Consider the following 72,089-nt stretch of genomic DNA (forward strand, 5'->3'; position numbering starts at 1 on the left):
TTGGTAGGGATTGCATTAAATGTGTAGATTGCTCTAGGTAGCATTGACATTTTCACAATATTTGTTCTTCCAATCCATGAGCATGGAACGTTTTTCCATCTCTTTGTGTCTTCCTCAATTTCTTTCGTGAGTATTTTATAGTTTTCTGAGTACAGATTCTTTGCCTCTTTGGTTAGATTTATTCCTAGGTATCTTACGGTTTTGGGTGCAATTGTAAATGGGATCGACTCCTTAATTTGTCTCTCTTCTGTCTTCTTGTTGGTGTATAGGAATGCCACTGATTTTTGTGCATTGATTTTATATCCTGCCACTTTACTGAATTCCTGTATGAGTTTCTAGCAGTTTTGAGGTGGAGTCTTTTGGGTTTCCCACATAAAGTATCATACCATCTGCAAAGAGTGAGAGTTTGACTTCTTCTTTGAGGATTCGGGTGCCTTTGATTTCTTTTTGTTTTCTGATTGCTGTGGCTAGGACTTCTAATACTATGTTGAATAGCAGTGGTGATAGTGGACATCCCTGCCGTGTTCCTGACCTTAGGGGGAAAGCTCTCAGTTTTTCCCCATTGAGAATGATATTCACTGTGGGTTTTTCATAGATGGCCTTTATGATATTGAGGTAAGTACATCGTTAGTTTTTGATGTAGTGTTCAACGATTCATTAGTTGCGTATAACAACTGGTGCTCATCACAACACATGTCCTCCTTAATACCCATCACCCAGCTACCCCACCCCGCACTCCCCTCCCCTCTATAAATATTTTTAGAAAGGCTGATTTAAACTTTCCAGAAAATCAGATAAGCAGCCTTCAAATGGATTAGAGACCAGGATGGACCCAGCTGGAGACTGGAATAAATGCCCAGATGGAAGGGTGATACCAGAAAGCCCCACTTCCTAAAACATTTATTTACCTGACTCATTGCCATTACATTCCTGTTTTCTGCTTTGTTTGGAATTCTCGTGCTTGGAATTACACCTTTGTGAACATAAAAAACAGAGTGCATGGGGTTCAGGAGATTAGTGCTAAAGTAAGCGTCTCATCTTGGAGAAGAATAGAGAATATGCAGTAGATCTGGCCTTCTGGCTGTATTGCTTCATGCACTTGAATATCAGATTAACTGTCTATTATCTTGAGAAGACCAGAGTTGTGAGGATTGGATGAAGAACAGATAGGTAAAATTTAGAATACAGTATAGTCTTGGGGAGGGCAGGATTGGATCCAACATGGAACAGGCTTGAGGCAACTTGAAGGCAAGAATAAGATCAGGGGAAGATGCAAGAGATAAAGAAGGACTGGATCTGCAGATGAATATGCCTATTTGAATGGTAGAGATGGGCTACTAGGGATCAACTACTTCCAGTTGCTTACCAAATAATCCCATTGGGTAGTCCTTTAAATTCCTCACTCATCACTTAATAGTGTGCTAGACATCCTCAGACATAAATCTTTGTGTACGTCTTTGGTAATTTCCTTAGGACAGATTTCTAGATGGAGAACTAAAAGTTAAGACTTTTGATACACTTTGTCAAAGTTTTCCTTAGAAAGATCATAAGAATTGAAAGTCCACCATTAGTGTATGAATCCTGGAGTCCTTGGGCAAGTCCCCACAGGACAGTTATACCTGTACATAGCAAGGATAAGAGGGATTCTGGCACCTCTTTTTTTTTTTAAGATTTTATTTATTTATTTGAGAGAGAAAGAATAAGACAAAGAGAGCATGAGAGGGGAAGAGTCAGAGGGAGAAGCAGACTCCCCACTGAGCAGGGAGTCTGATGCAGAATTTGATCCTAGGACTCCAGGATCATGACCTGAGCCGAAGGCAGTCGCTTAACAATCTGAGCCACCCACGTGCCCCTCTGCCACCTCTTAAAAAGCCAGAAATTGATTCAATGAGAAATACTAGGTTTATACTAAAAAGCAAACAATAAGTAAGGTTTAATAATAATCATTTATGTACACTTCGGAGCATCTGTGAATAGAGTGAGATTCTGGCTGCGAGTTGTACTTCCTCCCAAAGAATGGGAATACCACGCCTGAGTGGCTGAAGGAATGACCTCTCTTTGGTGTGGTCAGGATGCTTCTACCTCGCCTAACAGAAGTGTCAAAACTGACCTCATTATTTTGCTCAAAAGTCTGCTCTTCTTTCTCTTTTCCCATCTTTGCGAATAGAACTCCTAGCCTTACATTTGGCCAACCCCCACTGGGGGTTCTGCACAAATACTACTACTTTAGGCCCCCACACAGACGCAGCAGCCAATTTTCACCAATTCCTATCAGTTGTGTTCCCTGAATATCGTTCAAACATGCCCCAGTTCTAGTGCCCTCATTTACACCTTTGTCATTTCTTGTTTCCTAATGTCCCTGCCGCCTTCAGCTGACATGACTTCTCCAATCTATTACACAGACACTAGAGGGAGAGCTCTAAAATGCATATCAGATTGTGCCATGTTCGTGCTTTGCCATGCCACGTAGCTGGTATCACAGAACACCCGTGCACTGGTCATAGTTTTCATCCTGAAGTGCTTGCCTTCTCCCCTTTGAGGTGTCATATTCTGACATGGGCCTTATCCCTCACGCTTTTAATGTATGATTTATCTTCCTAGGCATAGCCTGTCTCTTACCCTCCCACCTGATGCTCAGCAGTGCGCCTCTAGCTTTGCTTCTTACATACCTCGCCCTGCCTATTATTGAGAATCTGCCTTTGTCCTTGTTGCTCTCAGCTGCTGTGGAGAAAGATAACAAGAGTTCTACCAGAATCAGTGCATCAGTTCTGAGTGAAACTCTGTTCCGAGGGGAGGGGATGGGCAAAACTTTCCAGAAGGGGTTCAGGGGTTCAGTTGCCTGAGCATCAGGATTGAGGGCATCTAGCACCAGAACCAAGGCCAACCATGACTCTTAGGGCAAAGTTCCATCTCAGAGTTTTGTCTTATTTGCAATTTTTTTTCCCCCCAAGAAAGCTATCAGAGGAGTACTGTAGAGGCAATTAAACTTATAGGAACAAAATTCCTTCTGTGGATTTAGAAAGAATGATTTCTATTTGCTAAATTATTTGCAATGAAGAAATAGTTTAGGATTTGAAAAAGCAGGAAAGCACAAGTTCCTGACTGATATCTTAGCCTATTGATAATCAGGCAACAGCTGAAATAAACTGGCTCTCCTAATTTTAATGTTTTTCATGCTGAAATGCAATTGATTAATGAAAGGAAACAAGAACATTGCTTATGATAAATAAAATAGACACATTTATCTTATTGAAATACTTTTTAATCATTATGGTTAAAGAAAATTACTCAGAATAAATGCATTTTAAGCAAATAAAGAATTGACATTTGTGTTATTTACCTTCACAGTATGACTAAAATGTTTATAATTCACCTGTTGAGTCTGAAGTGTTTTGCTGCCAATTCCTTTGCAAGAACTTATTTTTGATTAGCTTTTCTGTGAAAATTATGACCATTAAATTTTCTTATGTTCATAGAAAGTAAATACAAATTTTAAAATAAAGCAGTGCTGTAAAATGTGTAAATAGACTTTCAAAAATAAAACTTGTATTTATATCTTTGTTACATTTTTTAAAATTATCATATATACAGTGCTTTTATGTTAGAAAGGCTTTCTTGGCTTTCAGTCATACCGTGTATAAATGAAGGAGGATGAGTATCTGGAGTTCCAAACAGGTCATAGGGTCTGTTTTTGTCAGAGAGGCATGGGAGGCCACAGAAGGGGATCACAGAATGGAGAGAGAAGGCAATATCCATGAAGATCGAAATCCCAGAGAAGCCACACTAAAGAGATGCTCTCAAATATATGTAAATATATTATCTATATTTCACTGAGTATCAAATAAATGTTCACTAGATTAATAGTTAATAAAATGTCAAAGAGTAAGAGATTGGAAGGTACAAGATTACATTTTTTTTAATGGGAAGAGAGAGAAAATATTTATGTTTAGGCCAATGTTGATTATCAAGCATATTGTGAACTTTTTCCATATCAAAATAATTGCCTCTCACTAAGAAAAGCTTTCATTGACACCCCATCTTGAGTAATAAACATATTGTAAAACCCATTCAACTGATGGATAGTTTTTGGCTTTTAGGAGAGTTTTCAGTAAGATAGAGAGACTGAAGTGGAATGAAAGGAGACCATCTGTTTCAGTGTTGAATGTAATTTTCTCTTATTAATATAACAATTAGTAATTGATAATTATTCCAGATAAAAGCTGTGTTCGTAAATATTTAAAACAAGGCAAGTGAGTGGGTTGGTTGGATACGTTGGCGGGGATTTGGATCGATGAAACCAGAATTTAGTGGTTATGTAGTTTGTGTTTCTTGTTAAATTCTGAGTGGTATTGAGATATAGAACAGCATTAAATTAATTTCTTTTTTTACTCTCGTTTTCATGCAATTTCCCACATTATAACTTTTGCTATAAAACATGCCATGTTCAATTAAGGTATGCTAGCATGTTGAAGTATTTTTCAACAACTCTGTAGAAATCTCACGAATGAGGTCAGCTCACGGGGTCAAACTAATACATGCTAAATGCTTGTATGTAGTTTTTTAGCTTGAGACAGGCTCAGAGCCATTTATTTGACGAACTCCCAAGAATAATTGGTTCTCCAACAACCTTGACAGAACAGGCTTTTCGAGAATAAAATGGTCCTCTTTCATTCCTTTCCTGTAGCTCGGTTTAAGTAGCATCTTACAACAATCCCAATTTTGAAGTTACTTCTCTCCACCGGTGAAGGTAACTTGTTTCTTTTGTTCCTTTTGGTCCTTGGGTCTTTAAATTGCTTAGAACTCTTCTCTCAAACTGTCATGGTTACTCATGCACATTTGTTTTGCCTTATGCTTTTCCTAGGTTGGAATTTACTAACTTCTTTGCATGATTCTGTTATACTGATATGCTTAACATCTGCCATAAATGATTTATTAAGATTTAGTGAAAATTATATTTCAACATACTTAAGGAGTAAACTTCACTGAAAACATAAATGGTTTGCTCACATTTCAGTACTCTCCAAGCCTTTCTAATTATAATTAAGATATCATTTGATTTCATTATTATTTTGGAGCCCCAGGTTGTCACAACTTATCTTTCCTTTTATGTAGCATTTTCTCCTTAAACACATTCAGAAAACTTTCATTTTATCCAGGTAAGTGTAGGCTTTTTTTTTTAAGATTTTAATTTATTTATTTGACAGAATGAGAGAGAGGGAACACAAGCAGGGGAAGTGGGAGAGGGAGAAGCAGGCTTCCTGCGGAGCAGGGAGCCGGGTGCGGAGCTCGATCCCAGGCCCCTGGGATCATGACCTGAGCCGAAGGCAGACGCTTAACGACTGAACCACCCAGGCACCCCAAGTATAGGCCTTCGGTTGCGATTTCTTTTTAGGTCAGATGCGTGTTTCAGGATATGGGAGATTTTGTGATTTTTCAGAGTAATACAAAGACCTAGGATAGGAATTTAACCCAACAGATGGAACACACACACACACACACACACACACACACACACACACAGTGGAATTTGATACTTATTTTTTTTTATATTTTTCACACCAAAGGTTATTTTATTCAAATGGGTAAAATCACTTGGGTCACTGAAGCTAATGTAGTAAGTCTAGCCTTTTATGTTAAAGCATTAGCTTAATGGATTAATATGTCTCTTCTGAATAAACAGCCCTCTTGAGATTGTTTCAGCTTGTGAGTTCAATAAATTTACCATTCCCAAAAAACATTAGGCTTAAATAGAGTTCTACTCCCTTGGGACATCAGCCCCACCAACTCAAAATCAAACTTTACAAGGACCACCTATTGCATTTCCTTGCCCATGCTTCCTTTCCTTCCTTGCTTGTGTTCTCACTTGTTTTGGGAGACTTTGCAGCAAAGGAGACTCAGTTGTATGGATTTAGCTCTGTAGCAGTTTTAACTCTATAATCAGTGACTAGAGTATGTTCCTGTATCCAAAGGCAAAAGCACCATTTAACTTTGGGCAACTAAGTCTTTTGGAACATGAATGACCTTATCCTTACCATAAGGGAAGGACTCATATGTTTTTGTGGGTAAAATGGTTAAAGGGAATATCTCCAGAGCTGCCATGGGGAGGTGGGTAATGGAAAAATGTCTTTTTTTAGCTAAGGCAGTCAGTTGACCTGAATCCAGTAAATATTACCTAGTGTTGTTACTACTATTGTTAACAAAATAAATTTGCAACGACTTTCCACTGCATGGGTCTGGAGACCACAAGTTGCTGCAGCAAGGCAGAACACAGACAACACAGGATATAGACTCATATTAGAGAGAAACCCCATTTCAGTATTAGTAAATAAGATGTCACAGGTTGGGTCTTTTTTTGAAGAGTGCGTTGAGCAAACATCCCTAAAATTTTTTCAATAAATGTTTATTGTTCAAAGCATACTTTGACCAATCATTAATCAGAGACTGAGAATAATCTATAATAGTAAAAAACAAAAAACAAAACAACAAAAACAGTTACAATCTGGAGGTCCATGAGTGAAACTTTCCCCTCAATGTGTTTTGCCTGATTGTCAGGATGATTTTAAAAATGCATTTGAAATTAAAGTGAAAACACAACTTTTCCAGATCTGTAGGCAGCTGCAAAGCAGTGCGTAGAGGGAAATTTATGGCATTGATTGCATATGTTGGAAAAGAAAAGAAAGATCTAAAATTAATAATCTAAGTTTCCACTTTAGAAAATTAGAAAAAGAAGAGCAAATTAAATCCAAAGTAAGCAGAAGAGAAATAATAAGAACTATAGCAGAAATCAGTGAAACCAAAAACAGGAAATCAGTAGAGAAAATCAATGAAACCAAAAACTGGTTCTTAGAAAAGATCAATAAAATCGTAAGCCTCTAGCCAGTCTAATTTGGAAAAAAGAGGACACAAATTACTAATATCAGAAATGAAGGAGGGGACATCACTACAGATCCCAGGGATGTTAGAAAGATAATAAAGGAATACTATGAACATCTCTATGTCTACAAATTTGATAATCTAGATGAAATGGACCATTTCTTTGGAAGACATATCAAATTCACACAAGAAGAAATAAGATGATCTGAATAGGCCTATATCTAATAAAGAAATTGAATGAATAGTTAATAACCTTCCATATCAGAAAGCACCAGGCCCAGATGTGTTCCCTGGTAAATTCTACCAAACATTTAAGGAAGAAATTATACCAATTCTCTACAATCTCTTTCAGAGGATAGAAGCAGAGGGAATACTTCTTAACTTACTCTATGAGGTGAGAATTACCCTAACCCCAACCAGACAAAAACATTAAAAAAAAAAAAAAAGAAAACTACACAGCAGTATCTCTCATGAATATAGATGCAGAAATCCTCAACAAAATAATAGCAAATTGAATCCAACAATTGATAAAAAGTTTTATACCTCATGAACAAGTTGGATTTATCCCATTTATGCAAGGCTGGTTTAACATTCAAAAATCAACTAATGTAATCCATTACCTCAACAGACTAAAGAAGAAAAATCACATCATATCAATAGATGGGAAACAAAAAAGCATTTGACAAAATCCAAAACCCGTTCGTGATAGACACTCTTAGTAAACTAGGAATAGAGGGAAACTTTCTCTGCTTGATAAAAACTATAAAAACTCTAGAGGTAACATCATAATTAACAGTGACAAACACAAAGCTTTCCCACTAAGATCAGGTGCAAGGCAAGGATGTCCCCTCTCTCCACAGCTTTTCTACATTGTCCTGTAAACCCTTGCTAATATAGTAAAGCAAGGGAATAAAAGGTGTACAGCCTGGGAAGGAAGACATAAAACTGTCCACAGATGAAATGATTGCCCGTGTTGAAAAAAAAAAAAACAAAACTGATTTAGAAAACTCCTAAAACTAACAAGCAATTATAACAAGGTTGCAGGATACAAGGTTAATATATAAAAGTCAATTGCCTTCCTATACACCGACAATGAATAAATGGAATTTGAAATTTAAAGAATAATACCAAATACATTAGCACTCCAAAAATGGAATACTGAGGTATAAATCTAACAAAATGCGCATGATATCTATATGAGGGAAACTATCAAATGCTGATAAACAAAATTGACTAAATGGAAAGATATTTTATATTCATGAATAAAAAATTGCATATTGTCAAGTTGTTTGTTCTTCTCAACTTGATCTGTATACTCGATGCAATAAATGTCCCAGCAAGGTATTTTATGGATATGGACATACTGATTCTAAAGTTTATAGGGAGAGACAAAAGATCCAGAATAGCCAACACAATATTGAAGTAAAAGAAAAAAGTTGGACTGATGCTGTCCAACTTCAAGACTTATATAAACGCAGTAACCAAGATAGCATGGCATTGGTGAAAGAATAGAAAAATAAATCAATGCAGGAAAATAGAGATCCCAGAAACAGACCACATAAATATAGTGAACTGATCTTTGACAAAGGAGCAAAGGTAATACTATGGAACAAAGATTGTCTCTTCAATATGTGGTGCTAGAAGGTCATGTGCAAATAATATCCGTGTGCAAAAAAGTGAGTCTAGACACAGATCTTACACTGTTCACAAAAATTAAAATGGATCACAGACCTAAATGTAAAGTGTAAAACCTTAAAACTCCACTGACCTTGGGTACAGTGATGCCTTTTTAAGTACAGCACCAAAGGCAGGGTCCATGAAAGAAACAATTGGTAAGCTGGGCTTCATTAAAATTGAAAAATTCTGTTCTGTGAAAGACAATGTCAAGAGAAGTAAAAGACAAGCCATAGACTGGCAGGAAATATTTGCAAAAAAACACATTTGATAAAGGACTGTTATATAAAATATAGAAAGAAAGAACTCTTAAAACTCAACAATAAAAAGAAAAACCTGATTAATTAAAAAATGGGCCAAAGACCTTAGACACCTCACCAAAGAAGATATATAGATGACAAGCATATGAAAAGATGCTCCACATAATACATCATCAGGGAAATGTAAGGTAAAACAACAGTGTTGTTTTCTTACACACATATTAGAATGGCTAAATCTGGAACCCTGACACCACCAAATGCTGGTGAGGGTATGGAGTAACAGGAACTCTTATACATTGCTCATGGGAATTTAAAATAGTGCCGCCAACCTGGAAGGTAGTTTGGTGGTTTCTTATAAAACCAAACATCCTCTTACCATAGAATCCAGCAATTGTGCTCCTGGTGTCTACCCAAAGGGGTTGAAAACTTATGTCTGCGCAAAAATCGGCACAGGGATTATTATAGGAGCCTTATTCATATTGGCCAAAAGTTGGAAGCAACCAAGACGTCCTCCTAAGTGAAAGCAGTCAGTCTGAAAAGGCTATACACTGGTCTGATTCCAGCTATGTGACCTACTGGAAAAGGCGAAAACTATGGACACAATAAAACAATCAGTGATTGTTAGAGAAGGGGCAGGGGAGATGAATAGGGAGAGCACAGAGGATTTTTAGGACAGTGAAAATACTCTATATAATATTAAAATGATGGATATATGTCATTATACACTTTTCCAAACCCATAGAATGTTTCTCACCAAGAGTGAAGCCTAAGGTAAACTATTAACTTTAAGATTATAATGTGTCAATGTTGGTTCATCCTTGGTTAAAAAAAAAGAAAAAGTACTGTTCTGGTGAGTGATGTTAATAATGAGAGAGGCCATACATGTGTTTGGACAGGGGTATATGGGAAATCTCTGTACCTTCCTTTCAATTTTGTTGTAAACCTAAAACTGCTCTAAAGAATAGTTTAAAAAAAAGTAAAGTGCCTCCATAATATAATTTGTCTTTCATGATTTAAAAAAACACACTTGAATTAAAAGTACTTTTTTCCAGTTTGTTATAGACTCCACTCCTTCCAGTGTTTTCATATTGGCAAAGTTTATATCTTTGTATCACTGTATGGGCTTTTTACAGCTGATTGAGTTTGTGCTCTCTGATAATCAGGCATTTGTAGTAAGGGTCGTTTTATCCTATCACAAGGCTGTATAAGAAAAGACTGATGCTTATTTTTCTTAAAGATTTTTTGTTTTTAAGTAATCTCTACACCCAACATGAGGCTTACTTCACCAACTGAGCTAGTCAGGTGCCCCAATAGGAGGCGTTTTTAAACCAGTAAGAAGTTTCCAGAACAAATCAAAGAGAGAAAACTCCTTTAGCTCTGGCTCAGTATTCTCATTTTTTTTTCCTCAGTATTCTCATTTTTGAAGAGGAGCTGGAGCTTGCTGCTGTAATTTTTCTGTGGTTATCTATAAATGCTTAGAAGTATTTATAAATTAACATTATTAGTAAACCTAACTTAATTTTTAATTTTTGATGTAAACCTAATATTTCTTAGTGATCCAATTTCTGGCCTTTAAGAGATGGCAGAATTCCCCTGGCTATTGCTATGTGCCAATAGAACTGTCCTGGGTGAACCTCATTCGAGGATTCTAATGCCATATCTGGTGTTCATACCTAATACCCTCATGGTGGACTTTCAATTATTCCTACCTTTCTGAGGAGTACTGTGACAAAGTATATCAAAAGTTTTAATACACTTATATCTGTGATCCAGCAATTTCCTTCTAGGAATTTGTTCTGTGGAAATTATATATCTTGTACATAAGGATATATTTTTAAGGATGTCTACTTCCCTATTAGTTGTAAGAGTGAAAAATCACAATCTAAGTGAACCAAAATGGATATTTATTTAGTAAATTGGAATTTACTGCAGGAATTTTAAATCTTTATTAGTATATTTAGTAATAATGGGGAAATATTTACAACAATGTATTCTATGGAAAAAGTACATTATGTGTATGCTCATGAACTCATTTGAGTTGAGGGGGGTGGAAATCGGAGGGGGAGACAAACTATGAGAGACGGTGGACTCTGGAAAACAAACTGAGGGTTCTAGAGGGGAGGGGGTGGGGGGATGGGTTAGCCTGGTGATGGGTATTAAGGAGGGCACATTCTGCATGGAGCCCTGGGTGTTATACGCAAACAATGAATCATGGAACACTACATCAAAAACTAATGATGTAATGTATGGTGATTAACAGAACATAATAATAAAAAAAATACTAACAACAACAACAACAACAACAACAACAAAAGTCAATATGGAGTCATAGAATAAGTTTAGAACTGTCCCAAAATGTTAACAGTGGCTCTCTAGGTGCTGGGTGTATGGTTGCTTTTTATTTCTTCCTTGTGCTTTTCTGTGTGTTTTAAATTTTATTGTTTTGTAATGAGAAAAATACCAAAAATAACTTTTAAAGAGGCATTCTGGTGCTCTGATGGCTGGTACTAGGCAAGCAACACCCCCCCCCCCCCCGCAAAGACCCCTCAACAAGGCTAGTTTCTGGCTACGCTCCTTGCCCAAGCCAGAGGACTTGAGCATCAGATCTCTGGAGAGTCTTTTCAGCTACATGGCCTAATTCTCTGATTTTAAGATAGTCGTGATTTGTAGATCTCTTGTCGTCTTGAGCAAGTTTTCAATTGTGGAGGAATTAGAAGCTTTTCACTGTCAGAGCTAATGGTCCATACCAGTACTGCCACCCCGTAGAATAATTATGCTTTTAAGGGGAACATTCTCTGTTACCCTGTGATGGTTAAGTGCAGAATTGTTCTCTTCATTTCAAGAGGAGTGCTCTAATTTAATGCTTCTGAATGATATTGAAGGGAAGAGATATTTGTTCTCAGAGGGATCTTTTTAATAGGATCACTGCCTTGAAGCAATGTTCCCTTGGAAACTGCTTGATGTCTGTCTGTGCAGCCAGGGGTATTAGACTTTTAGAAGGTGGCTACATGTGTATGTATGTGAATTTATATTGAAATGAGTGAAGAAAATTATGAAAAAAAGAAATGCATTCATATCCTAAAATCTTAAAATTATATAATCATTTTTCAGAATAGGGAGATAATGAAAAGAAGAAAACATTCAATTATTATAATGCTTTCAAATATTTATGTCATGGGAAAAATTTATATCTAAAGTATGCAACTACCAAACTCACACTAGTTTTCAAATTCTTAGCCTCCATGGTATGGGTTATATGAAGAAATTAATATATGTTGCTGCAAAGTTGTTGGCTTGACCTAAGAGCACCTGCATATATGGTATTTTGAGGTGTGGGAGGGTAAATTAATATGAAGAGTATTAACATCTAGTGCTTTGATGGATATTCTAAAAGGAAAAAAGCAATCTTATATTCATTAGACAGCATAGATGAATTGCTTTAGAGATACAAAACATTATTTCAGTTAATATGTTCAGATCACAATCTATAGGACTTAAGTATACCTACTAAGTATTTAAAGGGATATTGGAAAATATCTGCCTCAGTGGTCCTGAATGTTCAGTGTGCATGTGTGTCAGGGATGTACAACAGGGCTTGAGAAGATAAGAAATCGATTGCTGAGCATTTCAGACTGCCAAAATCCCTCTCTACCCTACGGGGTTCTATGAAAGTTGGATGGAGGAGAAGGAACCTATTGGTTCTGAATTTTGAAAGATTCCCAGAAGTTTCTGCTTAAACACCATGCACTTTAGCTTTCTAAATTCATGAATGAAAATATCAGGATCCAGAGAACTGAAGTGTCATTGCATAAAATTACCAAATCAGTTTTTGAGAAAACTGAGATTGATTCCTCATCTAGCAGATAAACTATTTTAATTTTCAACATACAAATTGAGAGGAAGGCGGTAGGATTAAATATTCAGTAGATTGAAAATTTAGTGCTTTGCAAATTGCTTTACATTTTCTTCCCCCATTAGCTCAACACTTTACTTGTCACTTATTGATCGACTTAGTTGTCATGACTCTCACTACCCCGGCTCTGTGTCATATCTGCCCCTTTGGTAAAGGAATGAGTGACATTTGAGAAAATGGTCTCTATGATGTCAAGATGTAAACTTGATTGGAGGGTTACACCATGTTGGGAAATGAGTAGAAGGAGACAAATATGTATAGACTGTTGCTTCAAGAAGTTAAGAAGAAAGGGTAATAGTGGTAGCTGGGTACCAGAGAAAGGATAAAACTCTTTGTGAGATGTGGTGGGGAAAAAAATTTAATGGAGAAAGTGTTGTAGCAGCCTTTCTAGATGGTATTGATGCTGTGTATGAAAATACCTTCAGGTTTTTGTTACAGTAATGCTGCATAACAAACAACCCCCACCCCCCAGGGGTGCCTGGGTGGCTCAGTCTACTAAGTATCTGCCTTCAGCTCAGGTCATGATGTGGGCCTAGATCCCAGGACCATGAGATCATGACCTGAACTGAAATCAAGAGTCAGACACTTAACTGACTGAGCCAACCAGGTGCTTCAATATAACTTATGCTCATTCTGGTTGTCACAATGAACATATCCTATAGGAAGATGAGGGTGGAAATTTGGAGACTGGTTAGGGGACTATTATTATACTCCTTGTAAAAGATGATGGTGACTTGACCCAAGGTGATTGCAATAGAGTTGATGAGGTCAGATTTTGGACATATTTGGAGGTAAAGGCAATATGATTGGATGTGGTGTGTGAAAGAAAGTCAGTGATGACTTCAAGGCTTTTGGAGCAACTGAAATGATGATGCTATTCTTTGTAGATATGGAGAAGATTGTGAGAGAAGTGGGTTTAGGAGGTAGAATCAATTTTGTCCATCACAAGTTTGGAGATTTTTATTTGAGATGTTTATCGAAAGATGTTGAATAGGGAGTTGGTGCAGTAGATTATATTATTTGTTCAAATTTCCTCCTTACCTCTCAGTCTTTATCATGATTTCCCTGTGGTGGAGTATACTTCTCTGACTCATTGATTCTGGACTTGGCTATGTGACTTTCTTTCACCAGTTAAATGTGGGTAGAAATAACAGTGTGCCAATTGAGCTGAGGCTATAGGTGGTATGGCAAAAAGGTGACAATCCCTTTGAAGAATTCTCTCTGCCATGCAAAGAGCATGCCCTTGAGAAGCGCTATTCAGATAATGAGATATATGTGGAATAGACCAGAACTGATCCTGTAACCTGAAGCAGAGATGCCTTGGCAGACCTGCAGACATATGGGCAAGAAATGCATCATCACAAGTCACTGAAAATTTTGAGGTATTTGCTACATAGCATTATTAGAGCAGGGCATAACAAATGCAGTTAGGTAATGCAGTTAAATATGGAGTTTATGGAAGAGGTCAGGCTGAAAACATAAATCTGGGAGTCATCAGCCTATAGATTGATAGATCATCAAGAAAATAAGTACAGAGAAGAGATCCAGAAATGGAGTTTTAGGGCCCTGCAGTGCTGTTGTCAAAAAGGGGATGAGGAGCCAGCAAAGGAAACTGAAGTGTGTCCCATTGGTAGGAGAGAAACCAGGAGAGTGTGGTGTCCTGGAACCCAAGTGAATAAAGTCTTTCAAGGAGGAGGATGTGATCAGCTAAGTCTGATTTTGCAGACAAGTCATTTGGTTTGAAGATTGAGACTTAATTTAGCAAAATGGAGGTGAACTTGACAATAGAAGTATTGGTGACTGGGTGATTTTATGCTTAACAGAATGATCTAGTAGAGATGAAAAAAATCATGAAAGAGAGAATTTCTGGATCAATAGCATTTACTTGAGAAATTATGGGGTCCAGGGCTAAAGTGAAGGAGTTGGCTCTGGATGAAAGCATGGAAAATTCACCTATCATTACAGAAAAAGAAGTGGAGTGCATGCAGCTGGGGTGGATAAAGGTGGCAGCAGTAGTTCCTAGAACTGTTCTTTCCTTAGAGATATAGGAAGCAAAGCTGAGAGTGAAGATGAGCAGGTGCTGGAGTTTTTAGGTGAAAGAAGAGGTATGAAAAAGTCCTTTAGGAGAGTGAGAAAATGAGTGGAGTAGAGAAATACAGTTTATTCACCAGGCAGAACTAAAAGTATCTGAAATTAGTGATCATGATTTAAAGATCCAACGATGTTGTTTTTCTTCAGCCACATTTAGATTCATGCGTGTCAGGACAGAGCAGGTGGAGTGTCAGATTTAACTGTGATTAGAGTTTTGCCAAGTTAGAACCATGGGGCAAAAGGAGGTAAAAAAAAGTTGAGGTTTTATGCAAAAGAGAGATGACGGTCTGTGGATTCTAAACTACATAAAGAGGATATTAAATATATGAAGAGAATGTAGGAAGAAGTGATAGGTCCTGGTTGGGATTGGAATATTAGAGAACCACAGGTGGTGGTGGGAGAGTGGGAAGGTTGATATTGAGCTTATGAGCGAGTTGCTGTTTTGGTAATGAGAAGGTGGCTGGGTTAGGTGGAAGACAAGATCACACTGGAGGAGGTGAGTTCAAATGGATTGGAAGGATCATCAGGTGGATGTTGAAATCACCCAGAATAATGACAAGCAGAGTGCTGGAAGAGAACAGTGAATTAGGAGATTAATTCTTGAAGGAGTAGAGAAGGCCCTGGGTCTGTAGATAATTGGGACAAGGAGGGGTAATGGGTTGCTAGTCTTATGCGATGAATGGAAGCCATATTCTGGGTCGGGGGTGGGGGGAGTCAGGTCAAGTTGGTGATACTAAGATATAAGGGATTTTGCTGATGCTTGATGGTGGGTTTTAGAGGACATGTTGGAAGTGTTTTAGGACTTGAGGATGGGTGGGAGATGAATTCATAAAAAGGTAAAGACACAGCCATCTGGTAAGCAGAGCCTAGGGATAAGGGCATATGTAGAAGGGGGAGTATGGGCTTCTAGAGGTGATCAGTGAATCAGGAATAAAGGGGTAAGTACTATCTGAGTCTCAAGGCAGATAGGTGGTGAGGGTTAATATAGGAGGGGTTTATCTGTAGCATGGAAAGTTTGGAGACCTTCCTCTCCATGTCAAGGATAATGTGGAAATGGAGAATGAGTGGTTTTATTTGGTGTTTGTAGAGCTCCAGGGCATGGAATAAAGGTGGAGTTGTGTGAGGGGTCGAGGTAATATGTAATGTAGAATCACCTAGTATAATCAATTAGCCAGGGCTCTTTATTTTCAGGGACTTTTAGGTTTAGCACACAGGACACTTCTTCCTCATCATGACTTTTTCCCTGAATATGTCATGAAAGCCATGGTTTAGTTGCCAGGTGTTTGACAGTTGAGTTAAAGAAACCCAAAGCAGCATGTATTGAGAACATGCATACAGGATAGCATTACAGGACTGGTTTATCTAATCTAACTATCAGTCTTTCCATTTCTCTATTTGTTGTGTGGAGATACAGTTGGGGGTGACACTGTCTACAAATAAATTACCAGGAGAAAACAATAAGTCAGGCCCATGAATCCCCTTCCTTCTGTTTCTGACCATCTTGTAGCCCTGAGTCAACTTTAATAGTATACAGGGGAAGAATATGTAATCTGGTAAGTTGTCCGTCTTTATTTTTAAGGTACTGTACATGGGTTTTTTCATAAGATCCTGCAGAATAATACCCTTGGAGAAGATTAATTTCACATACCTCATACTGCAAAGATCCTTTTTCCCCCAGTGGAAAGCTAGAAAAGATTGATGAGGTCATTTTGGCTCTTTCAGAATAAAAATTTCCTTTATTTTGCTTAGCAATTAGAACATAAATATAACTTTATTTTTAAAAGGTACATTTTCACAATTACTTCACTTACAATGGTTAATTTTATGATAGAATTTAAACTTTTTGCCAACTTTAATTTATGGTGTTAAAGTGTTGCATTTGAGTACTTTACTTAATTGGCTTCCAGAGAGTGACGGACGGGCATGGCTTAAGTTAATCAGCTCTGAATCTAGAGCAAATTTTCTTTTACCTTCTTTATTAATTTTATGCTTAGGGGTTGTCAGGAAATAGTATAAATTCCTTTGGGAATCCCACATTCTAGAGAAGCTAATGCATGAAAAGATAATAAACTGTGTGTGCTTTTTTGTGCTAGTGCTCCTCCAGGATGGGATTCTTGAGTAATTATGCCTTCATAGGTTGAGAAGCACCACTCTATTGTATTTAAAAATGAACTACATTTCAGTTCATCAACAGTATCCTTTATTTTGGAGTCTCGAGGTAGAGGTTGGAAATACCTCATTCATTTCTTCCTTTGTCTTTCCTGAGGAAAACCACATCAGATTTTTATTTCTTCTAGACATCAAATGGAGACAAAATGACCACGAGAAAGAGAATAGAACACAACTGTCTTAGTCCATTTAAGTTTCTGTAACAAAACACCACAGACTGAGTAGCTTATAGACAACAGATTGACTGCTCAAGGTTCTGGGAGCTGGAAGTCCCACAATAGGGTGGCAGCATTCGAAACCCTCTATCAGTTTGCAGAATTCTTGGTGTGTCCTCACATGATGGAAGGGGCAAGGGAACTCTGGGATCTTTTTTTATAAGATCATTAATTTCATTCATGAGGGTTCCACACCCATAACCTAATTACCTCTCAAAGGCCCTACTTCCTAAAGCCATCAGCTTGGGCATTAGAATTCCAATACATGAATTTTGAGGGGACCCCAAATTCAGACCATAGCAATAACAAATTGTATGTTGAAAGGGGTACAGGTTGTTTTGTGGAATTTTATTTTTCAGGTGCAAATGTTAGCTGATTATAGTGCATAACATAGTTTCTATTAGATAGTAAAATTATGCCATGGCTTTCTTTGATATAAATCTGGTTCACACATCTCAGTTGTTTTCAAATTATTAGTAAGCTCACACATTTTTAAAATTTTGTAGCAAATTAAAATGTACCTTCTCTGGTAATTCACATAGTTTATATGCTTAAGTGAATGAAGTTTAACATCACAAAATCTATAGGATTTTCTTTTCTTTCTTTTTTTTTAAGATTTTATTTATTTATTTGAGAGAGAGAGAGAGCGCAGAGGGAGAGTGAGAGGCAGAAGCAGACTCCCCGCTGAGCAGAGAGCCTAATGTGGGACTCGATCCCAGGACTCTGAGATCATGACCCAAGCTGAAGGCAGTTGCTTAACCAACTGAGCCACCCAGGTGCCCCTCTTTTTTTTTTTTTTTAAGATTTTATTTATTTATTTGACAGAGACAACGAGAAAGGGAACACAAGCAGGGGGAGTGGGAGAGGGAGAAGCAGGCTTCCCACAGAGCAGGGAGCCTGATGTGGGGCTCGATCCCAGGACCTTGGGACCATGACCTGAGCTGAAGGCATCTGCTTAATGACTGAGCCACCCAGGCGCCCTCTTTCTTTTTTTTAAGGTTTATTTATTTATTTTGAGAGAGAGAGAGTGCGCACGCACAAGTGCGGGGAGGGGCAGAGGGAGAGAATCTCCAGGCCGACGCCCCATTGAGTGTGGACCCCAAAGCAGGGCTCAATCTGATGATACATGAGATCATGACCTGAGCTGAAACCAAAAGTCAGACGCTTAACTGACTGAGCCACCCAGGTGCCCCACAAAATCTATAGGATTTTCTTTTTCTTTCTTTCTTTCTTTCTTTCTTTCTTTCTTTCTTTCTTTCTTTCTTTCTTTCTTTCTTTCTTTCTTTTTGTCTTTCTTTCTTTTTTTTTTTTTTTTTTTCCTTCTTTTTTTTTTTTCTTTCTTTTTTTTTTTTTTTTTCTTTCTTTTCTTTCTTTTCTTTCTTTTCTTTCTTTCACAAAGCATTTTATTAAAGAACAGTACATTGTCAAGATGGAGAGGAGGGGGATTGATGACTCCCCCGAGGCTGGAGGGAGTTTTTTCCTTCTATGTAAGTGGGGTCTAGAGCCATGGAGGAGGTGGTCTTTAATCTATAGGATTTTCTAATTAACTATGCATATTGTGATTCCAGCCAAGAGATACCTAGTTGAATGAGATAGAAGAGTTATCAATGATAGGAAGGTGATCTTTGAGATTATCTAGTTTTTCCTAAAGCCATGTGTATTAGGGTTTCCAGGGAAACAGAATATATATGTTTGCATTTATTTATTTATTATGAGAAATTGGTTCATGCATTTGGAAATCCTTTCATAATATGTGTGTATGTCAAATTATCACATTATACACTTAAGTATAATACAATTTTATGTGTGAATTATACCTCAGTAAAGCTGAAAAAGAAAAAAATGTGTTGATAATGGTGATGACTATACCATTATCATTCAACTTAGTGGATATACTAACAACCCAGTTGTACACTGGGTTTTATGGTCTGAGTTATATTTCAATTAAAACATTCATAGACAATACTAAAAAAAAGATTGATATCTACTATGTAATAGGCCCTGTTGCTAGTGCTGGGTATTCATTAAGCGAATGCATGAAACACAGTAGAGCTTAATTTGAATGGGAAGTGGATGTCATAGTTCAAAGAAGTGTCAGTGGAGAGGAGGAAATAGATGTAAGCCAAATTGTAGGTAGAGGAAAAGCAGCCAGTAGAGGAGATTGAAGCTAAGAAAAGTGTGAAAGGGTTACCCTTGGAAGGGGATGATACTTCCCAGGAATGGGAGAAAATAAAGAAAAGGTAGGTCTAGATACTGAAAAAATTTAAGGTAGAAGTACAAGAACTCAGCGATGTTTCTGTCTGGAGGCATTATCTCTGTACAGAATGATGAAATTTAATTTCTATATTAACTGACTTTTTATGCATATAAGGGAAGAATATGAGTTTCATAGTCATAGGACTTCAGCATGCTTCACCCTGGACTTAGCACCTTTTAGAATCTAGGTTTGGCACTACTGGTCACAGGTGGGGATTTCCACCTGGGCAACAGTCCTTGCCCAAGGTTTTTTTTTTTTTTTTTTTTTACCATCAGAGCAAGTGACACACAGTTTTCAGCGGGGTGTTCGGTCTTCTCTTTTAGATTGTAAATTTTTGCTGAAACAAGCTCTATTTTCAAGGGCCCCGTGTCCATGCTTTTCATAATAGCTCAATAAATATTTGTTGTTTTTTTTTTTTAAAGATTATTTATTTATTTATTTGACAGAGAGACACAGCGAGAGAGGGAACGCAAGCAGGGGGAGTGGGAGAGGGAGAAGCAGGCCTCCCGCCGAGCAGGGAGCCCGATGCCGGGCTTGATCCCAGGACCCTGGGATCATGACCTGAGCTGAAGGCACACACTTAATGACTGAGCCACCCAGGCGCCCCCATAATAGCTCAATAAATATTTGATACATGATCTCAGTTTTGTTTTTTTTTTAACAGCTACTTCATTTTCAGAAGAAGAATAAATTTGAGTTGCTAGGGTATGTATTCTATGTAGTACTTCGGTTAATAGGAGGGTATAGTAGATATCTCATCTTTTATTTATGCTTATAGTCATGCAATACAACCTAGTGTTTAAGTCAGAGGAATAAGTTAGAAAGGACTCTCCGGGGTGGAAATATCCCAGAAATCCACAAGAGGGAGATATATTGCCACTGAAGGAGAGAATGGAGCTAATGAGGTACCAACTTCAAACTTTTTAGAGCAGAATACTGTAGTGTGTTTCCCCAATTGAAAATGAGAAATGGATAGTCTTTCTAAAGTTTGGCTTTACTGTTTTCTTTTGGGGATGAGAGATTAGATTTCCGGATGCTCAGTTATTTGCAGACTCTTGGGTTATGCATGATATGTCAAGGTTTATGACACATGAGCAGCTTCAATGAGCATATCTAAAGGCTTTAAGGATTTTTGTTTGTTTTTGATCTGATTGTGGCTTGCAAAGCTGCCTTCTCTCTGCCTCCTCTTTTCACTTCTGTGGCGTGGCAGTGGGGAGTTCGTGCTGGCCAAATTGGGTTCAGTACCCTTGCTGGGAAGTGCCCTCACTGATTTCAGTCTCCTTTGGGCACGACGCCCAGCAGGATGGATCGTTTTGGGCTTCAGGGGCCCTTACCTACCAAAGGCAAGGCTGAAGCCTTGCAGAAGTGGAACGGAAGGAAACTTTATTTAAAATAACATATATTTGTACTTTGAAATTCATGCCCATTGCCCAACCACCTCGTGTTTATGTGGTCACTGGGAACAGAAACCCTTTATAATTTCCACATAAATGTTTGTATGGCTTCTAAGTTTTATTTGGTTTCTTTTTAGAGAATTTTCTTTTCTCCTGTGTGTTTACAAATGATAGGGTAATGATATTTTCAGTGTTTGACATTCCTGACCCCTCCCTAATTCTTTTGTTTTTTAAGATTTGTTTATTTATTTGAGAGGGAGAGAGAGAGAGAGAGAGAGAGTGCTCGAGCGCGAGCAAGCAGGGGTGGAGGGTCAGAGGGAGACAGAGAGAGAAACTCAAGCAGATGCCTCACTGAGCTCGGAGCCCCACGTGGGCTTGATCTCGCGGACCCTGAGATCGTGGCTGCTCAACTGACTGCACCACCCAGGCACCACTGACCCCTTCCTATTCTGAAAACTCTTTCTTCCCTCGGCCTTCCCACTCCCTTTTTTAGCTTCCCATTCTCAGTATTCTTCAAATGATCCTTTCCTTTCTCTGCCATCTTTGCTGTCCATGGTGCCTCTGTCCCCGTCCTGTCTTAGTGAGATGGCACCATTTAGAGATTTAAGAGTCCAGGCTAGAGACAATCTGTCTGGGTTCTTATCCCAGCTGGTACTGACTAGCTACGTGTGACCTGGGGCAAGTTGCTTATATTAACTGTGCCATAGTCTCAAAAGCCACAAGAGGCCAGTAGTGATAATGCCTACCTCATTGGGTTTCTGTGAACGTATCAGTTAATATGTGTAAAGGATTTAGACCAGGGCCTGGCACATAGGAAGCACTCTTCAAGTGTTCGGTATTATCCTTGTCAATCTCTTCCATCAGAGAGACTCTCCTTGCAGGGGCTCACCTACACCCAAAGTCTCAAGTTTTCCCTATATATCTTTTCTGAGCTCTAAGCAGATTTCCTTGGGGTCCCTGCACATTTCCACAGGGACGGCCCACAGCTACCTCAGACTTGGCATGTTGAAAACTGATTCACCGTCTCACTCTTCTCTCCTTGCAAACCTGCTGCTTCTCTTCTCTCTCTCAGCCAGTGGTACCATTTACTGTCTAGTGTCCGAAGCCAGGGAACAATGAGTTATCCTTGCCTTCAGTCCTTGACCTCCAACTCACTTGGTTACCAAATTCTGACAATGTACCTCTTCAAACTTCATCCACACTCAAGCCCTTTGTCACCATATGGACCCTGAACCCATCTCCTTGCTCCTACACATACCTTGTTCTTTCCACCTTGGCCAGGATGATCTTTTACAAATGAAAATCTGATCCCATACCTCCTTCAATGAAAAGTTTCTATCGTTTTTATAGCTTTCGAGATTATGTATAGTCTGACACACAAGATCTTTTGCAGTTTGGCCTCTGCTTGCCTCCCTGTGCTGATGTCTGGTTGCTCTCTGCCACATAGAAAATGTTATCCTCATGTCAACTTGGGGGCACAAAGGGGAAACCTCATTATCCATGCAGCAGAGAGGGATTAATATCTAAATACTTGTGTTTAACAAAGACCTGTGTTTAGGGCGCCTGGGTGGCTCAGTCAGTTAAGCCTCTGCCTTTGGCTCTGTCATGATCCCAGGGTCCGGGGATCAAGCCCCGCATCGCATTGGGCTCCCTGCTTAGTGGGGAGTCTGCTTCTCCCTCTCCCACTCCCCCTGCTTGTGCTCTCTCCCTCTCTCTCTCTCTCTCTCAAATAAATAAATAAAATCTTTTTAAAAAAAGACCTGTGTTTAGTAAAGCACATGGTAGATACTAAATGCGTTGTTAATGTTTTTACGTATAAAGCCTGGACTCTGTATGAATGAGAATTCTTTCTTGCTCATGGACTTTAAAACTGTCCTCATTGTGTTGATTGGAATCAGCATGTTCCACAGCATAATTAAAATGTGAGAAATGTTTCTAGCACATCAGTAATAGAGACACTTTCAAATGATGTCTGAGGAAATGCAAGCTCAAATTTACAAATAGCCTTTTACATAAACAACACTCAGAGGTGCATTTTCCCCTTAATGCATGCATATAACTTCCATTAACATTCTTTGCCTCTGTGTTTAGCTTTTATTTTTATGTCTGTTGTATAAATCTGAGTCTTGACACTTTAATGGGAAGATCTTGGTTTCTGATGACATCATATCAAATGTAGAGATGGTTCGATTATTTGGAAAACTTTCACCTGAGAGTGTCTGTAATTCTGAAGAAAAACTATTTTAAACCTGTGACATTGTGCTTCTCAAGGGACCTTGTCCAGATCACAGGTCCTACATGCTACCTGCTACCTTCACCCCTCCAAATTCTATTTCCTCTGTGATTTCTTGCAGATAGCTGTAGGGAAAATGGCCTCTTGATGTGGCCAATCCCACTAAAAGGCAAAGAGCTGAGGCTGGAGGGAAATGTTAAAGAAGTTGTTATGGCCTCTGTAGGGAGGGGCTGACACACTGCGGGGTGGGTGACATGGAATGGGTCATGGGAAGAGAACACCTGAGGCTTGCTCTTCCTCCCTCCCTCCCTCCCTCCCTCCCTCCCTCCCTCCCTTCCTTGCTTCCTTCTGTCTGTCCGTCCGTCCGTCCGTCTCTCTATAATTCTTTCTTGGTGTTAGGGTAGTGGTTGGCACATAATTCTAGAAACCACTCTGGTGAGACTTTGTCCTACATCCTATAATCTAAACCTTTTCACACAAACTTTGGGGCAAGTTAAAGGTTTGATTGTACTAGTTTCCTGTTGCTCTGGAATCCTGAAAAATTGGAGGTGGGCATAAATCTTTGCTTCTCCTCACAGTTGTCTTTTAGGCCTTCCTGATTGAGGGTGTGGCCATTGGATCCTGCTCATCATAAATGGAAGTCTGAAGCCCAGCAGTTTCCTTAGGTTACCTTCATTCACTTCCCACCCCACCTACCCTTGCATAGCAACTGCCCTGATGAATGATGTGTGGCTTTGACCTTCATGCTGAATTGTGACCCTAACTTTTTATTCTAGTACTTTGTTCACTGGATCAGACAGAGGATGAGGGTTTTTATCCCAGGGTAATACTTCTTCTCCAAATGTGAACCTGAATGGATATTTCAAGGATCATAGAATATAAAGTTGGAATCTAGGTCGTTGTCCTCTTACTAGGGAGGAAGAAACTGAGACTCACAGAGCTGAAGTTACTTGCTCAAGACAGATGTAGTGACAGAGCTAAAGGATAGAGCTCAGTTACCTGACTTGCCCACAGACCCCCCTCCCTCCCTCCATTCCATGTTTCTCTCACTCTTTATTCCTTCTTCCCTTCCATTTTATTTCTGTTATATGAGAACACTTTCACAATGTGGAAGATATAATAATTGTTATATCATAAAAGTCCTGACAACAATCTCTTAAATGACCACAAGGTATTATTCAAAGCCGTGAAAAGATGGACTTTCTATTTGGAGGGTTTTATTCACTGTTAACTTTTCCTAAATCGGAGAGTTGAGTTCCCCACATTTTTGCTTTCAGACTACTCAGCCAGTGAGGTTGGTTTGTTCCTTTTCATGGCTCATTTTTTTGTGGCTCGTAAGGGCAACTCATTGCCTTGCTCTTAGCTCAGCCGGTTCTTTTGTGTCATTTACTATCACCATGACACTTCTCTCTGCTGACAGACACTAGCTGCAGTCATTATTTTTCGTTTTAATTTAAAAGATATCTCAAGCATACAAATAGGAACAAAAGAAATCTAACAGAAGCCCACAGTTTTCACTATCCAGACTTAACACATATTAATATTTTGACATAACTTCTTCAGATGCTTTTAATGAAATACAACATGGCAGATAGGAAAGTCCCTTAACTTCCAAATGTCCTCAGGGATAAGCATTGCCATAAAGTTAATGTGTGCCCATTTCTTTATATTACATACTCACAAGCAATGTGCTTTTAATAATTGACGTAAACAGGGGCGCCTGGCTGGCTCAGTCGATTAAGCGTCTGACTCTTGATTTTGGCTCAGATCATGGTCTCAGGGTCGTGAGCTCAAGCCCCACATCCGGCATTCTGTGGGGAGTCTGCTTGAGATTCTCTCTCTCCCTCTTCCTCTGTCCCTCCCCTTCTCTCAAATAAATAAATAAATCTTTAAAAAATTAATTGAAATAAACAGAATCTTTGTGTATATACTCTTTTGCAACTTTCTCTTTTCACTCAAAATTACTTTCTTTAGATATATCCGTACTGGTAAAGTAATTCGTTCTCATTGACCTGTATGTTATTCATTTGGCCTGCTAGGTATGATGTCATTTTATTTAAAAAATAATAGTTTTATCTATGCTACTATTAATAGTGAAGGTGCATTCGGTTTTTTTCTGTTGTAAACTATGCTGCAGTGAACATCGTTGTATGTATTTTTTAGTGGACTTACGTGGGAGATTCTACAGGGCACCCACCTGAGAGTGGAAATTTTGGTTTGTAGAGCATATTTAACATTGCAAAATATGCTAAAAGGTTCCCCAAAGTGGTTTTCCAACTGACATTCTCCTTATCAGTGGATGAGAGTTCACATTTCCCTCCATTCTCTCTGTTATAGCAATGAAGCGTGGTTCACCAGTGACTTCTAGCTCTCTGCCCTTTAGGCATGTGGTGGCTTGCACTCTCCCACCCCTTTTGAAATTAGGCATAGTCGTGAGATTTGTTTTGGGCAATAAAATGTGAGCAGAATCTTAAGGGCCAGTGAGAAATTTGTCACATTCACTGGACTCTGCCTCAGCAAATTTTAATGATCCCTGTGGTGACTTCTTCATCATATTAGGTCTCAGTGAAGATGACATGGAGTAATGCCTCCAGTCGGCTTGCAATAAAGTATGAGTTGTAAATAAATCAGTGATGTAAATAAATTACATCAGAGGTTGGAGAACCGTGTCCTGTCGGCCAAATCTGGCCCACTGCCTGTTTTTGTAAAGTTTTATTAGAACATAGCCATGCCCATTTGTTGTATATTCTCTAGGCAGAGTTGAGTAGTTGAAGCAGAAACCATGTGGCCTACAAAGTTGAAGATATTTACTATGTGGTCCTTTGCAGAAAAAATTTGCTGACCTCTGTTTTAGACCAGAGATTCTGAGCTGGTTTGTCACTGACGTATTAGATAGATCCTGACTGATCTATTCACCAGCATGTGGTATTAAATGACTATAAGCTTTTTGCCCAGTTTAATGGGTATCTTAAAATATTTCTTATCAGGGAATTAAAGAATTCTTTTTTGAAAGCCATAGATACATCTTACTGACCAACAAGTACCTAATGGCTCTTTCTTTTTAAAGTTTTTTTTTTCAAACAATTTTATTGAGGTATAATTATATACAATAAAAATTCACCCATAAAATGCCATAATTTTTAGTAAATTTATAAAGTTTTTGCAATCATTACTATCCAGTTTTAGAGCAATTTCGTCGTCCTCCAGAATTTTTTGTGCCCATTTGCAGTCAATGCCTACTCCTACCCCTAACCCCAGTGATCTGCTTTCCACCTGTCTGTATCCATTTTCCGTTTCTGGACATTTCCTCTAAAGGGAATCATGGGAATCATACTTTTTGAAGAATGTAAATCTGAATTGAATCATGCAATCTTGCATTTTCCTCTTTTCACTTAACATGTTTTTTTAGATTCATCCAAGTTTCAGCACCACTCACTCAGTAGTTTGGTCCTTTTTATTGCTGACTAGTATTCCATTATGTGGAAATTCCACATGTTATTTATCCATTCACAAGCTGATGGAAATTCGATCTGTGTCTCCTTTTTGGCTGTATGCACAATGCTGCTGTCGGCATTGGGTACACGCCTTTACATAGACATATGTTTTCATTTCTCTTGGGGAAATGTCTGGGGATGGAATTGCCGCATAAGAGGGTAAGTTTACGTTCCTCTTTTTAAAGAAACTTCCCAACTGTTCTGCAGAACAGCCGTGCCATTTCACATTCCCGCCAGCAGCGTGGGAGAGCTGTGGTTTCTGCCCACCCTCAGCAGCACTTAGCACTGTCTGTCTTCTTGATGACAGCCGTTTGGGTGGGTGTCCAGTGGCATCTCGTTTTAATTTCATTTTCATTTCACTCACTACTAATGCTGTTGAGCAAGTTTCACATATCTTATTTATCTTATTTATGAAATATCTATTCAAATATTTTGCCCCTTTTAAAATTGCATTGTGTTTCCTTATTATTAGTTGAAAGAATTCTTTATGTCTATTCTGGGTCCGAGTCCCTTATTAGATAATATGACTTACAACTACTTTCTCCTAGTCTGGTTTTTCCTTTCATTTTCTTAATGGTGCCCTTTGAAAGCAAAAGACTTTAATTTTGATTAACTCCAGTTGTCGTTTTTCTCTTTTATCATGTTTTTACTCTTGTTTCTAAGAACTCTTGCTCCACCCGAGGTCATGACAAATGTCTTCTGGGTTTTCTTCTAGAAAGTGTGTAGGGGTACGTCTTACATTTAGGCCTGTGATCTGTTTTGACTTGGTACTTGTTTGGGTGACTGGTGGAGGGGAAGGAAGTATCAGTGGTGAAAAACCGATGCTTTACACAGTTAGATAAAGAGGAGAGTTGGTCAGAAGCCAGAGAACCCATTTTCCAACTTTCCGAATGTGAACATATAAAACTTTTTAAGTATGAAAATGTATTTCTTCTGTGGAGTATACGTTTGAAAACATTACCAAATGTTTATAGTGCAAACGAGTAATAATGAGAGCTTACTCTTTATGTGTATAAAATTGTGGCTATTTGAAAAGAAACTTTAATTGAAGCTTATGCAACCTTCTCTTTCCTTCAGGTTTTACATACTTCAAAAGAGTTAGGCGAGTCCAGAGAGACTTAAGTTTTCTTCAAAGATTCCGGGACATAAGTCAGCAAGGAACACTTTCATAATTCTTTCATAAAATGGGGGGAGCGCGGATGTCTTTAAGTCGGACCAACGCTGCTCTCTCTGTAGAGATTTAATTGTATGCATGGAGATAAGCCTTTTGTTTTTCTTTCTAGCTGCAGCAACTTGAGTGCAGAGTGGGAAGTTACACTGTGTGTAGTTAGCTGCAGAATCATGCAGCGAGGGAGCAGTACCCCCCTTGCCCCACCAACCCAAAGGGGCAGGCATCGTGGCCGCAGTCACAGTGGCAACATCAACAAGGATCCTCATAATCCCTGCCCACCCAGAAAATGGCCTGTCTCCTGCTCTCCCCACAGCCCTCCCCACTGGGACAGAGGCCTGGGTGCTGTTCGCATTGTGCATGCTGTGGCTCTGTCCAGGTCTGGCCAATGTCCACACCGAGTGCTGTCTTCTCGGCTCTCCCGCTCTCTGCCCACAGCACGCACAGACCTGGGACTCAAACAGGCTTGGTTTGCATCCTGTCTTTGCTGATGGCCCTGTGACCACAGACAATCATTTGCCCTCGTTGGGCCTCAGTTTCCTGATCTGTAAGCATGGGATAATAACACACAACTTTCAGGATTGCTGTGTGGCTTAGACACGATTGAAAGCCCCTAGCACAGGGCCTAGATGCTCGTCATACTTCTTAGCATAGAAAATAATGTACTGAGCACATACTATAAATTGCAGCCCAAACAAAACAGAACCAAACCAAACCAAACCAAAATCAAAAGCAAAACTAGTGGTGGCAAGAGTAGGGCCAGGTCTGCTCTTTCTTCCTCTCTTCCCTCTCTTCCTCTTCTTTCTTCTTCCTTCTCCCCTTTACCATGTGACAGGTGACATCAATGCTGCAGATGTTTTGATGAACACCTCTGTGCTCTGAGGCTGAGCCACTGTCATTGCCACAAATGTCCTGTCCTTTCTGGACAAGCAGTCCTGGGCTCTGCCCCTTCCTCTCCACTGATAACTTGTTCATCAAGCTCATTAGTAACTTCCCTGTTGCTAAATTCCATGGTCAGCTGCAGACAAAGCTAGAAGCAGGGTGAGGCAGCTGTGGCATCTAAGGTTCAGACTTTTAGGAGGCGCACACTTTCAGGGTCTGCCAGTGCCAGGCGGGCCCCACATCTGCCCCACCCCACCTTGACCCCCGTCACTTCTCTGTCCTCGTCTGACTTGGCAGCAGTGGACACACTTGAACTCTCTTTCTGTAAACATTTTCTTCTCTTGGCTTCCATGGTTGTTCTTCTCAGGCTCCTTTGCTGGCTCCTTCTTTGCTCTCTGATCTGCACATGGTGGTGTGGGCCCCAGGGCCCCGTCCTAGATGACCTTCCGTCTCATTTCTCTCATCTATGAAGTCTCACCTGTACGCACTGGGGAGTCCAAGATTTTGTCCATAATTCCAAGCTACCAAGCTCAAGAGTCATAAATCCAGCTTTTGTTTGTCGACTCCTGCAATGAATTAAATGTTTGTGTCTCCCTCAAATTCAAATGTTGAAATTCTGACCTGCAATGTGATGGTATTAGGAAGTGAGGCCTTTGGGAGGACGGTGGAGCCCTCATGAATGGGATTAATGTCCTTATGAAAGGGAACTCAGAGAGCTCTCTCAACTGCTTTTGGCCATGTGAGGAGACAAGAAGTCAGCAGTCTCCCCCAGAAAACGGTTCTCACTAGAACCTGGCCATGCTAACAGCCTGGTCTTGGACTTCTAGTCTTCATAACTGTGAGAAATAAATATCTGTTGCTTGTAAGCCAGCTAGTCTGTGGCACTTCGTTACAGTAGGCTGGGCTGACAGAGGATGCCTCTCCTTCTGTATCTAGAGGTGTCTCAGAGTAGTATATCCCAAGAAGAATCCTGAATTTCCTCCCCAGACTAGTTCTTCTTCTACTTCTCATGTTAGTAAATGGCACTTCAGTCTACAACTGACATCCAGTGCATCCTCAGCCAGTCTCCCGGTGCTCCATTCAGAATACATGCTGCCTCACTTTAGCCCCTTTGCTACTGCTGCAAGGCCTAATTGACGCCAACATCAGGTCTCTCATGGCCATGAGTCTCTTTACTGCTGTTTCTGCAACCTCCCCCTTTTTTTTTGAAGGTTTTTTTTTTTTTTTGAAGACAGCGAGAGAGGGAACACAAGCAGGGGGAGCGGGAGAGGGAGAAGCAGGCTTCCCACTGAGCAGGGAGCCCGATGCAGGACTCAATCCCAGGACCCCGGGATCACGACCTGAGCCGAAAGCAGACGCTTTATGACTGAGCCACCCAGGCGCCCCATCTGCAACCACTTTTGAGCCCTATAATGTATACTGTATTTTGTAGCCAGTGAGATCTTAAAACATAAATCACACCATGCATTATCCTACCTAAAACTCTCTAATTGCTTTCCACTGCTGTTAGCATAAAATCCAAACACTTTATCATGCTTTTACACAGTTCTGTGAATCCTGGCCCCACTAATGTCTGCCATCACCCTCTACTTCCGTTTGCTGTGCTCTAGCCCCATGGGACATCTTCCTGTTCTTTCCCCTTGCCACATGTGTGGACAGCTCAGGATTTTTACATGTGACGTTTCCTTTGCCTAGAATTCTCTTACCCTATATCCTCTCATGACTGTCTTTGTTTCTTTATTTAGATTAAGCTCAAGTGTCATGTCTTAAGAGAAGCCTTTCCTGACTGCCCACTCTAAAGAGGTTCCTCTACTCCCTTACTCTGTTTTATTGCACTATTAGTGTTTTAGTTACGCATTTATGTATTATTTTTTATTTGTTTGATGTCTTCCCCCCCAGCTAGTAAGTTAGCTCCAGGAGAATAGAGACATTGTCTTGTTCATCCCTTTATCCTCAGTGTATAGAACACTGCCTAGCATGTGACTCCATAAATATTTGTTCATGAAGTGAATGAACAGATAGACATCCAGAGACTGCTCCTCCCCCTTCAGACCACTTCCAAGGGCTTAGAAGTTTTGCCCCATGATTTATTTCTCTTGCCTCTGAGGAATGTCCCATCACCTTCCTCCGAAGAGGAGCTGTTGATGAGGAGTAGGTCTGGCCACTTATTCCTTCAGGTTCTGAGGTAGGATTCCAGCCTGGGTGCCTCCTGTCCATAGTCTGAGTTCTTGCACATAGTGATAGTCTGGTTTTTGAAGAGTGTTGGCGTCAAAGACACAAGATTGAGTGTGAAAATCAGTTGGGTCAGTCCAGAAAACCTAGCTGAAGCGTGAAGCAAAATTGCGCATTGGGATTTTGGCCTGTGGGCACCTGTGCTGGAGAAAGCAATGTTGTGAGGAGTCCCAGTGGGAGAGGGGCCTGGATGAATTCCAGAGTTGGAGTATGGATTCCTGAGAGGCCATTTCTTAGGGAAGCAGAACATGTATTTAATGTTGCTAATTAGGTTTGTTTAAGGAATTGTAATGCAAAAAGCTTTCTGTGGAGTTTCACAACCTCCCTTTGGGACCTGCTTCAGATGGGTTTTTCATGCTCCCTCTGCAGCTTCCTCCCTGAGAAAGACTGTTCTACTGCTTTCCACAGTAATACCTGTATATTTTCTCTAAAGTATTCTCCAAATTTTCTGTCCTTGGAACAACAGAGAAATGTGTTGCTTCATAATCACATTTTCAAAAGTGAGCCTTGGACTCAGTTTCCAGGTACACTTAATCTTTCTGACCGAACATCGCTGGCTTGTGAGAGGAGATCTTGGCCTGCCATCTACAGGACATATTTGTTCGAGGCAATACACAGAGATGTCCCTTAAGAAAACCCGGTACAGGGGCACCTGGGTGGCTCTCTGGTTAGGCATCTGCCTTCGGCTCAGGTCATGATCCCAGGGTCCTGGGATCGAGCCCCGCATCGGGCTCCCTGCTCCGCGGGAAGCCTGCTTCTCCCTCTTCCACTCCCCCTGCTTGTGTTCCCTCTCTTGCTGTGTCTCTCTCTGTCAAATAAATAAATAAAATCTTAAAAAACAAACAAAAAAACTTCTTCCTTCTTTAAAAAAAAAAAACCCGATACACATAAATTTGAGCTCACTGAACCCTAACACATATACTAGAGGTGATTATGTTGCAAAACAATAAATAGTGGATACTACTGATGATTCAAAATAATTAACTTAAAGGAATAAGATAACCATATCACACTTATGCTCTAAAGTAAAGAAACTGTACAAAAAACCATCACTAAAGTAGAGTGTTTATGGGCTTCTCTCAACTCTGCCAGAGACAGTATGAATTCTGGTTGGATTTATTAGTTGGCAAAACTATTATTTCCTTAAGGCAGCAATAGAGATGTAAGGTTCCCTCAGTTCTTACCTAGAGAAGTATCACCCAGCAGGAGTAATTCCAAAACACTTCCTTTTCTGCGCCAGGCTTTATCATTTGTGCTTACAACGACCATGGTAGGTGCTGTCATGCCTGTTTTACAGATGGGGAAATGGGCAGAGCAACCAACCTTTTACAAATGTGGCGAAAGCTTCATAAAGTAAGTCTTGCTTTTTGAGTAATGGCTGTACCTCTTATTTCAGATAGAAAAGCCCAGCAGGTTTTTGACTTCACCAATTTTCCCAGTGAGAAGGGAGCTCAAACAATGATGTGTCTGTACAAGTATGAACAAGAACTGTTACTCTATGGTTTTGTAGGAATGGGAAGATGCAAGAATACTGACTTTTTGTTGTTTTTGTTTGTTTGTTGTTGATATGTTGGGAAAGTCTATGGAAAGCTTTGGGTATGAAAGAAGTTGACTAAGAAGTGTGAGTTTACTGTGTTGTTCTCAGACATATGTTTGTACTTCGCTTTAGCCTCTCCCTCTCTCACATGCTCTCTCCTATTTTTTTAATGACTTTGTTTTCTGACTGTGAGCTCTTTGGCTGAAATTCTCCAGGCACGACTATATTAAAATGATTAGAATAGAAACAGCAACAACAACAACATTCAGAAAAAGAAAAAAACGACTAAAACATTTTGAATGTCATTAGATATTGTTAATGTTCTAATAGCAATTTGTATTCATTCAGATGAAAATTCTTACAGGGTTTGAAAATGACCATTGAGGAGAAGGATTGTTTCTATAACACAGAAGGTATCTGTAACCTCCCAAACTTCCTAAATATTTCATAGAAATTTAACCATCTACTTTTCCTGAAGTGATAGCTTGAGAAAGTGTCTCAATAGGTACATCTAATCCTACCTCACACAACTGAATTCTTTTAAAAATGTTGCAGAATTCTGGAGAGTTTCTGGGGCCATTAGCATTTAGTATAGTTACAAATTTAGAGAAAAAATAGATATTGATCTCTTCTTTGGAATTCACCCGCCACAACTGTTTAAAAGCAATGAATCCATATATTCTGAGGAGAGAGAAATAGTAGGTATTGGAAAAAGAGGGGGGTAAGTTTTAAGATTCTGTGTTTTTGATTTGAGGATCAGTTAGAGAAAATGTTGGAAGGATGCTATTATTAATTTATGGAATGTTTGGTAAACCAAAGTATTTGGAGCATGGGAAGAAAACAAGAACTTCAGGTGTATGGGTATTGAGTCTGTTAAAGTGAATTCCGCAGTGGAAAAAATGCAACGTGAGATGGGTGATCAGGGGCCGTGGAAACTCTTGGGTGAGCATTAGAGATGAGATGACTGGGAAAAAGAATGCCGGGCAAGAGAGCTGATCAGTTGGATCATGACGTAAGGGTAAATTCAGCCTCTAAGCATGATTTTAATCCTGCCAGTGGACTAAGAATCCAGAACAGGGATTCATGAGCATAGCTCCTCTGAATCAATTTCTTGGTAACTGAAGTTTGGGTGAATCACACTGACGTAGAAATGCTTTGGGATGTATCCGTGCTTAAATATAGAATGACAATGAGTCAAGTATCACCTAAAAGCTAACCAATCCTAATAAAACATAAGTGTATTTCTTGTCTTAATCTCTGTTTTCTTTTTTTTTCAATAAACCAAGACTTCACTTCCACTCAAAGGAAGAACTAAAATGACTAACTTCCTTTTAAATCCAGTGATTAGAGATGATATTTCCTTTCTTTTTATAATTCAGCAGCAACACTCATAGGTGCTTTCTGGGCAGGTTATCATATTTTCTTCTTACTCAAATTTTTCAAAATCAAGGTATTGATTTCATCTTGTAACACTAATGTCTTGTTGAAATGAACAAGGGATTAATCTCATGAAATAGCCTAAGTGCTGTGATTCAGAAGCTAATCTGATCTAGAGTTTGGGGATAACACCATAGTGAGAAGAGTTCCTTTATAAATAAAAGTTGCAAGAAGGAAAGAGGGAAGTCCTACTACCAGCTAACTTATTCTCTAAGAATAAGCAAATACAAAAAAGAAGTTCTCAGTGAGCTGGATTATATAATACACAGTTAAATTATAAATATAATATATATGTATTATATGTATATATAATACATGTGTAAACATATCCATATGTAACATTCAGATAAATAAATAAGCACACCATATTTCAGGATTCTTGTCCTCCTCAGAGCAGTACAGACTGATGGCTCATTACCCCTGAGCCTGTCTCCTCTGCTTCAGTTCTCTGACTTTTTTTTTAAAAGATTTTATTTATTTATTTGAGAGAGAGAATGAGATAGAGAGAGAGAGAGCTCATGAGAGGGGGGAGGGTCAGAGGGAGAAGCAGACTCCCTGCTGAGCAGGGAGCCCGATGTGGGACTCAATTCCGGGACTCCAGGATCATGACCTGAGCCGAAGGCAGTCGCTTAACCAACTGAGCCACCCAGGCGCCCCCAGTTCTCTGACTTTTATTCCCAGTTCTCTTCTGGAGGCAACCAAATTAAGGTTTCTCTAGATCTCCAAGAATTAAAAAAAATACAATCAATATGTAATTACATTATATAATTATATAATTATTTGAATATGCTTCCTGTATTCAAATCTAAAAGAATAAACCAAGCTTAAAGGTAATATAATCAATGGTATTAACATTGCTAATGGAAGAATTTACCAACAGAAGCAGTCAAGAGCATGAAACCAAAGAAAAATGAGGAGTAAGAGCATCATCTTGGAGAACAAATTGCTTTGATATGGCCCGGGGGTCTGTTCCACAAATCACATATGCATATATAGATGAGATGGAAGCGTCCAGCTCTCCATACTTGTGGTATTAGCCATGGGAATTGTACAACTAGCTATCCATGTTCGGATTCTTTACACAAAACGCTTGACTACCATCTGGCTTCCCATAGAGCTTTGCTCCAGTGTCAGTATGGTATCTGACCCACCAGCCTGATCTGTCTCTTATTGAGAAGGCATTCTTTGGCCTTCTGGCCCATACTTCAATATTTTGTGAGTCCAGTTATTGAGACAGCTTTCTGAGAACATAGCAGCTGATAATTGATATTCTCTAACATGTAAAATGGGAGGTCATGCTCTGAGCTGTGGGGCTCTCACTAAGGAAATGCTGTCACAGGAAGATCTGACCGGGATGCCAGGTGCCTGGGGATTTTGCCAGTAGTACTTTTTGCTTAGCTTACTTCTCCTTTCAAATCACAGTGCCTGACTTTGGGCTTCCCATTGCCCTCTTCATGGGGCACCTTCTTCTGTCCATCCTGATCTGACCATAGAGGTAGTTCAAGGTTTATACACCTAATGGAGCAGTGGTTCTCAGCTGTGGCTGCTCATTAGAATTACCTGGGAGTTAAAAAATTTTTTTAATGCCAAGCCTACACTTCAGACCAATTAAATCAGAACCTAAATAGAAGGAAATCAAAGTACTTCCAGTGTGCAGCCAAGGTTCAGAACTACTGCTTTAGAGAGACTCTGTTAATTTATAAAGCCCACCTGAATTTTCCCTTCTCCCCAATTCCTTTTGCCCTTAATCTATTTTCACATGTCTTTGTATTTTTTTGGTCTTTCTAATTTAAAAGTATATTCCTTGTGGTCATGGAATCGTTTCTTTGTTTTCTTTTTTCTTTCTTTTCTTTTTTAAGATTTTGTTTATTTGACAGAGAGAGAGAAAGCACATAAGCAGAGGGAAGGAGCAAAGGGGAGAGGGAGAAGCAGGCTCCCAACTGAGCAGGGAGCCCGATGCGGGGCTTGATCCCAGGACCCTGGGATCATGACCTGACCCAAAGGCAGATGCTTAAATGACTGAGCCACCTAGGCGCCCCGTGGAACTGTTTCTTAAATGAATTTTATGTATAATTTGTTGAGTTACCTCTCATATACATAAGTACTTTGGATAAAACTGGACTTGTAGTCTATCTTACTTATAATAAATCATTCTTCTCCTAGGTTGCTTAAGCATATTCAAAGTTGGTAGGATACAATCCACATTCCTTCTGATTTGGTAATCCCAATCTGTCATTTTTGGCACAAGTTGTATGAAAGAATATGTGAATGTATGTATGTGTGTGTATAAATTGAATTCTGTTGAAATTCCAAAGCAGCACATTAAATAGTAGAGGGAAAATTTGATTTTATTATCTTGTATTACTGACAGCCATTTTTCATGATCCTATTTTTTTCCCACTCAGTATAATCAGAAACTTATGTTTTTATTAAAATGTATTAATGTGCATCATCAGCATGTCACTTAAGTCCTAGGATGTTATCCTAGACAAGCTAGGCTGGCGATTTAACTATATGATAATATGTTCTTATATCCCACATATGAAAACCAAGAAAATGACATTCTGAGTTCATGAGTAGACCAAATAAGACTGTAGCCTTTTAATAAAAATATCTATCTCCAGATTTCAGCGGAGCTCAAATGAGTTCACACGGTGACTTGGCCTACATCTTTCTTGGTTAGTGTAAAAGGAAAAGTTTAACAAACTCTTTTGGAACTCTTTCCCACTTTCATGTTTTGCTCTGAATACAGCATCAAGCTTTTAGGGGTATGACTAAAGGGTGACTTAAAAAAGCTTAACAAACAACCAAGGTGTTGAGTGAGTAAATGCAGCTCAACCTGGTGGGGTTTTATTTTTCTCCTTTGATTTCCTTTTTCTTTTTTTTCTCTTCACCATGATTCATGGTGAATCATAGTTGTTTGAAAAACTATAGGATTAACTCTTTGTGATTATCATGATATAAGCTGGAGGTATTTATCATTTTTCTAAGATGGGAAACATAACAAAATACCCAATTAGGGCTTTTTAAAAAATAACTCGAATGGAAGATTCTATATTTTTTTCCTTGTAGAGTTTTGTCGGGGAAGCTGGTTACCGATTCTCGTTCTCCTATGTACTATGAGCTACTTAGTGGCTATAAAATAAGGTCAGAGTCTGCTTTTAAGGAAAACATCCCTCCAAAATGGAGGGGTTAAAGACCTTTGAATTGCTCACATGTGACTGTGACAAATTGCTGTAACCTTTAGCTACTCTGTATTACTTCTGACTCACTAAAGAATCACAAGCCAAGACTGAAGAAAGGACTTCATTTTATTCCTGAAAGAAGCAACTATATGTGAAATGCTTTTAAACTTAACAGTTATGAATATTAGCATCAGATGTCAGGCAGTGCCTAGTACCTCTGGATTTTCTTTACGATCAAGTGTGACATTTCATGCTAGAACTCAGAATGTACATTTCCTTAAAATCAAGTCTACCCAGGTGTCAGTTTCTGGGCTTATTCCAAGAAGAGGCACCTTGAGGAACATTTTGTTCTTTCCCATTTGTATACCTCATGCGACAGCACTCTTGTTGATTAAAGGTAATTTGACAAATGGAATTTAAAAGAGGATTATTAAAACAGCTAGCAAAAAATGCAGCCCCAGGAATTCTGGAAACCTACAGAAATGACTTCTTAAATGTATTCTTTAATAATTTATGTTTGACATTTTAGATTCTGAGCGGCTCCTGAGTGAGAAGAGAATTAGAACAGAGACAGTATGTTGCCTAAGATCTGACTTAGCTAGATGCATCTAGATGGCTTGTTATAATTTTGTTATAATTAGAGTAAATTCCGTGGGTTTCATGGCAATGAGAAACTCTGAGCAGTAGAGACACTTACACTAATATGGATTGCATGGTAATCCTGTTCAAGTGTTGAGGTCAGTTTGATTTAAAGCTACAAGTTGTTAATTATTGGCCAGGATTATATTGGTAGCAAGAAGCAGAGATACTTCTCAAGTGTGCTGAACACAAGTAGACTCTCTCCGAAGACCAGGAGTCATAAGAGATCTGGGTTTCACTAGGGTGGTGGTTTTAGATTCAAGGCTGTCCTTGAACCTTAGAGGCACGAGCTCATGCATTTTTCCTTTGTGCTTTACCATTCCTGGGATTGAGCTGCACTTGAAATGCCTGCGTCTTTCTGTCTCTTGGTCCAACCAGCTGTGGGTCAGGAGAATCAATGGCCTACTGTCCATTAAGCAGGGGCAATGGGTAGGACATGATTCCATGATTACGTGGCTGAGGTATTATTCCAAAACACATTATTATCAACGGTGTTACTGGGAACAAAGGGGGAATGAATCTGGAGACGAGGTATTGTGGGGGAGAAGGCGTCCCATTGAGGTTTGTCTGTATTGAACAAGAGGTAACTATAGATATCCAAAGGGGTCTATGTGCAAAGGCATTTGGGTGGTTGAGTCTGAAGCTCAGGGCAGCGGGCAGGGCTGAGGAACTGGCTTTTGTTGTCCTTAGCACATAAGTAAGAGTCCAAATCATTAGCTCAAAGGAGGCTACCTGAGAAGAGCATATGGTGAGAAAGGCAGGGTGCAGAAAAAGTGAGAAGAGAGTAAAACCCTGTGGAACACCAACTTTGAAGGAACAGGCAGAGGAGAAGCAAAAATACACATGTAGGAGATAGTCATAGAATAGTCAGAGAGGAGGAGGGAAATCTAGGAGAGAAAAATACCATGGGAACCGTGGGTACACAGTTTTAGAAAGGACTGCGTCTGTCATTCTCAAACGGGACGGCAGGGACTAGTAGTATAAGAACAGACAATTGACAGTTTTGACACTATGAGGATTGTTGGTTGCCGTTTCCAGAGCAGTTTTTGCAGAGTGCAGGCAAGTGTGGGGTGGGCGGGAGGTGAACACCAGCTTTTCATGGTTGGGAGAAAATGGGAATGGGAAGCGAGGATGTGGAGATAGTTAGAACAGAATATTTTTCAGACACAGTTGAACAGAAAGCAAGCACAGAGTTAGAGATAGGGACCAAGAAAGGGTACAATTTTAGGATAGAAGAAATCTGGGTATGTTTATTAGCCAGGGGCAGGAGCCTGGAGGTTGCAAGGGGACTGAAGGGTTTGAAAAAAAAATTATGGTACTCATGAAGCTAAGAGAAAAGTAATGTGAAACAAGATTCCATGTTATTGTGTTTTCCAGTGTAGGCAGTTTGTCTTGGCAGATGTTAAGAGGGCAGAACAGAAACACATCCGGAGAGATGGGAAAGGAGATGGGGCAGGGCTCCGCCTTCTCCAAGTGAGGATCCTGCAGCTAGACCAGCAGAGTGGGAGCACTAGACTGCAGCTGCTTTGAGCCCCTTCGGAGAACAAGCTCCCAAACAAGAGGGCAACATGGGGGAAGGGAGCGACTCCCCAGAAGGGGCACTGGCTGTGCCTGCTCCTGGGCCACTTCGCTCCTGCCCAGCACACACCTTGACAGCTCAGGGTGAGAGGGTGTTAGGCGACCGTGAGTTGGATACCAGTGACCATAGTTACTAAGTAACTATGAAGTATGCATATGTAAAGTGTATTGTCTAATTAACTTTTAAATTGGTTTATTAGGTCATTGATCTCTGCCCCAAGTTTGTGTCTCTGATCTCCTGTTATTGTGATGGCATTTCCTTTCCTTTTCCTTTTTTCTGACCTATAGTGTTTTTCCCAAACAACAATGCTGTGGCTATAACGATGGCAGGAACAAATTGAAATCCCCAAATAGTTCATTATAAACCATTTTTAAACTACTTTCAGCCATTTGGATCTGCCTAATATTTTAGTGAGATTCAAAATACAGTGTCATTGATTGACTTACGTTTTATCTCTCTTTCCTGTCCAGCTTACCCCCCCAGGAAAAAATACTAATGAGAAAAAAATTTTTTTCCAACATTTCCTCCAGCGAAAAGATTTAACAAAACACTCTCCACCTCCCCCAGCTCCAACCAAGTGATTGAAGTGGCCTACACAGTAGGAAAATTAGAGTTTTTATAATCAGGAGCTTTCTGCAACTGAAAAAGTTGTAATCACTTCCTTCTGGTGTTGGAGGTTCCAGACTCACCATGTCAGCAGAGTGTGAGAGCAGAGGCGGGACTCGGGAAGACACAGCATGGGACATTTATATAGAATGATATAGGAAATGTAACCATGTGCCATCTGGCCACAAAATAATTTAGTCTCAACACAAATTCCTGATATTGCACCTTGGATTCCTTGAGACGGGAAGTCAGATATAACAGTTAATTATTTTGTGAAGTGTTTGTCATTAACAGCCTCACTCAGCTCTGCATATTGCGATCAAAGCTCTAAGGATATCTGTAGGCCTCTCTTTTGCTGTTCAAGCAGAGAAAAAGAACTCTGTAGCTCAACCTGACATCCTGGATGTTTCACATTTACTTCATTTGGTGCCTCTGAATTGAAAAATTGATGACAAATAATATATACATTGTTTCCACTGGGAAACAGTTACGAAGTTCCTCTTTTTTATACATGGAGGATTCAGAGTTAAAATTTTAAACTGGGGGAAGATAAAAACCTCAAGTAGTATTTGAGCAGAGCAAAACTGCTGAGCGCGGGAGAGGCAAATAATAAAGCCTTGAAAGTATTCTGCAGTGTTGTGAAGAAGAGGGATTAAAAATAGGTTCTCGTATCAGACAAAGAGATTGGAATCAGGCAGTGAGGTTTGATTCTAGGTTCAGGCGCTTGCTAGCTCTGTGACAATGGACAAATGGTACAGGTCTAGAAGCCCCCGTCTACCCATCTCCAAATGGGTGGCTGTGAGTTTTCAATGAAATGGGAAGCGATAGCATGGTGCTTGGCCCATGAGAGATGCTTAATCAGTCGTTGTAATTAAAAAGAGATCTTTAAGGGCTACATGAAACTGAAAGTGGGTCTGCTGAATAGACCAAAAATTGTGTATGTTAGAACAGGCTGGATGGACTGAAGGGAATGTGGGTTGCTCTGAGTGGGGGGAGCTAATCACTGGCAGCCCTAGCAAGGAGCAAGCCGGCTGGCCTCACTTTAACAAGTGATGTACCTGTTCAGTTTAGCTCAGGAAGTAAGAACAATGGCTACATGGAAAGTTTAAAAAAATACACATATTCCGTGACTGCCTAACTTCCCCCCCCACACCCCAACTTCAATATCATTGAATGAGGGCTGGGGTAAGGTCCTGACATCTGTACATTCAATGTGATCCTCAGTGGGTGTGATTCCTTAGTTTACAAACCACTGGGTTAGGGAATGAGGCCTAGAAGGACAAAGTGAGTTTAGAGAATCTGTATGTGGCGATGATTTAAAAATATCTAGGGGGGTCTTGAAGCTCTCCTGAAAATCTGAAATAAAGGCTACAGATCCTTTTTAAAAATGTAGTCTGTACCCACTCATCAAAATTTGAATATATTTCAAAGTGTTCACTTACCTCTGAAGCTCAGCCACACCAGGCTAAAGAAAACCCACTGTAAGTAATTATTTATGGAAACAGAACTCTTTGTGGCACGGATAACAACTAGTCAAATAAAAGGATTCTTTCCACTGGTTCCTAGTGGGTTGTGACAGCGAGAGCCAGCTCTTCATCAAAAACATGTGTCCTTGCTATTCTAGTGTAAAACCGTTGCTGGGAAACAACTTCATTTGTCCCAGCTCTAGGTGTGGCCATGCCAGTGGCCTTGCCAATGAAATATGAGCAGATCTAGCATGTGTCACTTGCAGGAAGAGAGGGCCAAGCAGGAGACACACCTTCTCTATGCTTTCTTCTTCTCACCTGCTGGTTGGATGAACACCCCTGGGGTAACCTTGGAAATCACGTTGGAAATAGGAGAGCAGTCAATTGGGTGGAGGTTGGGTCTTCAAACACTGTTCACAGGAATGCCGGCAGCTGATCAGGACCATCCATTTTGTTTTTATATGTAGGAGAGATGAATTTCTGTGTTAAGCTGCTGAGATTTCAGGGTTTCTGGTTTGTAGAGTAGCTAGTGTTAACTAACCACTCTAGGGCTTTGGAACTACTGTAGAGGGTGTAGCCCTAGACCACTACTTGAGAAGTAAGTAGCAAGGGTCTAGTCTTCTGGCTTAGGTCCATAGGTTCAGTTTCCCCTCTTGTGGGCAGTGAATTTCATAGATGGTATACTGTGAAGTAAGCAGTGAATGAAGCCAGTAGTGGAGCTAGGGCAGTCACTTACTCCTCTGATTCTCCTCTAGTGTAAGCTGTGCATTCAACTCACTGTGTTTCCTTCTGGCAGGTTTAGAACACTGAATACTAGCCTCAGGCCTAATGGCGAGGGAGGGGGAGACCCCTTTTTGCTTCTATTATCAGCACACTGTCTATGCTTTAGCTTTCCCATTTAGAAAACGGGGGCCATTCTCTTTCTTCTTGTTTCCTGGGTATGTGTTTTAGGGGTTGCAAAGAAAGGCTTAGTGCCCCCGTGGCAGAGACTTCTAGATGTTCCCCAAATCCCTGTTCTCCTTTTCTTCATGAGCAAACAGTGAGGCTCATTTCCCAGGCTCTCCTGCAGTTCAGGATAGCTATGTGACTGGGTTCTTCAGCTCATAGAAGGTGAGTAGAAGTGATATACGCCACATTTTCCCGGGCTTGAAAAATCTTCCAAGTGTGATCTTCCATGCCGTTGTTCCCTTTTTGGCTGGCTGGGAGGGAGATGGCCATGAGAGCCTTGGAGGCTACATATGGAAGGTGGCAAAGTCTCTTGTCAATTTAGGTCCCTGAATGACTGTGAGGAGGACAACCCCACTGATCTGGTCACCGCCCAGCAAGAATAAAGTCTATTGAGTTTGAAGCAATATGCATTGTGGCAGCTAGTATTACTCTAACCAATATAACCAGTAACTAAACTTTGGACCATATACTTCTCCTAAAGATCCTTTAAAAGTTTATACATAAATAAAGATAAATATATGTATATGTGTATATATGTAATGGATATATATCATATATATATGATATTGACGCAGATACAATCATGCACAAACACATATGTGAAAGGAAAACATTGATAATATTTTAATTGGAATGACTGGAATATAATAGTAAAACCCGTCAGTTCGTACTCTAGAGAACCTGATTTGGAGGGCAAGATGTTTGACATTGGGGAAATCCCTTAACTTATCTTAGATAGGATCCCATTTTTAATGGGGAGTAGGGATGGCTTTGAAGCAGAAGTGGCTTTCATATTTTCCTTTTTTTTTTAGCAGTTCAAATTAAAATTTGGGGGGATTAACTTTAGAATTGCTTCTTTTGAAGGAGGGTAGAGGTCTGGCTCCCATCAGATTAGGTTAAGGACGGCTCTGTAGAAGCTTTCCAGAGGACCACTCACAGCCATGTTCTGGAATATCTTCAGTTGCATGAGCTCTAAAGTTTCTTTTGGATATAACATATTCTCATCCTCCTGGAAAAACACAAGTTTCTCCATTTTTTGTTTCCAGCTGTGTTTAGTTGACAAATAACACTCCGTTCTGCTTCCACTTTCCTTTTTGATTAATAGTAACCTAACTAGAGTGAACTGATGGGAACCCACTGATATTTTATCTTCTTTTCCAAGGGACCTGCATTTGAAAACAAGTTCCCAGGGGTCTGATCAAATTGCAGTTTAGGATCTGTGTCAACACATTTGTAATTGCTTTTGTAGAAGAATCTTTGGTATCTGCTGTTAATAATAGAAATATTGTTACTATCATTGAGCTTTGAGTTGAATTTTATTCCTAACTCTGAGTATATGCAATGTACTGTGTGAGTGTGAATGTGTGAGTCTATCAATGTAAAGCAATCATTGAGCTTTGAGTTGAATTTTATTCCTAACTCTGAGTATATGCATTTGTACTGTGTGTATGTGTTAAATCACTAATATTTATAGCAATGATCAATGACAAGGGTCCTCTTTTAGCTCTGTGGTGAGATATATCCATTTGTTAGCTTATGGTTTTAAGCCTTATTCTAAAATATTATTAAATGAAAATGTTGACTGATTATATCAGTCAGTGTCCCAGCAGGAAAGAGATAGGGTACTTAAATGGAGTAATAAATAAGGGTGAGGTTTTTGGAGCAAGGCATAGTGCAGTAAATACCTGAGAACTAGTAACAGTGGGGTGCCATCACTAACCATAGGGCAGAAGAGGCAGAAGGAAGGCTAGTTACGGGAACCTGGAGACAGAAAGGCAGACAGGTGCCTGAAAGGAGCTGTGCCTGGTGGTGCAGGAAGGGAACAGGGTTAAGTCAGCCAATTTCACTGTGCTCCTTCCCTTCCATCTGCAGGAAATTCCCAGTTATCCACCTCCAGTGGAAGCCAGAGGGCAAAGGTGTCCATTTACATAATCCATAGGCATCAGCCTCAGGGGCCAAAAGTGTTGAAGAGAAGGATAGAGGCTTGATTGGGAAGGGCAAACAAAATATCCAGCCCAGTGGCCATGGGTCTTTGTTATGAAATTTCAGAGTATTTATAAAAATTAGAGTAATTAGTTCTCTTGGTTAAAGATCTCATCATTTGTTTAAAGATGCTGTATCCTATGTAAGACCATTCTTAATGATACAAATATAATAGCTCTAGTTATTCTTTGTCCAGTATGATAGCAAACAGTCACACGTAGCTACTTAAATTAAGCTTAGTTGAAATTAAATACAGTTGTAAATTCAGTTCCACTAGCCACATTTCAAGTACTGGTTGGCTCCTCCTACCTAGGGACTATTGGATTGGACACCACAGATGCAGGACATTACCACCATTGCAGAAAGTTTTGTTGGCTAGCGTTCCTTTAGTTACTTCATTGTTAAATTGCCCAATTTCACTTTGACTCAAAGTGAAAGTAAAATGACTTTGGTGATTATTCATTTTTCCTGAAATTCTAGATCCCTAAAGTAGTGTATCAGTATCAGAAATTGTAGCATCTTATTGTGAATGAGTTGGAATTATTTGGATGCATGCAAAAAAAAAAAATCAGCTCTGGCCAACTCAATCAAAAGGAAGGATTTGGTGGAACCCTAGAAGTGGAGTGGGAAGTGAGGGGAGGCTGAAGAACCAGGAAAGCAAAAAAGCCAGGAGATAAGGGAATGAGGGCTCAGAGATGGTCTCCTTACATGCTGAATGAAGCCCTAGCCCCTTTTTTATTGCTCACAGAGAGGGTCTAGTTGACCACCAGATGCCTGCACCTTGACTGGCAGAAAGTGGGCACCTTGATCTGTGGGTCCATTAAGGTTGCACACAATGAAGAAGGGGCCATTCTCCAAAGGAAATCTGGTTTGCTAGTACCAAGAAAAGGGGGGAACCCCCAGAGCTGTTCAGTATAGTTTGTTTGGCTACTTAGCATCCACATGTATCCTTCCTGTATATATAGCATGCATTCTAAATGGGGGTGCTATTACTCTCAAGGGGGCAAAATTGGTTCTTAGGGGGAAGGGATATTAGTTATTTGTGGTAGGCTTTTGCCCCCCCCAAGATGTGCATGTTCTGATCCCCAGAATGTGTGACTGTGTTACCTCACCTGGTAAAAAGGGACTTTGCAGATGTGACTAAGTTAAGGATTTTGAGATGGGAAGATGATCCTGCATAATCTGAGTGGCTCCAGTGTAATCACGGGGTCCTTCGGAGAGGGAGGCAGGAGGCTCAGAGTCTGTAATGTGATGACACAGGCAAGAGATTGGAGGAAATTATGCTGCTGGATTTGAAGCTGGAGGAAGGAGCCAGGAGCCAAGGAATGCAGGTAGCCTCTAGAATCTGGAAAAGACAAGGAAATGGATTCTTCCCTAGAGTTTTCAGAAGGAACAGAGACCTGCCAACATGTTGATTTTTAACCCTGTAGAACTGATTTTTGAGCTCCAGAACTGTAAGAGAAAAAAAATTGTACTTTATGCTGCTACATTGTAATAGTTTGTGCAGGAATAGGAACCAAATACAATATTCCAATGGTTTGTGGTTCTCCAGAGCTCAACCCTACATCACAAAGATTTATTTCTTACTATTTAATTTCTCTCATTAGGGAGAATTTAAATTAAATTAAAATTTTCTCCTTGGGGGTGATACTAATAAAAGGTTGAGAAACAGTTTCAAAAATGCTTCTACCTCTTACATTATTATGGCCTAAACGATATTCACTGGTTTCCCTGAGGGAGACAGCCTGAAGTTGTGGCCAGTTCCTGCATTTCAATTGGTGTGTGAGATATGTGGGTGGTGTTTTGTTCCTTGCGGTTTCCCTGTGATCCATCCATCCTGATATTACCCACATTACCGACTAAGTGACAAGGTTAATCACCATCACTAAACACTATTTTACAGTATTGGTGGAGAGAAGGCAAAGAGAAGGGCAATTACTCAAAGAAAAATGACTCAGCAATGAAGAGAATATGAGTGAGGTTTAGAGTTTTTAGTTCTTGCACTTAGGATTTCTTCTGCACTACCCATTTACAGTCCCTTGCCTATGGTAGGGGTTGTTTGCCTGGTGATATGTTCCAGATATACCTTCTTTAAATGTCTGAAACCCTGACCATTGATTCTTCATGGCCATTGGTTCTTTCTGTAACCAGCTTTATCAAGGTATAAACAAAAACAGGTATAACCAAAAAAACAGCACCTGCTTAATGTGTGTGAGTCCAGACATATGCATACACCTTGAAACCATCATTACTATCAAGGTAATAAACATCCATCATAACTTCAAAAGTTACCTTTTGTCCTCCCTCCCCTCGCCTTTTATTTTTATTTATTTATTTATTTTTTGTGATCGGGAGGCTTAATGTAAGATCTACCCTCTTAATAAACTTGTAAGTGCACCATACCTGGTGTTGACTATAGGCACGGTGTTGTACAGTAGATCACTAGAACTTATTCATCTTGCATAACTGAAACTCTATGGCTGTTGAACAACAACATCCCATTTCCCCCTCTCCCATCTCCTGGCAACCACCATTCTGTTCTCTGTTTTCATGAATTTGCCTATTTTAGATACCTCTTAGAAGTGGAATCATACAGTATTTGTCTTTCTGAAATTGGCTTATTTCATGTAGTATAATGTCCTCCAAGTTCATCTATATTGTTGCAAATGATAGGATTTCCTCCTTTTCTTTTTTTTTAATTTAAATATTTTATTTATTTATTTGACAGAGACAGAGCATAAGCAGGGGGAGCAGCAGGCAGAGGGAGAGAGAGCGGACTCGACTTCCCACTGAGCAAGGAGCCAGATGCGGGACTCGATCCCAGGACCCTGGCATCATGACCCAAGCTGAAGGCAGACGCTTAACCGACTGAGCCACCTACGTGCCCCCATTTCCTTCTTTTCGAAGGTTGAATAATATTCCATTTAGGTATATACAGGTATCCCCCACTTTTTGGAAGTTTACAACACTTGGCCTTTATGAAAGACCTACATTAGTGTCTGCTTTCACGAATGGAAAGAAATCCAAAAAGGATTCTCACTTTTAGGAAAAAAGGTGTAAATCGTGTTCAGTGTTTGTTTTTCAGTGAGCCATTATAAAGGCAGCACACATCCTGAGCTGCAAGAGTGGCCCCACGGAGTTCCTTCCCCAAGAACTCAGCAGCTCAGCATCAAGCGGCCAAGCTCTGAACTGTGTCTGCGAGCATCTGTGATTTATCTCAATTTATTTTGTGTATCCGGTAGCAAAATATGTCCTCAAGTATCAGAAAAGCCTAGGAGAGGTTATTTTGGTGGTCAGACAATGCTAAAAATTTCCCCATATGAATTAATGGTAATTGCTTCCTTGATTTATGAAAGTTTTCATAGGAATGTTCTACTTATAATGAGGGAAACCTGTGGCACATTTTTTTTTTATTCATTCATCAATGGACATTTGATTTGTTTCCATATCCTCATTATTGTGCATAATGCTGCAACGAACATGGGGGTGAAGATATCTCTTCAAGATCTTGATTTCAGTTTACCCAGAAGTGGGATTACGGGATCATATGGTTCCATCTGAGAAACATCCATCTTGTTTTCCATAGCAACTTTACCACATTACATTCCCACCAATAGTGTACAAGAGTTTCAATTTCTCCACATCCTTGACAATACTTGTCTTTTTGTTGTTGTTGATAATAGCCATCCTAGCAGATGTGAGGTGATACTGTGGTTTTTACTTGCATTTCCCCAGTTCTTAGTGATGGTGAGCACCTTTTCTATACCTGGTAGTTATTCATATGCCTTCCTGGGAGAAATGTTTATCCAAGTCCATTGCCCATTTAAAAAATCAAGTTATTCATTTTTGTCATTAAGCAGGATTGTAAAAGAATGTGCTCCAGGGAATTACCTGAACCATTCTCCCTGAACCCATTTCATAGTAGTAACTATTTTAGGATCTTGGTCAACAAGGTCTTTTGTTTCTTTTCCCAATGGTGTGAGGATCCCAGGATGGTCAAGAGCTTCCATTTCAGTGGATTGTTCTTGGTGCTCTGTGGTAGAAATTCTTCCCTTGTATAGGAATTCGCTCCTTTGTGTGGGAAAAACCTCTAAACAACTCCGATATTTGGGGCTAGGAGACAAAATACTTTGAGAGTGGATCATTATATGTGATTGGGAGGAAACTGAACAGAGTTTGACTTTTAAAAGGCAATGACATTGTTTAAGCACAGGAGTGATATGATCAGCTTTGTATTTAGAAAATAGGGCTGCATTTAATTTACTGTCTGAATTATTCTTTAGTTGATGATCAGTACACCTCAAAATAAGTTTTGCTGTAATTTTGCCAGGTCCCTGGGGCTGCTACCAACCTGAATCACCATAAATTAAAATTTCCTCTTGAGGATTTTTTTTTTAGATCACATAGGTAGTGTGAACTCAGATTGCAAATGTGGGTAGGGATGGCTTATGGTTAGGAATTACTAGGGTAAATATGTGTATTTTTTCCCTTTAAGAGAGTTCAGTTGACATAGGTGAGTTTCTTTTCTGTTCCATTGTATGCAGTGGGGTTTATGTCTCACTCACCCTTACATGGTGGGGGTGGCAGGAACCACCTATTAGATTAGTCAGCCTTGAGAAGCCCTGGGCTTTATCTCACATCCCCTGCTTTGTAAGTATGTGTCATAGTGGGAGCTCAAGGTTTCGCAACTTCAATGAAAATCTTAGGGTCAAAATTAGGCCTTGGCATTCTTTTATCTCCTAGAGTTTCTGGGTTACTTTGTTTTTGAGGCTTGACACCTTTATTGCTTTTGTGTTAGCTCAGTGATGCATTTTAAAAAATACTTAAAAAATTTACCTGAAATTTTATTTTATTCAAAAGGTTGTTTGGGGGTATCTCCTCTGTCATACTGTCAAATGGAGAAGTCTTTATGCCTTTATTTCTAAGGTAAAGAAACATAGACTCGGGGCACCTGGGTGGCTCAGTCGCTGGGCGTCTGCCTTCAGCTCAGGTCATGATCCCGGGGTCCTGGGATCGAGCCCCGCATCAGGCTCCCTGCTCCGCGGGAAGCCTGCTTCTCCCTCTCCCACTCCCCCTGCTTGTGTTCCCTCTCTCGCTGTCTCTCTGTCTGTCAAAAAATAAATAAAATCTTTAAAAAAAAAGAAACAAGAAACATAGACTCAAAGTTATCATGCTTTCTTAAGATCACACAGCCCTTTTGATAACCAGATGTCTTCTGTTGGAAACTAATTGTAAGACAAGGCCAAAGTCAGCCTTTCTGACAATGCCTGGCACCTCTGTACTTAAAAGAGATCAATGTTCGAATCAAATGTAATTTGAGTATATGAAATAGAACCTATTAAAAATATGCCATGACAGAAGGCGGATTTGGTAGATCTTACAGAACTGACAGGTAGGATATGCAGTCTGACCTTGGGAAGGGTTGGCATTGGATGTGAAAAATCATACAAGTCCAAGGCAGTCACTCTCCCTGGCTCTCCTCAGGGTCTCCAGCTCTCCTGTTCTCTTGTGTCTGCTTCATTCTCTCACTTTTTTTTTTTTTGATAACTAACTCTCTTTACATCATTTTGAATTCGGTGAAAAAATGACCATTCCAGAATTTTAAAATTTATCTCATAGCTTAAATATTCAATAGGGACTGACTGGGGTCTCTTAGTTCGAATGCCAATAACATGATTGATGTGAGACATGTAATTGGCTTCGCTTAGGCTTTTTCTTGCAGTCAGCTTTGGCCAGAGTGGCACACTGGGTTATGACAGCAGACTTTATGAAAATGTGGTATGTATGTGTATATATATATATATATATATATATCTTTCTATATATCTATATCTAATATGGTATATATGTGGTATAAATATATATGTGGTATACATATATACATATACTTATATAATATAAATTATATAATGTATATTATCTGTCTATATATTCCTATATATATATCTTTACTAGGTCATGAATTACTGAGGAATATTGGGGCACACCAACAACTTGGGCTCTTAAAATAATGCTAAGGTTTCTTGTACCTTTTGTTAATCAAAAGTAAGACAAAAAAATCTTTGCCTTCATATTAACCTTTGCTCACGTAATATGCTTAGAAGAGTGACATTTATTTCTTTTCAAGGTCATTATGCAAGAGTCACTAAATGTGATTTAATGCTTTGTTCCAACCAGTGAATGCCAAATATTAAGTTGCAAAAAAAAAAAAATGACCTTTTTGAGCATGACTCCTTGTAGAGGATAGTCACCAAAAAAGAAGCCAGCTTATAAGTGTATTTAGTGAATGGGATGATCCATCATGAATAGGACAAGACCTACCTGAAATTGCTACTGAGTATAAGCCTATATCAGATGTCTTATTCAACTAAGCCTCTATAGATCTCTTCTTTCCTTGGTTTATTTTATTTCTTGCAGTCATCATATCTGGAATTCAAGTCCTTTTGAATACTGGGTAGAGGAAAAGAAGATAAAAGCAGTGTGTGTGTGTGTGTGTGTGTGTGTGTGTGTGTGTGTGTGTGTGTGTAGGGGGGTAGTTATTTTGAACAATTGAAATATCTTCTAAGGATTAGAAAACTAGATTTGCAGGAGATGATTTGAGCATATATTTTTTGTATTTTTAAAAGTTTTTTTATTTTTTTAATTATTTAGGAGAGGTAAAGAGAAAAAATACACGAGTGGGGGAGGGGCAGAGTGAGAGAGAGAATCCCAAGCAGACTCTGTGCTTAGCACAGAGCCTGACGCAGGGCTCAGTCTCACAACCCTGAGATCACGACCTGAGCCGAAATTGAGACTCGAATGCTTAGCCGACTGAACCACCCAGGTGCCCCTTAAATATTGATTTTTTTTTTAAGATTTTACTTATTTATTTGGCAGAAAGAGAGAGAGCACAAGTGGGGGGAGTGGCAAGCAGAGGGAGAGGGAGAAGCAGGCTCCCTGAGGAGCAAGGAGCCTGATGCAGGGCTTGATCCCAGGACCCCAGGATCATGACCTGACCTGAAGGCAGAAGCCCAACCAACTAAGCCATCCAGGTGCCCCAAACATGGATTTTTTTAAAGAACACAAAAATCACTGCATATTTGGAAGCTCTTTAGAGATCCAGAACAATTCCTAGAGAGGCACTATGGGAGTTACTGAAAATCTAAGGACAATAATAAATCTAAACATGGTTTCAGAAGGGAGAAGAAAAATTAGGATGGATCATTCTCTTTCTGTCTTCAAAGGGAATGGTAAGAGCAGTATAGGGGATCAGAAAAGAAATAAATGGAACAATCTAAATATGTTGCGATTTTTGTTGAGAAGATATTCTTTCTACCCCTTTAATAATGCCCAAGGTATCAGTACTTACAATTTTGTATTTGTCGAACAAATCAGTTGTGGATTCTCTAGTCCTTGAACCACATGGTGATAACCATCAAAATACACAATAACTCATTTGAATTCAGCTACAGATGAGGTTCTTCCATATAACTTTTTTTGGTTGTTTTGTGATATTATGTAATATGATTCCATTAAAATAAGCTTACAATAATTTTCATCCTGAGAAACAGTTCTTTCACTTTTCCCCCAAATATAGTTTTAGGAGATAATTAATGAGTATCTTTTTGAGAATTTACAGACTCTTATAAAGAAATATGAGGGGCGCTTGGGTGGCTCAGTCAGTTAAGTGTCTGCCTTCAGCTCCGGTTGTGATCTCAGCGTCCTGGGATCGAGCCCTGCGTCGGGCTTCCTGCTCAGCGGGGAGTCTGCTTTTCCTCTCCCTCTCTCCCTGCCCCTGCTCCTGCTCTCTCTTTCTCTCACTCTCGTGCGCATGCTCTCTTTCTCTCTAATAAATAAATAAAATCTTAAAAAAAAGAAATGTGATATTGTGATGAGCACCAGGTGACAAATAGAATTGTTAAATCACTATTTTTACACCTGAAACTAACATAACACTGTATGTTTTTTTTTTTATTAGTTTCAGAGGTAGAATTTAGTGATTCTTCAGTTACATATAACACCCAGTGCTCATTACATCAAGTGCCCTCCTTAATGCCCATCACCCAATTACCCCATCCCCTCCCCCACCCAGTCCAGCAATTCTCAGTTTGTTTCCTAGTTCGGCATCTCTTATGGTTTGTCTCCTTCTCAGTTTTCATCGTCTTTTATTTTTCCTTCCCTTCCCCTGTGCTCCTCTGTTTTGTTTCTTAAATTCCACATATGAGTGAAATCTTACAGTATTTATTTTTCTCTGACTGACTTATTTGGCTCAGCATAATATCCTCTAGTTTCATCCATATCTTGCAAATGAATGGCAAGATTTCATTTTTTTGTTGGCTGTGTAATATTCCATTGTATATATATACATCATGTCTTCTTTTTTAAATTTTTTATTAACATATAATGGATTACATCTTTATCCATTCATCTGTCAATGGACATCTGGGCTCTTTCCATTGTTTGGCTATTGTGGACATTGCTGCTATAAACACTGGGGTGCAGGTGCCCCTTTGGATCACTATGTTTGTATTCTTTGGATAAATACCTAGTAGTGCAATTGCTGGGTCGTAGGGAAGCTCTATTTTTAACTTTCTGAGGAACCTCCATACTGTTTTCCAGAGTGGCTGCACCAGTTTGCATTCCCACCAACAGTGTAGGAGGGTTCCCCTCTCTCCACATCCTCGCCAACATCTGTCGTTTCCTGACTTGTTAATTTTAACCATTCTGACTGGTGTGAGGTAGTATCTCATTGAGGTTTTGACTTGTATTTCCGTGATACTGAGTGATGTTGAATATTTTTTCATGTTATAACACTATGTTAGCTAATTGGAATTAAATAAAAACTTAAGAAAAAGAAATCTGATAGAAATGCACTGTTTCTAAGAAGTCAGGGACTGTAATAGTCATTAACATAGACACCATTCTTAACTAATACAGGGTCTGTTACAGTGTATGTACTCAATTATTATTTGTTGGATGTGTGGACGAGGTACATATTCTATTGGTTCCAAAGAGAATAAATGACATGATATACTGTCTTGGGCTTTTCATTTTATTTTGCAGGGTATAAGCAGATGAATAAAATAAAAATAAATGTGATATCAAATTGATTTGTAAATCAGGCTTGGAAATCTAGGAGTTTCTAGATCATGAAATGATAGTTAAGGTTGAATCTACATTATCTACGTTAACTGCTAGTTTGTCCCTGAAAACTTGTTCAGGGCTCACTGACATTAAAGAGAGCAAGAATTATGAACTGCAGCCTTCCTGGACACATAATTTATCTCTTTTTGTGTAGCATTTACCTTGAATAGTGATGAGTATATTAAAAATGTCATAAATAGTAAGTCGTGTAAGCCTGTCTTATTTTGGAGTCTTAAAATTAAAAATCTTAGGGGAGAAAGGATACAATAATGGAGTGAATTGGACTATGAAGTAACATTTTTTAGTAAAATTAAAATAAAATTTTAATAAAGATGGAGACCTCTTCATATTTTCTCATATAATTAGAACTGGAGAAAATGTTAACTGACAATTTGTGCTATTTTACTCTTGATAATCTGCTAAGGTGAATCTCTAAAGTGTGGGGATAATATCCTCTTTGAATTCCCAAGGTCTAACATGAAGTCTGGAAAGGGAAGTGTAACTAATAATAGTAAATTCTCTGTTAATTAGATAACCCCACCGTATTTGGCTGAGGAGTCACCCACTAAGACCTTTGTGAACAGTTTGTGGGTGAAAGTACTTTATAGTACTCTTTCAGAAATCCACCTCAGACGTCTTCCTTGTACTAGTAAGATGTTACAGTACCACGTTGCTTTAAAAAAATGTTTGGGTCATTTGAAGGGCAAGAATGTCACCAAAAATATTATATAAAAATTCCATTTTCCACAGGGGCAAAAGGACATAGTGCTAAAGACAGAGGCTTAAATTTCAGTTTTGAACTGAATGTGTCTTGAAACATGAGGCAGTATATCCTTGGTTGACTAACGCAATGTGTAAGATGAAATACCTTTTATAGAATCCATCTTGAAAAGTATAAGCCAATGACAGGCAATCCGTTGTTTTTGAAGATGAGATAAGGACATAGTTAAAAGCCTTAATGTTGATGAGAAATGGGCTTGCTGGTGCTTTAGGGGACTAGATGTGTTGTTTGTAGGAAACAAGCTTTAAGTTTTCAGGAAAACTGTAAGTGCAATAAGATGTCACTGAAACATTTTAGGGAATGTTAAATCTTTGGTTAGAGCAATAAGCTCACTGATCACTTTCTCGGGCTCATCTTTGCCTGCCCCTCCAGATTAAGTGATACTGTTTTGTACGTCCTCAGGACTCTCTCTGACTTTTATGCTTTAAATCCTGTATGTGCCACTGAGCTCTCTGTGTCCAGCTTTGAACTTTCCCTCAACCTTGACAATCGTATATACACATTCCTGGTAGATGTCTTCACTTGGATATCATACGTAGCCTGAAATTGATATTATGATCTTCACCCCGCCCCCCTCCCCCCAGTGGTAGCCAGGAATCTCTCTTCTAGGAGTTCAGTCACTGGTACTACCACCATTCATCCAGTTGCTCAAGACAGAAAACTGGGTGTTAACCTAGACAGGGCTGCCACTTGCCCATGTAGTGCTTTCGTGAAAACTAGAAGAAGTTGACATTTCTCCATGCACACACAAACCCTACTTGATAAGCAAAGACCAGGTTGGACTTCAGTCCCCGCCTTCCCCCTGAGTTCAGGGCATGGCACGCATAACTGTGTGGGACCGTCCTCTTCTAGGTACTTCTACTTTCTTACCCATATATCTGATCAATTTTGAACACTCCAATATCTTGTAATCTGCAACTCCTTTTTCTTAATTCTTTTAAATCTTTAATACAGGAAAAAAGTATGTATGTTATTGTATGTGGGCTTCCTCTAATAATAGAACACCAGTGAACCCAACGCCTTCCCAAGAGCCAGAACATTAATGGTATGTTGCCCTGTCCTTTTTGATCCTGACTGGCTCTGCCCTGTTCATGCTCCCCATATATATCACTTAAACTGTCGCACACATCAAGCCATAAACCACATCACCACACCTTTAATCATTGCACTCCCCTGCTTGAAACTCTTCTCTAAATTTCCATTCCTTAGAGAAGAGCCTCGAAGTTGCTCGCCGTGGCACAGGAGCCTGTCCGAGTTCTGTCTCCCATGAGGCAAAAGCTCCATCTTTGGCCAGTTCACAGTTGAGGCAGAACTAATGGTGGTTATTCGGACAGCTCACTCCACCGTTCGCTCTGCATGAGGCACTCCTCTGCCACGCTTGTTCAGTCCTTTCACGTTGTACTGAAATTACCTCTTTATGTCTGTCTCCCTTATTAGACTACTAGCTCTTTGAAGACCGCAACTCTGTCTTATTTATTTTTGTTTCTAATCCACTTTCCAATTTCTGGATCATAGTAGGGTTTCAGATGCCTGAAACACAGTGGTGAGGAAAGCAGTTTATCTTAATATCATCGTGGGTGATGCCAAATCTTCATTCAAAATTTTTGTTTTAGAACAGTGGGTCATATAGACATTTGTTCTGGATGCCTTTCAGTGTATATTTAATAATTTTTTTTTTTGCCATCATGTAAACACAGCCTCTGAGTTACCTTGGGGAAATTTCTTAATGTGAATCAGGGAATTTGACAGTTAAACAGTGAGATGATAATGTTGATTTTTCCCCCCACTCCAGTGTAATTAAGTGACTGAACCCAAAGGACTTACTTGGCATCATATAAACTCAGCTTACATGAATGTTGTCCCAGGGCTCTGTTGGGTGAGGTTTTAGGAGTTTCACTAGCACCCATGAATCTTCTCTTTTGCTCCCCCTTTTTCATCTCTGTCATCTCCTCCCTCCCCAATTCCTAATATCCCACAGTTGCTGTTCAGGGTCAGCTGAGGCTCCCATTAGGAATGTGTTCCCAGAGCAGTTTCCCTTGTTACAGTTTCCTGTCCACACTCTCTGATTTTTAAACCTTCTCTTTTTCCAGGGCCAACAATTTTTACTGGCCGTCAGGAGGGATGCAAACTCAGTAATTCAATTAGGATATGAATAACTGTTACTTAGCTTGATCTGTGGACCATCTCAAGTGTATCTAACTTCTAAAAGAGGATACCTTTTACCCCACAGAAATGAAGCTTGAATGATGTGTTGTGTTTAGTGGGTGGTATATTTTGATATTTTTCAAATCATACCAAATAATGCACATGTCTGTTCTTTTTCCCACAAATTAGCCCTACTTGGATGTGAAGATATTCAAATTGACCCTTTCATGAAAGAAGTGATAAACTTTGTAAGTATTGTTTAGTGGCAAAGCCAAACATGTACAAAAGCATTTCAGAATCAACTTGGGTAATTATTATCTGTGGATGTCAGCCCTAAGAGAAAATTCTCAGCCTCTTTATGTGTCTTTGAACTTACAAGAAGCAGGTTTAGTTTTTGACTTCTCTTTCTACTTCCACAAAAATCCCATACTGTGAGAAAGCCTGGTTAGTAATGTAGTCTCTTCTCTTTTCTCTAGTCCTCATGCATACCATGATGGTAAGGGATGTTTGAAACTTTAGTGTATTTTTCAAAGTGACAGATACTTTTTTGGAAATTCACTGTTTGCGGGGCAATGTGCAGTGAATAAGACACGAGTCCTGTCCTCTCGTAGCTTATTAGAGGTCCTCCTGCCCAGATAGAAGGCCAGATGTGACAAATATACGGGGAGTACAAATAGCCTCCCTAAGTTCCCAGGAGAAGATTAATTCTGTATGGCAAAGACTGAAAAGATTTTGCAAAGGGCTGGCATCTGAAGAATAGCTATAATCTTAAAATGTAGAGATATGGGATAGGGTGCTTCAGATAAAGGGAGGAGCGTGAGCCAAAATGCGAAGTCAGGAAGGCAGGGGAGGCCTGGGGAGGAGCTGGAGAGTCTGAGTGGGAGAGAGGTTAGAGACCTCGTCTCCTACTTTAGGTTTTGACTGAGACAGACTCTCAGCACACAGCTCTTTGTGATTCTTGGAGAAGCGACTCGGGCTTGCTCCTTTTTGCTGCCTAACATATTTACTGTTCAAGTGTTTTCATTTTCAATTGGTTTGATTTTGGGTAATAATAAAAACTTCTTTTGCTATCAGCTAACAGAAGAACTTAGGGAATTGTTCCACATGTTGATATTTAAATGTTACATCTTAAAGCCTCATATTTTCCAAGGAGTTTTAAATTTTCTACAGTTGTAAATTGTATCAGATACTGCTAATGAGTTGTAATAGGTGTCATTATTGAGTTCCAACTACAAACCGGAGGCCCGTTTTGGTGCTGTGACTGAGACGAAGTCTCTGCCCTCGTGGAGCTTGCCATCTAGCCAGGGAGATAGACATTAAATAAGTAAACAAATAAACAGATAACTCACGGAGTGATAAATGCTCTGCATTTTTGCTACGGCAACAGAGAATGATGAATTCACAGTGCCTTAAAGAAAGAACATTTATTTCATGCTCTTAGACCTGGGGTTACTGTTGTGACTTTGTTCCACGCTATGAGTGGGTTCTGGTTTGTTCCATGTATCTGTCATTCCGGGACCCAAGTTGAAGGGGCAGTGGCTGCCTCTGACAAGCTCTTCTCATGGGGGTTGGGGACAGTGGGGATTAGGAACACAAGAAGGCTGCTGAGACTTATGCTCCCTAAAGCTCATTGTCACTTCCAACTGCATGTCAGTGGCCAGAGGAAGTCATATGACCAAGTGTCAGGTCAATGGACTGGCGAAGTACTTATCTTTCACAGGGGAACCATGGCCAAGAGTGACTCTTTGCTGAAAGTAATTGAATCTAAAAAATAAAGTGAGTGTCCTAAGAAGCAAAGCCCAGATTTAAAAAAAAAAAAAAAAGGTGAGTAAGATTTTTGAGAATAATGTTTATCATAAAGAAAGTAAAATCAGGGGCGCCTGGGTATCTCAGTCAGTTAAGCTCTGACTTCAGTTCAGGTCGTGATCTCTGAGTCCTGGGATTGAGCCCCATGTAGGGCTCTGCGCTCTCCTACCCCTCCCCCTGCTTGTGCTCTCTCTGTCTTTCTGTCTCTCTCTCAAACAGATAAATAAAATCCTAAAAAAAAAAAGACAGGTAATGGGATATATTATCTGGAGATAGAGCAAGAAGCTCCTTTAGATAAAGTGGTCAGACAAGAGGTGACTTTAGATGGAAACTGAACAATGAGCAGAGAAAGTCATGGGTAGAGCTGGAGAAAAGGCAGTCCTGACATAGGGAACAATAGGTGCAAAGCCCCTGTGGCAGAATGAGCCTGGCTTGTTCAAAAGGTGAAAGATGGCCGAGGCAGCTGAGGCATGGTGAATAATGGTGATTATAGAGGAACTCAGCATGGCAGACAGGAGCCAGATCATACAGGAGCTTGTAGGCCAGGTAAGGAGTTTGGGTTTCATTCTTGGTGCAATGGGAAAGCATTAGACTTTCAAGGCAAAGTAGTGACATCATATAATCTATGTTTAAAACAGTTTCTCTTGCTGTTCTGTGGATTAAGGACTACAGGAGTGAGAGCAGGAAGGCTGGAAGCAGGAAGATGAATTAGGAGACTATGGGGGACGTCCAGGGGAGAGATGATGGCAGCTGGAAATAGGGAAATGGGAAGGAAAAGGGGAGAAATCTCATATGGGATGTATTTGGAAGTATAATTGGAGTAGGATTTATTAACTTTTCTCTTAGAAGAGATTGTGTGCTTTTCAACAGTCTGAACAAACACATGCTGTGGTGAAGGGGAAGAGCATGGGACTTGGAGTCAGAAGTTTTTTTTGTTTTTTTTTTTTGTTTTAATCTGGGCTTTTCTTCTTAGGACATGTTTGACCCAGTGCAGCTTAACTATTCTGAACCTTAGTGTCCATAACTCCAGTAAACAAACAGATGAATGAATGATTGAATAAATAATGGATAAGGGAATGACCAAAGTCATGCAATTTTCAAAATATTAAATGTGAAAGAAATGAACGTAAAATGCCACTGGCCCACATGGGTCAGTCTTATATTTCTTTGCCTTCATGTGGTCATTTGTTGGCATTCGAAAAAAAAGTTCTAGGTTTAGGCAGTTCCTTAAGTGATGCATCCTGGCAGATGATATAGTGGTGGCAGTTCTGGCTTATAAATTCACTTAAACCCTTACACAAAATATCAGTGTTGTTTCTCCCAATCTCCAAGTGAGTGCAGTCCCTGGGAAATGCAGGAACTGCTGAAGCTTGAAGTTTTTCTAAGCATGGATTTATGATATATGTTCTTGCGAGTCACCCTCTCATGGGCTGACCTATACGCTGCTGCCAGGGATAAGGGATGGTGCACCATATGCCTTATCAGTTAATATAACAGTTTTGCCTGTAATGGAGTGATTAAGCCATTGTTTTGGTGAAAACACCTTAACATCGAATTGAGCTGTCAGGGATTTGCAGGTAATGTAGCAATTTTTCAGACAGGGTTCTAGCATTGTCTGGTAACATCGCTGTTTTAGATGTAATTAATACTACTTCTCTTTGGTGTTTCTGAGGCATGAACTTCAACTACTTCATAAGTCCAGGATTGGGGAGAGAGGTGACACTTTCCCAAGTATCTGAATCTGATTTTCTCTGATTCTCTCTCCCTTTATGAGCTGGTCTTTGTAGACCTATGACTGCTAGTCCTTATGATAAAAACCACAAGCTATACCCCAAGCCAACTTAAAACTATTTCCAATGCTGTTTCTACTAAAGATTCAGCTAATTACAGTTATGTATACACCATTGCAGCTTTGACGGTATATGTTTAATTGAGGCACCTTAACATTAATATTCAGTTTCTCTATGCATGTGCGAGTCAAGTTCCAGAAGAAAAAAAATATAAATTCGTTGGTTTAAGGGCCACTCCTGGAGGGTGAACAGCATTAAGGGAACAAGGATGTTAAGGCACCTAGAAACTAGCAACAAAGGAAGCCATTCGAGCCCCTGGGCTTGAAGGGAAATTGCATCACTTGAACCTAGTGAAAGTTGGATCTTCGGAGAAGAGATCAACTAATATTAATTGTAGTCCTAGAAGAATATAATTGGCAGAAATCTAGTCCAAAACAGAGAGTGTGAAGGGAAGAAATATACTGATTTCTCTTTCCTCCCGACCTCTGGTTTCCTTCTGGTGATGCCCATCGGCCAAGCCCTCTTTAGGCCAGGACACAGAGGAGCTAAGATGATGTGGGCCATTGGCACAGGCTTCCAGTGACAGAGCAGGGAGGAGAAGAACTAAGAATGAATTTAAGGGACTAAATGAAGAATAACTGCACAATTTATAAATCTCAGCTACACTGTTGTACTCTGGAATATGCTCCCACATATCTGAAGGTTTTTAAATTTCTCTAATCAATGATTGAAGTTATCTTGTGGGGTAATGTCAAAGAGGCCATCAATAGTCTTGCAGCTCTCCAAGTTTGGAAATCACTGGGCCATGAGAAACAGTTCATGCCGTTTTGGTTTTACTACAGACTGTGCTTAACAGGGGATTGGGAATTTTGAACTCTGGTTCCACCACAAAATAAGCATGCGACCGAGCTAAGTCACAGTGGCCCCGTGAACTTCTGTTTCCTCATCTGTAATAGGAGGAAGATTATTTTATTTTATTTTTTTAACTTGTGAGGATCATTGTAACCACTGCTGAGTCACAGATCACTTCTGGAGTATGTATTTGGGAAAGGCAAATACAAAGCCAAAAATGTATGTGATAATTAAAGCCATGTATATGTGATTTTAATTTTAATGATATTTGGGATTATCCCTACTATCAGACTTAAAACAGCACGGTTAGTTGAAAGTTGACATAAACACAGATGTCTTTTCGAAGGTCTGCTATAGCTTTGATGATATGAATTAACATAAGTATTTGTAACCAATGAAGAAATGAAGCATGAGAGATTGTTGGAATTCTGATACTGCAGAGATGGCTGATTCTATGCTTCCTGTACAACATATGTTTGCAAATAAACATCTGTGGTGAAGCCATTAACTGCTTTCCATGAGGTCTCTACCCTAAACTCAATACAACCAGAGTTGAGTCTTTGTCTCTTGCTCTTCATGGGGCAAGGATTTACCTTCCTCCTGGCTGTTTTCCCCCCTTTGTATGTTCCTTTCCATATTCAGCTTCCTTCTTCCTCTTTCAAATTCTGTATTTTTGTCTGATTCTCATGTTTTTGTCCTAAGAGCAGGCATAATTTGGCATGTTGTAGAGGCTGAGGGGTTATGGCAAAAGAAAACAAGGGGGATCAAAGCGTTTGCTGATCAAGAAAGCTCAAAGTTACAGGAGTTGCCTATTAAGAGAGAAATTGACTTTAAGGTAAAAAAAAAAGGCATGTCTGGTAAATGTCCTTGTATTCACAGTTGTGGGGAATAAAGTGTATATTAATCACATGATACCATGAGTCAGGGTTAGATGACCTTCCTTCCACTCCCCACGAACCACTTCTCCTGTAACAGCTCATTAGATGGCACCAAAATACAATATACAATCATAGGGGTCACTTTCCCTAAACCATCCCACCCAGTCACCCAGTGCCTTTGGCAGAATTCTGTTGATTGCATTTCCTAAATATCTCCTGATGTATACTTCATTCATTGGCTTGTTTATTCATTCCACAAGTATTTGTCAGGCACTCTGCTAGATTCTGGAGATACAGAGGTCAAAAAATCTTTACAGTCTTATTTTTTTAAAGATTATTTATTTGAGAGAGAGAGAGGGAGAGAGAGAGAGAGAGAGGAGAGCATGAGATGGGGGAGGGGCAGAGGGAGAAGCAGACTCCCTGCCAAGCAGGGAGCCCGATGTGGGACTCGATCCTGGGACTCCAGGATCCTGACCTGAGCTGAAGGCAGTCGCTTAACCAACTGAACCACCCAGGCGCCCTACGGTCTTTTTTTTTTTTTTTTTTTTTTAAGATTTTATTTATTTGACAAAGACACAGCGAGAGAGGGAACACAAGCAGGGGGAATGGAAGAGGGAGAAGCAGGCTTCCTACAGAGCAGGGAGCCCGATGCAGGGCTCAATCCCAGGACCCCAGGACCATGACCTGAGCCGAAGGCAGACACTTAACGACTGAGCCACCCAGGCACCCCAAAAAATTGTTATGGTCTTAACCTCACAGTGCTGGTAATGTAGTGAGACTACATTTTAAAAGGGACCCTGGAGAGGTCTTTTGCCACTTTTTCCCTATGAGAACACCACAAAAAGATGGCTATCTATGAACCAGGAGGTGGGTTTTCACCAGACTCTGAATCTGTTAGCACTTTAATCTTAGACTTCCCATTCTCCAGAACTGTGAGAAGTAAATTTCTGTTATGTATAGCCCTCTTCCCCCAATCCATGGTATTCTATTATGGCAGCATGAATGAGCTAAGACAAGAAGGGTCAGGAAGTAGGAGACATAGGCAGGGTTAGGAGTTGGTGTTTTATTTTCATTGCAGTGGGAAGTCATTGAAAACTGGAGAGTAACATAGTCAGCCTCACATTTTGAGAAGATACCTCTGGTTGTTTGGTAGAGAGTGGTTTGGAGGGTATCCGGAATGGGGGCAGCGAAAACCATTTCAGAGCTAACACATTGTCAAGGTGAGAGATAATAATGGCTTGTAATAAGGTTGGTAGCAAGAAAGAAGGAACTAAATAAATATTGCCGTGGAGGACTCTGTGCTATGCTACCCAGAGGCCCTTTTTAAGACTGAGGCATTTTCTCCCAGTTGCTAGGAATGTTGACTGCTAACAATTTAGAGCTTAGTCTATCTCCAGGACTTGTCCTTTGCCCAACAGAAGTACCTCATTTAAGGTCATGCCTTTGGGTTGGCTGACATGCAGTAACTGGTCAATGAGGAAGAAGAATGAGGCTCTTGCCTTGAGTCAGGACAACTTGGGAAGACCATTCTGGTTCCACAGGTCCCTGTAGGATCAGCTGAGGCCTCTGTTGCAGCTACATGGCAGTTCAACCTTTGCCTCTGCCCATCCTGCTTCCCTCTTCCTTTAGAAAATTGTCCTGTGTCATCCCCAGGAGACTTCTAGTGTGCACATCTCTCAGAGTCTGTTTCCAACATGAACCAAGACAATCAAAGATTAATTTTGAAGATAGAATTAATGGGATTTGTGAACAGAGTAGAGTGGATATGGAGGGGGGGAATAAGGAAAACAGAAGGATCTATTATGTCTCCAAGGTGTCTGACTTCCATTTCCAGGAGAATGATTATGCCTTTTACTGGACTTGAAAAGACTGAAGATCATTACTAGGGCTTTGAATACGCCTTACTTCAGAAGACTCCAAGATGTGCCTGCGCAAGTAGGAAATGTGAAGCACATAGAATGTCTTCCTCTTCAGGTTTTCATTGCCACCTCTCCTATCGTGGCTATCCTCTGTCATCTGGAGTCCTCCAACAGCTCTTGACTTATCTTTCTGGTTACAGTCATGTTTCTCTTAAGTCCTTTTTACATTATTTAGTTAAAGCAACATCATGAAACCTCACAATTTAAGGTTCATATGCAAATGCTTTCATGGTTTCCCATTGTCCTGAAGACACAGTTAAGATCCCTTAATCCAGTTTATAAGATCTGCCACTTGGACGGGTTCTGGGTTGTTGGCCTCATCTCCTTTCTCTCCCCTCTTTCATGGGTATCACTCTGAGCTTTTTTCATGCCTTGAATGCACCTTGTTTTGTCTTATCTTGGGATTTTGCACATGATGTTTCCTCTGACTAAGACATTCTTATCACTTCCCACTCGCCTTTCAAAGGGCTAGCTCCTAATCATATGTCAGGACCAAGTTTAAATGTTAGCTTCTCAGGAAAGACTCTATCCTGGAAGACCCCTTGTGACATATTTTCGGAGATCACTGTGCTTTGCTTATCATAATCCTCATTCAATTTGTGTTTTGACAGGTCTCTGGCAACTTATTTCAGCATTAAGGGAAATAAAAGTGTGGTTTTAAACTCACATAAAATTCTGTTTGATTATTCCATAGAGCCCCATCCTTTCTCTTAGTCTCCTTTTATCATCAAATCAAAAAGCCCTTAAAACTACTGCCAACCCCCATCTGAGACCTTGGAGTATATGTTTCCATTAAAATTGGCTTCTAGGTCAGATAAAACTTAATGAACTTGTCTCTTTACAACTCACCCGGCCATACACATATTAGAACCAGGAACCCTAATCAAAGATTTCTCTTCTTGCCCAACTAAGGAATCCTAGGAAGAAGGGGACTTTCTAGCACCTGCCTGCTTTGCTTTCCTTTGCTGAGCTTGGCTCTGCATGAAAATATTCTGGCTACAAGTTCCCGGAATCTGTCCCTAATTGCATTTTTTAAGGCACACCACCTCTTCTGTTTAAGACTTTCTGGTTATAATGCATTATATCAATTTATTTTTTTTACCACTGATTAGAAATTTCTTCATCGGAGGCTATCCTATTCAGACATTTGATCTCTGAAATGCTGAGAGTGTAGGAATGAGGGCAGAGCACCGGGGATTTCTGGCTATTGGGGTTTGCATTTAAGCAGGCATTTCAATCTCAAATCCTTCATGGATTTCTTAAAAATCTCCAGGGCCCTCCCTAGAGGAAACTTATGGGTGACTAAGGGCTTAACATTCAGTCTTGACTTCAAGCATCGAAAATGCCATGGCTGCCTGTTGCGGTATTAAAACATGCCCTTGATGTTTACTTCCTGGGTGTCAGTATTCAGTAGTCATAGTTGTCAGAGATCATATCTAGATCTGCTTTGGAGATCCAGAGGACAATATTATCTTGGACTTCTTTGGCTGAGAGGTAGATTAGCCACCAACTCTTGGGTTGCACAAATTGGCCACAAGCAAAGTTAGCAACCTAGTTGGCCGTATTCACACACAAAGACTTTGTTCATGACCCCAGATCTCATCCACAGGGATGAATCCTTATAGACTGTGGTCCAATTAGTGCTTTGTCTTCAAAGGTGACATCAGGAAGCTTGTAGCAGAAGTTTGTAAAACTATCAGAAGTTCTTGCCATTAGAAGCTAAAATGCAGAAAAAGATGGACAGAGACAGATTTTATGGACAGTCTGTAGAATTCATTGGGTTCTCAGGGAACACTAGGGCCGATGGCAGCCCAGTTAGATGGTCTTGCCCCGTAGAGGTGAGATCCTGTGGGCAGGGCCAATGTCTCAGTTATCACTGCTGTGTACACGTTATTTAGCGGGGTGTCTGCCTAAAGAAGTCACTCAATAAACATTCGTGCTGCCATTGGTGGATGTCTGACCTACAGGTTTCAATAAGATGCATCTTCATTCATGTTTCATTTGGTTGGGCCTGCTTTTGCAATTAGGTGGTTTGTCTCAGCTGTTCCTCCTTACTCTTGAAGTTCTGCCCTTTCTAGTCAGCTCTGTGGATCATCAGGGAGAGGTTATCGGTTTAGATCATTGTGGCCATGGTGCTTGCTCTCTTAGAGGTCTGAAGTCTCTGAGGAATGCTGTATGTTCTCTTTCCCTATACGTTATTGTAGCTCTTGTCTTAATCAGCTCAGGCTGCCATAACATACCATCTAGATTAGGTGGCTTAAACAACAGAAATTTACTTCCTTACAGTTCTGCAGGCTGGAAAGTCCAACATTAAGTTTCTAGCAGGGTTCAGTTTCTGGTGAATGTTCTCTTCCTGGCTTATGGACAGCCACCTTCTTGCTGTGTCCTCACATGAAACACACACACACACACGCACAGAGTGCTTTTTATTTTTTTAATAAGGCCACAGTCCCACCCTTATCTCCTCATTTAACCCTAATTGCTTTTTCAGGACCATAACTCCAGTTACGGTAATATTGGGAATTAGGGCTTCCGCATATAAAAGTTGGGGGAACACAGTTCATTCCCCATAGCAGCTATTTTAAATGTCTGCCTTCTGCAAAGATTGTCATCTCACGAAGGCAAGGGTACTACCATCGGCTATATCTTGCAGAGTCCTGACATACAGGAAGAGCAAAGGAAACCTTGAATTCCTGAAGGGACTGGACATTTCTAGCAAATGAATGACCTTGGGGAGAATCCTTTACCATTCTAGGCCTAAATTTTCCCTTCAGAAAAATGAAAGGTTGAATTCAGATCTTTAAAATTTGATCTGAACCTTGTAATGTATAATTTTCCTTGCCTGAGGGAAATCATTTTAGCTTGCTTGGTAGAGCTCTTTATGCTCTTCTAAGGACTTCATCATTAATCAACAAGGATCTACTAAATGATGTGTAAGGTGTCGTGTGGGATACCAAAGAGGAATTTAGAAAAAGACGTTTAACATCTCACTTCCTGCATCTTCCTCATTTTTGCCTAAGGGGTTCATGTGGAATAGTGGTAATCTTTGTTTTGGGAGCCGCTATGCTAAAGTAGCATAATAATATTAATTTCATCTACCACTGAATAATGGGAAATTTCTGATGTCTGTGATACAACCATATTTGAAAAAAATCACTTTTGTTCTTCACAGTATCAGGTATGTCTCTTCAACGGTTTTGTTGTATGAATATTTATTTTCAGACGAGGTCGGGCACGTTCAGAGTGGTATGACCATAGACTGAATATTTATTTCCAATATAAAGTGCCACTTTGTATCTTTTTATTATGAGTTTTTTGCTTTAAGGCATTCCTATGTTGTAGTTACTTTATCTTATTTGCTTGGTGGTCTTATGTGTTTATATAACTTATTCCTCTGAATGGGCTCTGAGTGGGTGAGTCTAAGACCCAGAGATTCAATATGACCTTCCCTCCATCTCTGGATTTAGCATGGTCTTAAACCCAACAATTAATCTCAAAGTGCAATGCACTTCCAAATTTGATTAGCTGGCTGTTATTTTTGGATAAATAGAACTCATTCTTTTTATCTCTGCCCACTTCAGTGCATAAGATGATTTTGCTAATAAGGACATACCCTCCCAAAGATTGTGCAGGGGACTGAAAACATGTGGTAAACCCCAGTATTATTAATGGCATCTCATTCCCTTCATGGAGGTACTGGGATGAATAGAATGACTTTTGAAATGACCTGTGAAACCTATGCTATTCTATAAGCTCAAGATAAGGCAAAAAAAAGTATTTATACAGATTTATTAAAATTTGTCTCTTCAAGATACTACACTATATTTATGCATTTATTATGAATCCCTTCATGGGTTTCTGTTTTTTTCAGTGGCTGCTCAATATTTGATTTTGAAATTATTCTCCTTTCCTTTCCCTACTTGAAAAATTTCCATTTTGTACGTGGATGCTTTTTTTCTTAAGGCTGTTTTTGTTCTATCTTTGTTTAACTTAGTGATTATATCTGTATATAAATTGTCTCAAGATGAATAGTCTGGATCACACCCTAACAGGAACAAACTCTTCTTGTGAGTAGGTATGATGAAAGTCTGTGTTCTTTTGGATTTATAATGCAAACTTTTTGATACGCTCTTACAGTTCAACAGCAGTTATGTTGGTATGGGATATGAGGACTATGGTAGGAAGAAGCTGAGTGCATTTAAGAGCAGGTAGGTGGGATGTGAATAAAACAAAATTAGCAATGGGATGAGTTTTGCTATGCACACCATTAGTGAGCCTCAGTGGAACCCAAGAACTCAGGTGTTGAACTCAGGAGTGTGGGGCTTCTTTGGGCTGGAAAATGCATTCTGCTGTACGGGCTTCATTAGCATCACAGTCTTGAGCTCCTGTCTTAACACCCAGATGCGCTCTGAGTACTGCCGTGGGCCTCTCAGCTCCTGCCATGCGTGGATCACTGATCAGAGCCAAGCTTTCATTGCCTTTGAATTCGTACTCATCAGTTCAGCTTGGGAAGGGAGGTGATGTGCAGAGGCAAGGATTGTAAACAGTGTTTGGAGGAAGTGGGGGATCAAAAGTCCTGTCATCCTTTGTCTTTACAGAGCATGAATGACAAGGGCAGGCTCTGCGGGTGGGGTTACCTGAATTTCCCCATCCATGAATAAGCTGGCAGGCACTCCCAGGGATGCGTGGTGCTTCTTCTGCAGAGCCTTCCCTGTCACTCTGTGCTGTCAGCAATGATACCAATTAGTGTCAGTTTTAATGATGGCTCTTGAGACCCAAAGGGGACCACTGTTTTGGCTACTGAACTAGGAATTTGCTTTTTTATTCAAATGATAAGGAAAATGATCATTCTTCTTGGGTCTGCAAATGTGGATGGAGAGTGAGTGAGTGAGTCATTTGACTACCACAAATAACATTTTCATCTAGGCACGGTTAATACTTATTCTTTGGGGTAGTGTTCTGGGTGTGTAGATATCTGTGGTCTGATTCTGTATATGGGATAAGAATGCCCTCAGGTGCATTGTCTTTTTTTTTTTTTTTCTCACAAATGATGGCACAAACCCTGTCTACATTTTCCAGGAGTGGTGCTGGATTGTGCTGAGCCATTAACTCCTCTTCTACAAAAATTACTTGCATTTTTAAATTGTCTTGGCAGAGTCTACATGCTGTCTGTAGCCATTGGAAGACAAGTTTAGGGTTTGCCTTGGTGAACAGTGTCTCCTTAGAATGTGATTCTAAATCACTCAGCTGATGTGTTCTTACTGTGGTCTGATCTCTTTAGTGAGTAGGTGCTTGCCCTGGATGTGTTTCTTTCATGTTTGCCTTCCTCTAATTGTCCTTCTCTTTAAGGAGGGAACTGAACTGTCCAAGTAGCAAAAATGAGGAGCATTATCTCTGTCCAACACAAATTTCATGTCAGTGCTGATAATCCTATAGCTCAGAGATGGTTACAATTATAGCCTCACACAGAAAAACCTTTTTGTGAGCAGAGGTTTGATACTGGGGATGAGAACTAGTTCAAGCAATGAAACTCACCCTTGCGAGTCAAGCTAGTGTAGAAATCTGACCGAACATGAAAAGAACCAGGAATTTTTCTTCTAAGATAAAAAGAATTTAGGTGGTTATTTTCTGGAGAAAGGGGAGCTACCATTTTCTTATCTGCCAAATTCAGGGTGATCCTTCACTACACATTTCCCTCTGTTTTTAGTAATAATTGTATGCTATCAACAACACGGTCTGCTCTTTCATTGTAGAAAAAGAATGGATGGTTTTTGAAGTCTATTTAAAGCCTGAGCCTATCCAGACTTAAAAAGGAGTCAAGTAACATTTCCATTTTGTCATATGATGTATTATTCTCCCTTTCAGGATTGTGGCAGATTTTAAAAGACCTCGTTGGACTGTCTTGGCATGACACACTTCCCCTATTATACTGCTTTCCGTGGTGAGCTTGTCATGGTTCTCAGGGTTCTACTGAGCAGTGGAATTTGGGTCTCAGGATGGAAATTTAAGTCATGAACTAAAACATTTTAAGAAATCTACCCCACCAAAGTTCTCTTTAAATATAAAAAAAGTAAGCATTTACCAGCAATTCGAAGCAAATTCCAAATCTACATTAAGGAACCATATACCATTATAGGGGACACAGAAAGAACATAATGAATTCTGATTTTCAGGTTAACCTAAAAATAATCTGAGAAACTTTATATGTTATTCACAGCTGTATCTTAAACATTCTCTGTATCAGTGTGACAGTAGTACCATTTATTTCCCATAGGAGTTAACTCCCATAGGACTCCCATTTAAGGCACATGGGAACCAACAGTGTGTATTGCTGATAACTATGAGGGCTCTTGCCTATGTGTCAGGGAGCGATGAGGGGGGATTTGGGAGAGGCAGGACAGAAAGGAGTGACAATGATGATGAAGAGGAGAGATTGGCATCAATTTCCCACCTGGTTCCAGGGGCTAAAATTTTGAGCTCCCAGAGAGGGGTTGAAGAAGCTGTGAGAACAGGTTAGATTTTTCTGAGTTTCTGGGTACAGGCGGAATTGTTTTGGGGACAGATATTAAAGAGTGGCATGGTAGTAAGTGAAGAAGATCCTCAATATTCTGATACTTTGAGGAGCTAAAGCTCTGGGATGTCTGCAGGCAGCACCCTCAGCATCTGGGAAGGTTTGTGGTTGGCACGCAGGTTGGGCATTGGCATATATGTGCTGCTGCCGTTAGACACTGCTGAGGCTTCTTGGAGTACCTTCTGGCTGCACATGTGGACCACGTAGTGTGGCCCACGTCAGGAAGACTGTCCAGGTGCAAGAAGATGGCTGTGGAGGCAGACCGCTCTTGAAAGCAGCTAAGACCTCCTCTTTGGGTCCCCCCTCCAAAATGAGCAGAGTAATCAAGCCATTGTGTGGGGTAAAAGTCATGCCATCATACTTTGCACACACAGAGGAAACACGACCTTGTTTTGTGGTCAGAAGCTGATGAAAAGATAGACTTTACTTTGTGGTCAGAGCTTGCATTGGGACTATATGAAATAATGTATGTAATATGCTTGTTTTGGCTTCTCATTCAAGTTGGCTAATTGAGCACCTGTATTAACTTCCTTTCCCTCTCAAGATCCCAATAAACTATTAAAGACTAAGAAATGGAATATTCTTGGTGGTAAAGAGAGTGGAGTAACAGCTGACAGGGTATTTCAGTTCTTATCTGGAAGATGAAGCAGATAGGAGCATGCTGGTACATGCAGCCCGGTTGGGACCAGAGGCCAGAATAAGTCTGGCAGAACCCCTCAAAAGGCACCAGACTTGTCGTGGGCCAGTATAGGAGGGTGAGAATGGGAAAGTGTGTTAACAGGCATGAAGGAATTAAAAGTGTGTCTGCTGAAACAAAAATACTTTGGTTTCCACACCTCCCTTCCTTTTGCCTTTTCCTGTTCTCTGGCAGGCAGAATGTGGACAACTCAATATTTAAACTTTGACAAGAAAATCCAGAAGATTCTTCTACACAGAAATTAAATAAACTGCCTGGGAACAGTTAGGGCTGCTATTCTGACATTTGGGGTTCTCCTTCTGCCTACAAACTGTTTCCTTACCCTTTACTTTAAAGTGAAGTCTGGGGGCGCCTGGGTGGCCTACTCGGTTGAGCGTCTGCCTTCGGCTCAGGTCATGATCTCAGGATCCTGGGATCAAGCCCCACATTGGGCTCCCTGCTCAGTGGGGAGACTGCTTCTCCCTCTCCCCCTGCTTGTGCTTTCTCTCGCTTACTCCCACTCTCTCTCAAAAATTAACTAAATAAAAACCTTAAGAAAAAAGATAAAGTGAAGTCTATCAGGTCATAAGTCCTGTCCACATACACAACTCCCGGTCAAACTTCCTATTTAGAAGAGACCTAGTAGGAAAAAAGACGCATGTATATGATAGCAGAAAAAAATCTCAAAGAAAAAGCTAATTCAGAGGACAAAATATAGCTTAAAAGAAATACAAACAATAAATTCCAAACTTCTAATTTATATACTTAGAATAAGATACAAGGACTGATAAAACCAGGTCAACATCTCATGAGACAAAACCAAGAACTCTTAAAAATTAGAAATATTCATGCAGAATAAACAAGAAAATGGTAAACTGGTCAGAAATTCGTCAGGCAGTAAAGTAGAAAATCTCCCAGAGTAGAAAGAGAAAGAGAAAGAATATATGAGAGAGGGAGGAAAGTATCTGTATTGAGATCAGCAGAACATCCATCTAATAAGAATTTGAAATAGAGAAAAGAAGACAAAAATGAGGAAATTATATGGGGTGCCTGGGTGGCTCAGTTGGTTAAGCATCCGACTCTTGATTTCAGCTCAAGTCATGATCTCAGGGTTGTGAGATCGAGCCTGCATAGAGCCCTGTGTTGGTGGGGAGCCTGCTGGAGATTCTCTCTCTACCTCTCCCTTTGCCTCCTCCCCTGCTCACACTCGCTCTTGCTCTCTCTCTCTTTAAAATGAATAAATAAATCTTTAAGGAAATGAGGACCTTATCAAACCAATAGTAAGAAAAATGTTTTTAGATTGAAAAGAGCCA

Source organism: Callorhinus ursinus, unplaced genomic scaffold (assembly GCF_003265705.2).
Source record: "Callorhinus ursinus isolate GAN/ISIS: 27379988/994484 unplaced genomic scaffold, GSC_fseal_2.0 scaffold12, whole genome shotgun sequence".
Taxonomy (NCBI): domain Eukaryota; kingdom Metazoa; phylum Chordata; class Mammalia; order Carnivora; family Otariidae; genus Callorhinus; species Callorhinus ursinus.